This window comes from Capsicum annuum, chromosome 10, assembly GCF_002878395.1.
Source record: "Capsicum annuum cultivar UCD-10X-F1 chromosome 10, UCD10Xv1.1, whole genome shotgun sequence".
In the NCBI taxonomy this organism is placed as follows: domain Eukaryota; kingdom Viridiplantae; phylum Streptophyta; class Magnoliopsida; order Solanales; family Solanaceae; genus Capsicum; species Capsicum annuum.
In genome coordinates this window covers 42,031,422-42,103,510 of record NC_061120.1, presented here as the reverse complement: position 1 = coordinate 42,103,510, position 72,089 = coordinate 42,031,422, and positions in this window count along the sequence as shown.

The window sequence follows — 72,089 nt, the reverse complement described above, 5'->3', positions numbered from 1 at the left end:
CAATGCTCATATGACAATTTTAAGCTGAATTGAATGAATATGATATTTATAGGGAATAATATAGTTAAGGGATATTTGAGAAGTGTGCTAAGCTTGAAAGTAAGAAGTTGTATTGCCAAAGGTATGGTAATTCTATCCTAATTTAGGAGTTATATGTCTATATTCCATACTACAGAGTGGTGTCATTGTGATGATTCCTTAGTGGGTGTCTTGTGTAATCCATACCCAAGATTCGTGGCTCCCTAATAGTTCTAGAAATTCCTTAAGGAGAGTGTTGAAGAGAATACTCTAGTTAAGTATGAAAGTGCAGCATAATTCAGTCTTTATGGTCATTAAGTCAGTTTAACAAGTAAATTTGCATGGCTTGTTTTCTCGTCTTTTTATTTATTCATGCTACCCGAAATATCAGACCTGCTACTATTCCAAGATAGATTATACTAGTAATTCTGAGTATAGATCAGTTCATGCGTCATGCATTAGATTCAGATTCCATGGGTTCAGTTGTGATTCAATTTGTAGGAGCCCTGTGCATCGCCTCAGTTCCCAGAATGTCTTAGTGAATTGAGCATTCATAGAGGGACATGGGATCCCAAGGGGGAGATACCTCATTCAGTTGCATGCATAGATTCTTATTACAAGACTCGCACCAGTTATCATTGAGTAATCAGTCATACATTCATACGTTAGTCCAGTCAGATATGCGTGCATTAAAAATGCATGTTCAATAGAAAAAGTTCAGCTTATCAATGTATTTATTCCTGCATTCATGAGAAAAACTCAGTCACAGATCCATGCATCAGATATGCATGTTCATTATGAGAATTCAGCTTATGAATAGCTTTAGTCCTATAGTCCATGCATCAGATATGCGTATCCAATATAAGAATTCAAAATATCAGTAGTTCCAGCCATATGGTCATGTTTCAAATTAGTGTATGTTTTATTTGAGGACATGTCGTGTCTGCGTTATTCCATATATTTAAGGCTTCAACAAGTTCCTACCCATTATTTGAGGACGAATGATCCCAAGGGGGAGATAATGTAACACCCCGTAAAAGTCGTATATGGATTAGTCTTTAATAGAGTGCCCTTAGACTTAAAAACTTGAAAACTTTTCTAAGTACAATGAGGGCTTAGAGTCATTTTAGCTGGCACTCTTTGGGATACAACTTTTCAACAATCGCGACATCCGTTTTTAGATTTTCAAATTGTATTATGATTCGGCAAGCTCATACTACATCTTGGATAAGTTTCAGAATATTACGGAACACGTAAGGCTGCGTTTGGATTTCAAAAATAGTAGCAAAACGCATAGCCTTCTTCCACAGTTTTCAGCATTTCAGGGTCAACTTCAAATGATCATAACTGATTGTATATAATGAACTGTGTGAGATATAATATATCAAATGTAATCTATTTGAGTCCTCTTTCAAATGCAGTTGGTTTCATCTAATTTGAGTCTATGAGTAAAAATTTATAATACATTTACTCCAGCCTATCAAACTGTCAACTGAGGGACAGATTTGACCTTAATTGTTCCTTAGGTGTATATTGGTCATCCTCCACCCCTATATATACCACCAACACGGGATTTAATCCCTCAAACACCAAAATATTATCATATTCATCAAATTATCTCAAGAACACTCCTTAGGGTTTCAAAATAAAAACCCAATTAACTTACGATTTAGCCGTAGGTTTTTGAAACCAATTACATATTAAGAATCCCCAGAATGTAGGCATCAAGAAGCACCTATCATATTCGCGTATAGAGGTACGTGGGGTTATCTAAAATCTCATGGGTCTTTAAATTCATGTTTTACAAATGGGGGTTTTGAAACTACAAATTTATATATGTTTTGAACGTTTCTATAATATTGAATTTGGTCTTTAGGCCTACTTTCGAATGATTTGACATATTATATATGTATATGCGTGTGTTTCGAAAAGGTGATATTTTGAGAGCACAAATTATATGAAATCCCTCTCTTGATGTGAATTTATTTTGAATGTGCATATGATGTAAATTGTTTGAAAACATCTTGAAAAGCATGACATGAAATATTTTGAGAATCGATATGATTTTGACTTGAAAAAAAGAGGCTTATTTGTGTTGAAATATATTGAATACAATGGTTGAATGAGAAGAATAATGTGATATTGATGGCTTGCAAGTCGGGTATGACACTACCCTACAGAATATGATACGTGATTGAATCAGATGAAATTCGAATGGATTGATTTTACATGAGATAGGTGGATGCCCGAAGAAGGAATTTGAGTATAAGGGCTCATCGCTGGAAACTGTGTTTGCCGACACGGGAATTTGGTACCAGGTTAAGTGATCTTGAGTACTTGACTTTATGTCTTACTCAAATTAGGATTATAGGTAAGATCCGACGCTAAGTGATCTTGGGAACTACCATTGGGTTGAGACACCATGCTGTGTGATCTTGTGTGTCTTTCCCTCACGTATACTCTAATCTCGGCGGCAACCGGGGTTTGACAGTTGGTGTAAATTATGTAGGGTGTTCTACCTAGCTTACCTGCATTTCATTGTTATTGAAAATAATTACATTATGCCCATGTGTTTTCAAATGATTTGATATGAAGTTCCTTTATAATGGCTCTCACCTATATTATGTAAAAATATTATAGTTCTATTTTGATTTCTCTGCATACCAGTACTTTTGTATTGATCGCCTTCTCTCCCAGGTTCGGAGGCATAGTCTAGGGGTCCAGATAACTAGTAAATTTCTTCTGACAGATCGTAGAATTAAGTGGTGAGCCTTCTATATTTTGAAAGGCCTGACGTATGCTATTTTTTTTATCATTTATTAGTTTTGGGTCTGCTGGGGGCCTTGTCCCAGTTTTCAAATAGACATTGTTTCAGTCATGTAGTAGAGATTTTGTAGACGGTTTTAGAAATTTTGATTTAGATTATGAGACACTATTCTCTATTTTTCATTTTCATATGATTGTTGACCATGTTTCTGTTATATTGCGTATCTTATGCATTTCTTTTGTCATGAATTATGTGCATGATTATCAGATAGATAGGGGTGTTTTGGGCCTTTATGGTTCGGAATGCTCGTCATGACCAGGGCTCCGGTTTGAGTCATGACAAACTTAGTATTAAAGCACTGTTCATGGTCCCAGGGTGTCTGCGATATTACGTCGAGTAGACTCATATTTATCGGTGTGTAGTGCGCCACACTTATAAGTAAGAGGCTACTAGGAGTTTAGGAATGTCTCTTTCTTCATGTTCTAGTTCGTGTAATAGAGTCAGAATGTTCCTCTTTCACGCTCTAATTCATGCTATGGTGTCGCCCATATGAAAGTAAAGTTATCCCAAATTCTTTCCTTACCTTGATGTTCTAAGATATGTCCCATTATTGGGCTGATTTAAGTGCAAAAAGTTTAGAATATACATGATATAGTCCTTTTCGATTGAGTCCTATAAGATTTTAAAAATTGTACAAAGACTCGATAGGAGTCTGTTAGTGCATCAATATGTATTGATTCTGATGTAAATATTGATCCTGATGGAATCGTGCATTCCAGCTTAAGGTATTAAGTGTATCTTGCTCCTCTCAAAATCTTGTTACAGATGTGGACAATGTATAGCAGAATGTTGGAACTGTATTTCTACCTGAATAGTAGAATAAGTTAAAGTGTTGTTGTCATGACCTATTAGTAGTGATATTGGATCAATAAGTTGGTGATGTAAAGTCATAAAGTTAGAATTCAGAGTGAGGGTGATTTGGTGTAAATTAATATTTCAGTTAAATAACTGAGTTTAAGGATGATTTACCCCTTTATAGTGATAAACCAATGGGGTAGCTAGCAGCATGTGTGGATAGTATGGTAGTCCATGAAGGAAGTGCTTTGCTCAGATTTTTATTTATACAGAATAATATGTATATTCTTAAACCATTAAATATTATGTGTCAATTTTCCATCCCTTGTCATATGTAATCTTGTTATCATGGTGTTTTTGAATTTTTTTTTAAGTCTAGTGAAGCTGTGTGGGGCTCTTTCGATTCACTAGCATAGTTTCCTTGTCATCCATCTCATTTTCTTGTTCAAAATACAAAACCAAAGTCTAGTGAAGCCTTGTGAGGCCTGTTTCGATTCACTAGCAACTTGTTCTTTCGTTGGTTTAATATATGTATGGCTGAATCTATTTGCATGAGATTGAGTTGGTAAAGAGTTAATTTGTCCTTGTGAGTTAATTTAGCATAAGGTAGAGAAGGAGTTGTTAGTCAGGGTGATTAGTTAGTTGCTTGAATTTGAAAATGGCTATATTAGCGAGTAAGTTATGATTATAGACTCATGGTTGTTTGAGGAATTTGAAGGCAGTCTAAATGTATGATTGAGTGAGTAAGTATGAGGTGAGAAATCCGTATAAGTAGAAAAGATTGTATGGGTTTATAATATAAGATGAAGGTTGATCATGTCTATTATATGACCTAAATAGCCATGTTAAGTGTTAAAATCCAAGTTTGAGTTTTGAAGGTTGAACCGATAGAAATAAGTGTGCAAGCATTATACTATGACTATTGCAAGCTATGGAAAGATAGAGTGTATCCCAGAAGGTAGTCATTCAGGTTAAGTCTACGATATGCATGTAGTGTCATATTTTTTTCTTTTAGACCCTAAAGTGCAGTAAGTGTAGTTCAATTAGAATATGGTAAGGGATCTCCTAAACTCTAGATGATGGATTGAAGCTAAGGGGGAGATAATAAAACGAATGACCAAGTAAGGCTCTCAGATTCTAGTAGTGATGCAGTATGATTTAGAACATCAGTAAGTAAGGGTGAATCTCAACCCATTCCTTCCTCAGTATTTTTTTTCGTTATTCGGATGCTTACTCATTCCTTATGATCCAGTTCTGTGATAGTAGTTCACGATTCCTGTATATGATAGAGAGTCACATGCTCTTCCAGTTCCGAGATATTGAGTTCTAGTTCATTCAAGTAGTCAAAATCACATTCCTTATGTTATGAACTCTAGTTGAGTTTATGCAACTCATGATACATGTACTCTCTCTTTATAGTGTGCTCAGTCCCATATAAAAATATTTTCATGTCAGGGTCTTATGCTTTAACGTTTTTGTGACCCGCCCTATGCAATGATAGTGGTGATGATGTAAATGTTCTTGTTGATGGAAGATCATAGTAGCTTGTTTAGATACCGCCATAAGTATGAACTGAAAGGCCATAAGGTTCAATACTAGTGCATAACTAAAATTATGGTATATTAATACCAAAATAATTTAAATAACTGTCTAACATGCTATAGTCTAAAAGCCTTTAAACTGTCTGAAAAAGGAGTTGATAGGACATGTCCCCAACTAAATCCGATAACTGAAATAAAATGAAAACTGAAATAGTAATATAATCATCCTGTCCTCAAAGGATGAGGACTCACAGCAGACTCTGACTGTAGAACCTGGATGCTATTGATGCTTTGGAGCTCGTGCTTCTAAACCTATGGTATAAGACACCATAGCACAAATACGTCAGTACTTTGAATGTACTATTATGAAAGTGAGGTAGGCTGAATACAAATGGTTCATATGCATGAATAATACTAACAGACTTACTTACATGAACGTGAGAAAACATGCATGACTATGTATTTGTAACTAAAATCATGATAGGACTGAATATTGAGTTCTGACTACTGAGTTTACTGTCACTGATGAGTGACAAAGATTGATACTATATTACTGAATACTGAGAGACTAATACTATGTTACTGATATATAAATAACTGTGTCTAACAGTTCTGATAATGAAGAACTGGTATAGTTGACTGTATCTGACAGTCCTAAAGACGAATATTGATAACATAAGTTCTGATAACTGACATAAATGATAACATGAGTGACTGTATCTAACAGTCCTGAATCTGATGGAACTAGCTGAGTTTCATACTGTATCTAAGTAACTGAATCTGAGATTAGTCCTATGTAGTGGGTGATCTCTAAATCTGATGATACCATTACTGATTGACTATAGGTAAGATCAATTCTGTCTAGTGGGTATCCCGGAGTCTATTTATAATAATAAAGAGTGACTGTATCTGACAGTCCTAAGTCTATACTATTAAGCTGAATTAACTATATCTGAAAGTCTTGATTCTATAACTAAAACTGTGGGATGTATTCATCTAACCGACATGCCCCATACTATGCTAACTGGGGTCCAACCTGTAACCCCAGTTGGAAGCTTGTCAGTACCGTGCCATTGTTAAAGATAAATACTGTGGAGTTAGTCCAATATAGCGAGTAACCCCTGGGATCAGTCCTATACATTTAAATGTGCTAACGGGTGATCGCTGAGTATATTGGTCCTATCTCATGGGTCACATCTCATACCTATTCTGGCTATATAGTTCTGGAACTTAGGGATTGCTTCTAGGGACCTCAGTCCTATCTAGAAGGTGAGTCCCCATCCCTAGGCTTGCTCGGTACTGAATCCTACTCCGATCTGAAAGTCTCTGAACTGATTCACTGAGCTGAACTGATTAACTAAATAGAACTAATACTAGTGGTATTGTCTAGTGGATATAAGATAAATTTACTGAGTTTCGTTGACTGATGGAATGTACTGAGTTTTGAGGATTGTTTGAGATTACTGTAGTTACTGAGATTGGATGGAAATACTGAGATTACTGAGATTACTTAGTACTGAGATCACTGAGATTACTGAACTACTAAGATTTCTGGGTTTTTCTGAGTCACATAACTGACTGAGTTCTATGGATCATGGCTTGACTGAGAGTGTCATGAAAAGATGACATGGCTATAGGCACATAGCTAATATTTTGGGTACAAGTACCTCCAGGACTCGATAGAAAGAAACTGACAGAGCATGACTTACTTGAATACATGACTAACATCATAATCCATAATTCATATACTGAAGCATTTCATCAAACATATGATATGCATAAACTTGTACATAATTGTGGATTTTTTGATATCATACTAGTTGGGCACTTTTCTTTCATATAGGAATTTAATCAAACACATGGTACGGATGGTACCTATAAACATCATTATACAACAATTAAACATCATAATTTAACTCTAATTTCATCATCCTAGGGTTTAATTATAGCTTCACATGAATATACATCTATACAAATCAATTCCACATAACATTGATCACCTAACATGGATTTGAATTCAATTGATCATTCTCAACATAAACAAAACAAACCCAACATGAAATTCATAAAGATATCCAAAAACTTAAACTTAGAAAAGAGATTCCCGGTCTTCATGGATGAAAGGACTCCATGAATGAATACTACACATACCTTAGTTTGTGATTTCGTGAAGATTGATGATGAAACCTTCTTGAATTTGAATCCCCAATAGTAACCCTATCTTGGTCTTGAGAGAAACTTGAGAGACAGTAGTATATTTTGGATGAAGAATGGATAAATAATGTGTTATTGGGTTTAAATAGGGGTAGGAAATTGACCCTTTTAACCCTTGGATACGCCTTTAATTTATCAAAAAATTTCTCGAATTTCATCCTTGGCGCGTCACGCCACTATCGAGCCAAGTCACTGGAAAATGACAAATAGGAAATTGCATGGTGGCGCGATACAGACCTATCATGTTTCGACCTTTTTTGCAACTTGGAAGTTTGGCGCGACGCGCCACTATCGTGGAGCAACACTAGAAAATCACATTTTCCATTTGAGCTATCTCCGCGATGCGCTGAAGGAATAGGTGATACACTGTCTCACTAAAAAGGCTCTCAGGTGATACACTGTCTCACTAAAATGGCTCTAACTCTTCGCCCGGTGTCGAATTTGGGCGAATGTCATATCGATGGAAAGCTTATTTGATTATCCACATGATAAATAGAGAAAATATTTAAAATACCACGTGTAAAAAAGTGGATTCATCTTTCAAAAAAAGCTTCTAACATTCTTGGAAAACTTTTAAAGCTACAAAAAGTATAGTGTATTACAATTTCAACCTTGGTATCTTTACCCTTACATGTTCAGTCGCATATTCATAAGCTGGTTTAGTCATGTATTCACAGATCAAATATATGTGATCAGTTTATCTGTAATCTCAGTCATGTAGTCATGCATCATCTCAGTCATAAAATCATGCATCAGATATGCATGCTCAGTATGAATATAAGTAATGTCAGTCATGTAGTCATGTTTCAGTTTTTCATGTTCATAATGTACTTCAACTTATTATTTCTCCCATCTTAGTCAGTCTCATTCTAGGACAAATGTTTCCAAGGGGGAGATATTGTAATACCCCATACTTGTACCTACCTTAAATTTGTCCTAAAAATATCAAAGACTTGTTTTAAAGATGAATCAACTTTTATACATATGGTATTTGAAAGATTTTTTACTTTTTTTCATGTGGGAAATTCAATAAGCTTTCAATTGATACCAAATTCATCCAAATTCGACACCTAGGTGAAGAGTTAGGGCTATTATAGTAAGACAGTGTCCCACCTGAGCCATCAGCGCGTCGCAGAGCAGGTCAAAATATCACTCATCAAAATCCAGTGAGCCTCCGCAATTTTGGCACATCGCAGTAGGGTTAAAATTTACAATCATCCTTTTTTTAGTGTCTCAGCGTGATACCACCACATCACGATGAACTTTCAGGTCCCATCCAGTATTGCAACATGATCTCACTGCGTCATACCGTCAGCCCAGTTTCTAGTTGGCAATTTCCAGTGATATGGCGCGATAGCGCTGCATCGCACCAACCTACAAAATCGGAATTTTTTTACAGAAATAAAATACACGTCAAAGGGTTTAAAAGGTCAATTTCACAACCCTATATAAACCTAATAACACGTGATTTAGCCATATTTTATCCAAAATATAGTGTTTCTCTCAAGTTTCTCTCAAGAACAAGCTAGGCTTTTCAATTGGGGATTCATATTCAAGATTCGAATTCAAGAATCTCTTCGTCAATGTTTGTAGAATAAAGAACTAAGGTATGCACAATGTTCATTCATGGATTCCTTTCATCCATGATGCCCAAGAATCAAGTTTTAAATATTGTATTGTGAATATTTTGTTGTGGATTGATTATGTTCATATGATTATGGTTGTATGATTTTCAAGTTGGAATCCTTATGTGTTGTTCATGAACCTATGCTAGTATGTAGCCTGAAACATGTGAAATTAAGTTGCAATATGGAGTTTTGTTGTGTTAATTTGATGGTCATGACTATTCCCTAACTCATGCATCCTAGGTGTTTGATAAAATGCTTAAGGGAATAGAACCTATGCACTATAGCTTAAATGTGACCCAAGTGATAAATGCATGCTTTACCCTATGACCAGGAATGACTTCCATGATATTGTATGTATTATGAATGGTTGAGAGAATGTCCATGAGATTAGGTTGATGAAAGTATGACATATCTATATGCAATTCCATCAATGAATGACATTATGATGACCACGTGCTTCGTGAAATCCCTAACTTATTGTATTATGAATTGTTTATATTGGTCATGTGTTAAAGAAGTGTCAAGTCTTGTCATTTTCATGCTATCAAGTTCTGGGGGTACTTGTACCCAACAATTTAGCTGTGTGCCTTGACCCAATATCATGTTTTCACGATACTATCAGTCAAGCCATGATCAGTAGAATTCAGTTAGTCATGTGACTCAGGAAAACTTAGTAAACTTAGTATCAGTCCAGTCTCATTTAGTAATCTTAGTAATCTCATAAATCTCAATAATCTCAATAGTCTAGTAATTTTAGTGAGCTCAGTTCTCAGTAATCTTGGTAACCTCAGTATTTCTAGAAATCTCTGTAACTTTAGTACTCTCCGTCAGTGCTCAGATCTCAGTAGCATTCCGTCAGTCAAAGGAACTCAGTGCACTCAGTTTAGCTTCGCCTAAAGAATACCATTAGTATCTATTCAGTTCAGTTAATAAGTTCAGTGTCTATTCAGTTGGGGTAGGAGTTAGCACCGAGTGAACCCAAGGATGGGAACTCACCTATTATATGAGGGTGTATTTCTTAGAAGCAATCCTTACGTTCCAGAACTTCATAGCCATCGTAGGTTGAGACATCATAGCCTTCTATATGAGGGTAGATGAGGTGGTTTAACCTGTTATATGAGGGTTCCCACCATTATCACTAGAGTTACCTATTATATGAGGGTTACTTATAGATTGTCCTTTCCAGTGGAATGGTATTGACACCTTTCCAATTGGGGTTACAGATTGGACCCTAACTCAACCAGAATGGCGTATTAGGGGCATGTCGATTACATGACTACTTTGCACAGTCTTAGTTACAGATCCAGTCTTAGTAATAGAACTCAGTTTAGTTCTACAAAAATCTAGGACTGTCAGATACAGTCAACTCAGTATAGTACGGAACTTAGCTAGTTCCATCAGTATTAGGACTGTCAGATACGACCTCCTGAGCATCCTTAGTAGATCAGACGTTCAGCATCCAGACTAGTAGTGATTCCTCATCATTCGAGGATAGCATGATTGTTTTATTACTTTATTATTTTAGTAGTTTGTAGATAGTTGGGGACATATCCCATCAAATCCATAGTTTCAGACAGTTTAAAGGCTTTCAGACTACAACATGTTTCAAATAGTTTATTTCAGTTTTGGGTATTGTCATACCCCATTACAGATATTTTTTTATGTTCAGTATTAGCTCAGTTTTGAACCTTATAGCCTTATAGCTTATATTCCATCTATTTATAATATATTATTCAGTTCTCAGTTACAGATATCAGCCATGGGTTAGCTTGTGGTCCTTCAGGGTCATGAGCACCGTGTAACATTCTGAGTACTAAATTTGGGGCATTACACACACACACACATATATATATATATACACTTATACATGATTGCAAATCAAATTTAGGGGAAAGTCCTTAAGGCCAAAACAATAATATCATTAAAAAATTCGTAATGCAAAATTGTAAAAGAAATTCCAAAATCCCTTTATGAATTCATGACTTCACAATGTTTAAATATTGTTGAGACAATTTTCTTAAACCCATGTAGTTTAGGAAAACCGCACGTACCTTAATTGCAAAGAATCACGAAGAAATTTCAAAAAGATTTGATCTTTAAGATTGATTGCCCAAATCCTAGTTGTTTTATCCTCTTGGGTTCTAGAAGAATTACAGATCTTAGAGAGTTGAAATATTATTTGTGACCTAATATCGTTTAAGGATGTTTAGGGATATAATTTGGGTTAGGGAATAAGATTAAAGTTCCCCTAGACCCTTTAGGAATTGAAATAACGAGTAAAACAACTTTAGATTCGCGTCAGGTTTCGTGTTGGGGCACAATCGACATGATGCGTCAAGATCTCATTGGCTTACTGCCTCACACAAAAAATGCCATAACTTTTCGCTCGATTGTCAGATTTTCACAAAATTAGTATCGTTGTAAAGATAATTCGATTATCTAAAATTTGGTGGGTCTTTAGATGAAAAATTGTATGTGTATCTAAATTTATACCCATTAAAAGTAGATCCTTGTAGAATCTAATATCAAACTTTGGATGAATGAATGACTCTTAGGTCAACTTTGCTCCAAGTGATTTTGATGAATACTTTTCACCTCATAATCACTTCATACACTAGGATAAGGATAATGACACTGATTTAAATATAAATTATAGAATTAGAGCGTAGGCACGTAGGAATTATGGTTTGGTTTCTTACTCGAAATACGGGGTATTACAATACTGATTACTGAGTACTGAATATTGAAACTGTAGCTATAGGAGTGCTCATCTAACTAACATACCCCAATATGGAACTATCGGGGTCCAACTTGTAACCCTAGTTTGAAGAGTGATAGTACCATGCCACAGGTACTAACACTGGTTGTGAGTCACCCTAACTGGCAGGATGACATTTTGTCAACCCTCACTAGCAGGAAACACATACGAGATATGTACACCCTTATCTTCAGGAAGATATCTCAACCTATGCTGGCTACATAGTTTTGTAACTTAAGGACTGCTACAAAGGGTCAAGCCATCTACTTGTAGGAATTCCCCCATCCCTGGGTTCGCTTGATGCTGAATTCTACTCCCAACTGAATCGACACTGAACTGATTACTAGACTATACTAGGCTTGACTGAACTGACACTGATCTTGTTGATTGACTGAACTGGACTGAGTTCACTAAGTTCTGTTAACAAACTTAGTACTATTGTTCTTTATCTTTATTGGGATGATCCTATAACTACTGCAACTAAGTAAACAACGAGATTATGGGTAATAAATACCCCCAAGACTCGATAGCATAATGGATAAAACATACCAAATATTGAAAGCAAGCAATAGTCAATTTTTCACAATTCATTCATTGAGTCTTTTGACAAACACTTGGAGCTCATGGACATGTACATGATTGAGAACGCATGCTAACTTGTCTGATTTCACTATCTAATTCACATGGACATTCTATCAACACTTGGTGATAGCAATTAATGCACATGATAATGAACAACACATAAGCATCATGACTACAACTTAATCTTGCAAATTCAAGAGTTTATACATGAAAGATTCATAATTCAACACACATTGTAACATAATTTCATGTAACCCATAAAAGATCTCAACTTGAAATCCATACAACTTAAACATGGGCATAATTCAATTCGTAACATGGAAATTATAATTCAAGTTTTTGAAAAGGTTTCTTGGACGCTAAGGGTGGAAAAAGACCCAAGGATAAACACCTAACATACTTGAGTGATGGAATTCGTGAAGATTGTTTGGAATGTTTGGAACTTTATCTTGAGCTTGATGAACTAGGGTTTATTTCTTGAGAGGATTTTGTGCATGAGTGAGTTTATTTATGCTATTGAATGGCTGAATTTTGTGTTATGGGAATTTAATGTGGGAGAAAAATGACTTAATTATCCCTAAAAACCCATAACTTAACACACAAAACTGTCCCTGTGATGCGATAGGCGACGCACCGCATCGATGGGGTCGACACGATCACTGACTTATCGCATCGATGGGTGCAATGTGATATCCAACGCGATGCGTCAAGTTCGCATTGGCTTGCTGTTTTGGTCATCCAAATGTGACTCAAACAAAGTTTGAAAATTTTGAAACTCACCCAATATGACCAATTGACATCCCTGATCATGAATCAATTCAAAAATTGACAATCTAAGGCCGAAAAGGTCGTAAATGATGCTATTGAAACATATAGACCAAAAATGAGACTAAGTGTCAACACTTAGCTGAATTTTTCTAAGTCTGGGGCCTCTTTTGGCATGCTATATAGGACTGAAATGACTAGGATTTTACGGGGTCTTACAAAGCTAAATCATAGAATGCTAACGTATTTGGCAATATCTTTCAAAAACTCAAAAGGTTGTTGGCTAGACTGGATGGTATCTATAATCTAGAAACTACCACAATAGTAGTTTCCTTCACAACCTTGAAAATAAACTACTAGAGGAATACCAACTTATCCTCCAATATGAAGAGGATTTCTAGAAAACCAAATCAAGAATTCTTTGGCTCAGTGAGGGAGATACCAGTAGTAAATTTTTTCATACATCTACCCTGAACACAAGAAGAAAAATAGAATCCTCACCCTTCATGATGAGTTTGGAAACCTTATCTAAGGGACTAAAGAGATCACCAATCATATCACAGATTTTTTCAAAACTTTGTACACCTATGAGCATCACTATTCCAAAAAAAGTAACTCTGTCATAGGAGATACTTCTATTATGCTAAATAGCATTAAATACAAATAGGCAAGTCCTTTAAGGGACAGTGAAATCCTCAAATCTCTCTAATCCTTCCACCTTATTAAAGCCCTTAGGCTCTATGGCCTACACCCCCTTTTCTTTCAAAAGTATTGGCCTACTGTTGGGCGAAAAATAATGGACTTTTTTCACAAAACCTTTAGGCATAAGAAATCCCAAAAGAAGCTAACACCACTTTTTTTCCGAATTACCAAATGCCCCAATGCTACCTCAATAAGAAATTACAGACCCATAGGCCTTTGTAATTTCACTTAAAAACTCATTACCAAGATCATTGTGAAAAGGATCCAACACTTTCTTGACCTCCTTATTGACCTTTCCCAAGATAACTTCTGAGCTAATAGAAGAGCGACTGACAATGCTATTATTGTTCAGGAGTATATCACACTCTTTAAAAAGATAAAAGGTAAGAAAGCCAATATGATGTATAAAATAAATCTTGAGAAGGCCTTTGATAAATTGGAATAGTCTTTCATTAGGGACACTCTACTGTACTTCAACTTCCCACAGGACATTATTGACCTCATAATGTCTCGTGTTACCACAGCTTCTATCTATATTCTTATTAATGGGAAACCATCCCTATACTTTGAGCCCATTAGAGGAATTAGGCAGGGGTACCCCATCTCTCTCTACCTTTTTATCTTGTGTATAAAGAGACTTTCAAGAGGTATTAATAGAGCAATCCATCAGAAAAAAGTGGAAACCCATCAGTATCACTACTGGAGATCCAAAAATTTCCCACTTATACTTTGTTGAAGACCTCACATTATTTTCCCGGGCTTACCCCAAAAATTGCAGAGCCATTCTCTCCATCATAGATGACTTTAGCAATAATTCAGGCTAAAAAATCAACACCACCAAGTCTAAAGTTATCTTATCCATAAACTATAACATCAACTTGGCCAATGAATGCTCTGACATTCTTCAAATTAAGATAGGAGTTAATTTGGGTAAATACCTTGGCTTTCTTTTCCTTAATCAAAAGTCCAACCAGGTTGATTTCAAATACATCCTTGATAGCATGAATAATAGGCGGGATGGCTGGAAAACCCATATGCTCAATATGCCCGCAAAGACTGTGTTGGCCAAATCTATATTGAGCCGCATCCCCCCACATGTTATGCAATACACTTAACTACCACGTAAGACTTTATAAGCCATAAACAAAATCAAAAGGAACTTTATCTAGAGAAGTAATGTTGACACAAAAAGGATTCACTAAGTTAGTTGGGACACTATAACTAAGGAAAAACCCAATGGAGACTTAAGAATGCACAAAGCAGAAAATAAAAATAAAGCCCTCCATGCTATCCTTGCATGGAGACTTGTCAAAAACCCTGACTCTCTGTGGGTAAAAGTCCTTACGTATAAGTACAAAAAAATAAACCATGGAATAGTCACAATGGGTGGGTTTCTAGGATCTGGAAAAATGTCCAAGAAGGCTGGACAAAATGCTGTAAGGGGTTAGCGTGGTCCATCCATAAGGAAAATAAGGGATTCACCTTCTTTGATTCCTGGATCCCTCATTCTGATCCCATTCGAAATCATGTCCAAGGCTCCCTAACAAAGGTAGAGGAGGACCTTAAATCCCAGGATGTTGCAAAAAATGGTTCTTGGTATCTGTCCAATCTGTCCATCTAACTCCTAGAAAGTATTACCCAAATAACTTTTAGTTCTAGCCCTCCCCCTACAAACTTCAATGACGATCACCCATACTGGAAACTAACTAGTAATGGGAAATTCACAACTGGTAGCATGTATCAAACCATTATTCAGAGCCATGATAACGCTCTTCTCAGTGAATATGTTGACTTTGTGGACATCTAGAAAACTAATGCCCCCAACAAACTTAAGACCTTTTCGTGGCTCCTTACCCATGGGAAAGTACCCAACAACTCCTATCTTACCAGGATTATCTTTAAAATTAATCCTCAATGCTTTTTTTGTCACTCTAGTCTTAAAACTATAAACTATATTTTTATCAGGTGTACCAATACTATAACTTCTGGAGAGAACTGCAGATCAAAACCATAATTCTATTTTTGAATTATCTCTCGAATTGGGATTACGCCAACTGGGTACACACATGGAAACTCATGCGCAATAAAACTTAAAAATTCCTACACCACCTGGTGCACGTTGATATCTCTGTGCCTCTGGGCAATAAGGAAAACAAGAAATAATAACTAGTTCGATCACAGGTTTGAGCATGTACCTGCTGATCTACCCATTAGCTTGGCTATGGAATTGAACCTTCTTATTAAGAAGGAGAATATACACAAGAATCAGCCCATCCATCTTTTTCAAAAATGGTAATTTCTACCAGTCAACACTTTTAAACTAAATACGGATGGATCATGCATAAGCGCCATTAGAAGGGCTCGAATTGAAGGTGTAATCTAGGATCACAAAGAAAACTGGGTCATAGGTTTCTATGAGGCAAATCCCCCAAGCATCTCCTATGCAAGCCAAAATTCTTTCTCTTTGAAAAGGCCTTTCTATAACAACCCTCAACTACATTAGACCCCTTGAAATAAACATCGATGTGATGAAGGTCATTCATTTACTGAATAGTAATGATACTCATTATCTGTACTTGATTCATGAATACAGGTCAGTGATAGAAGCTCTCCAGGCTGCTCCACCTATCCTTATCTTTAGGGAGAAAAACAAGGTGGCAGATGCATTAGCAAGGCTAGGACTTAATGCAATAAATTTTGGAAACACCCACATTTTGTCCTATCCCCCCCCCCCCCCCCCCCCAACTATTGCAAATGTAATCCAAGATGACTTGTTAGGCATAGCTACTATAAGGAAGACAAGTTCAAACTATTTAAACCTAGTACGTTGGGATGTGGCTACAAATTAGGACACCATCGACACTTCTTGATTAACTACTAATTGAATCTCTGTTAGCAAAAAAACTCACAAGTTGATAATTATTTTGATATAATTTAATAAGTCAGCTTATTGTCAGATATCAGCGTAGTAGTAAAGACCTAACAAATGCATGAATGACTAGCGTTTAGGAGTTCTACTAAAATTTGATTAGCTTTGACTCGACTTGGCTTGTATGATATTTTTGTATTTAGGCATTTTCGAATTAAATAGAAAAATTTAACCAAAGTAGTTTTAAAAATTATATAGTTGATTTGGTTTAGCTCAATAGTGAGAAAGAAAAGATTCAATTAAATTAGTGTATGTGTAAATACAAAATTTAATTGAAATATTATAGTAAAGCCATTTTTTCACTTTAAATAATGCTTGATTCTAATGTTCATGGTCGCTTATCAAATGTTATTGAAATGCATCAATCTTATTACTCTCTGTAATCAGGAATCAAGATCTATTAAATTCTTATATTTTTTTCAATCTTACGATTGTATTCGTTGATAATTTTTGAACAGAAAAAATAGCATATCTTTTTTTCCTTTTGGGTAAAGTATGATTATATTATATATAACAAAAGATATCTACAAGGAAGGAAGTAAGTTTCTGAGACATCAAACACCATATTACTACACCATCATTATTTACGCTTTGTATAATTAATCTTTGATTTTTGTTATTTAAATTTTAAGCTTTAAAGATTATTATTAAATAAAAATATAATTATCATATTTCATGAAAAAATTTCTCCTATAAGAATGTTTAATAGATCATATATTTGTGAATTTATTTGATTTTTACAAAATTGACTTACAAAAATTTTATCAATAATTCTAGTAAAGAGACATGAATCTATGTTTATGTGATGTGAGAAAAGAAACCAAATGAAAATTTCAAAAGCCAACTCGATCAAACTGGTATAGTTTATTTAGTTTTGTTTTTGATAAAAATTGAACCAAATCAACCTTTGAACCTAACATTCCTAGTTGTTATACAATTAAATTTCAATCTTACAATCTTTGCTCTATTGAATACTCTAACAAATTAGGTTCTATCCAAGCAGCTTGAATTTTATTTATTTCTATTAGACATTTCTTGCCCGCTTCTTCTCCATCTTAGAGCTAGTAAATCCAAAAAATAAAAATGAGAAAGAAGATTTAATTGCACCACGGAATTAGTTATTATTATATAGTGTATATCGACAGATATAGGGTTTCTTTAAAACATATTAAAAAAGCTAAAATCGATGAAAATAAACTGTCGGTATTTTTTGAAAGAAGTTTTTGCCCATTTCTCATTATTAATCCATCTATTTATACAAGTCAAAAATAATAAGGGATAGTTACATAAAAGTACAATCAACAAACATACTTTACATTTAAGAAGCCAAAAATACACTTTACACTTTATAATCCTAAATCTAATTTGACCATTCATTGCAAACTAACTTTTATTTCCACTTATATAGGGAACAACATTTCAATTCTTTCCCAATTCGCTCACAAAAAATTTCAAACAAATTGTTATTCAAGGCAATTATACATAATACAACTTAAATACTTTATGTACATCAACAATTGGCGAAACATTCAACATTGTTTTTAGTTTTTTTTTCTATAATTTGAAGATTCAATAGTTTCATCAACAAGTTCTGTTTTGAGTAGGTATAGTTATAGAAGATAGGTTATATATTGAGGAATACAAATCTAAAATTTTGGACAATCTTCTATACTTTTGAGGTATTTTGAATGAATTTGATGCTGGAATTTGAGGAAAAAGATGAAGTCTATTTTTTGTTACAACAGTGTATATATTTGTATACTGTATTGATATTATTGTATATATAATACTGGTTTTTTGCTTTGGTGATTTCTTCTTCCAATGCTTTTTATGCATACATTGTTTAAACATTATATACACACACACACATATATATATATATTTGTATTATTATGTATATTATTGAATGATTATATATATACACCTGATAAATGACATTATGCAAAATTAATAAGAGGTGTGTAGTATACTTATATATAATATCACACAAATATTATCTAAAATTTTAACTTTGTCTTCGTTCTTTATTCAATAAAAAATTTACCTCACCAAGCTCCCCCATCTTTGACAATTCATAATTTAAGAAACATATGAGTGGGAAAAAAGAAGGGTTTTTATAGTTGCAATCAAATAAGGTTCTCCTCTCTGATCATACTTTCCATCCCCTTGCTGAGAAATATGATGTCGATGAAAATCCCTTTTTTCCTGACTATATTGAGACTCACTTGAAGCTCTTTGAATTGGGACACCTGAAGCTTAAGATTGTGACTGAAATTATTGGGAATAGTGGCATATTTTTTTTTTTTATATTTTGCTTCTGAAAGTTGTTGGATGTGGACTTCTTTTGCTACTCTTTACATCATGCTTTAATTTAGCAAATTTATTCGACAATGATATTGTCACTCTCTCATATTAATAAGTTTCTATTATATGAAGATGGGAGATATAAGAGAGAGATTAGTTGGCAAAGGATGTGAAATAACTTTTGTTTTAAATACAATTGGGTCATATTTTGTAACGTAACATAGAGTGAACTATATTTTGTAATGTAGCATTACTATTACATTTTTTTTGTGATTTTTCCAAATAAAAATCTAATGAAAACCTTATCTTCTATTCAAATTTACAGAAACTAAATATGAAGGCTGGTGAAGCATTTGTGTGCGTGATTTTGATTTAGAGGTTGATAGAACAAAATAGTTCATAGGATAAAGTCTATGGTCAGAACTAGATTCAAGTTAAATCTAATTTTTTATCTGTAAAATAGAACATGTGGAAAAGAAAATGTATTTGCAACATGATCTCATCCTTTTTCTCTTCTTTCTTATTTTTTTTCCTCTTATTTTTAAGGAATATTTTTCTTTTGTTTGAAAATTTGATTTATTTATCAATCCATTCAAAGTAATTTCAATAGTTATTGCAATGACTCGAACAACTATTGAAGTTAGTGCCACAATTATCGTTGTTTTTTGATTTTTTAGGTAGAAGATGGAAGGCAAAAAGTGAGATACCATCATGCTCACTTAGATTGTTGCAACAAATATCCAAATGATTTTCATCTACCTATTCACAAAACACCATCATGTTTTTGCACAGAACAAAATTTGTCATTGACTAGTCAAAGTTAATTTTCTACATCACTTTTAGGAAGAACAAATGTAATGACCCTTCCCACTGTTATAGCATGGTTAGGGCCTAAGTACCTTGTTAGAAGTTCTTCTTAACGAGTTCAGTTAGAAAATCTAAAGGTGGTTAATTTAAGGTAAAAAGCTAGCATCGTGGATATTCTTGATAATTATGAATTATGTTGGTGTGTTTTTATGGTGTTGTATTCCCTTAGGGGGTGATATAGTGATCCATACCTCCATAGGAAAAATTGAGATTAGAAATAAAATTTAGGTGTGGTTTTAGTCAGTTCCACATAGGGGTAGTTATGTGATATCCTAAGCTCATGATTTTTGTTATGAAATAAGGATAAGATTCAGTTACTCTCGAGTTACTGCTTGAGGACTTCTGCAGTAGTGGGAACTCCCTGTTATAGTGAGAACACTATACCAGTTGGAGATATTCCATTGCGAGGGAAAGGGAATTTTTAAAAGTCACTATCGCGAGCCCCAATTTGCCACAGCGAGTCCGCCACAATAAGAATTGGGTTGCCAGAAAGAAAGTCACAAGGCAAAATACATGTTTAAATGTCATATTCTAGGGTTTATTTCAAAACTTCCAAATTTTATTTCAAAGTGGAAATTTTCCCAAGATTAGGGTAATTTTCTACATTGAAGTAAGTAATTTGATTCCTTTTTTGACCTAGTAATATGTTCCTATCATCGTTAGAAAGTATGAAATAAACCAAAGTATGAAATAACATCCATGAAACAAGACATGGTAACATCCAACCATAGACAAAAACAATATCCATAAATAAACCACAATATTAAATAACATCCATGAAATGGAGCCTTCTAAAAAGATGAAAGCTCACCACTTCAATCCAATAGTTGATCCTGAAGTCTGACTGCTAAGAAGGAGGAGGAGAACGGTCGGTTCCTGTATCGTGTAGGGATATATCTTCCCGAAGAAGGGTTAGCGGGTGAACTCTAGCATGAAATCAGGATAAAGATAAAATAATTCCATCCAGTAAAACCAAGTAAACCATCCATATGGATACAAACCATATATATATATATATAACCATGTCGAGAAAGGGAGCTGGGTTTAGCATGCATTTGAAACCATTCCCTGGGTATGTGTAGCTTAACCATTTTTAACTACCCGTGGGCTATATGGGTCCAGCGTACCCTCCTGAATGGCCCCCCATGCATGTAGACGCATGAACCAGAGATACCATAAGAGTAAGGGATTCCCAAGTACCCTTCACCTTTTATGATACATATGTATAGTTTACTTAGAGGATTCCTGTGTAGCTCATAGTGTCATATAAGGTCTCCATAACCTACCCCTTATGTCTTTAAAAATAAGTTCCGAGTGTTCATCCATTGGACTCCAACCTTCACGGTTAGATATCACACCCTTCCATTATTTCCCAATTAAAACTATTTCCAACCAACCAATCCATTATTCCATTTATTATTAACCAAGGCTATTAATTGTGGTATCGTCATACCGACTATAAATTGCAAGTATTGTCCACAGCCAAACCTTAAGAGGTTAAGGGATTCTCGTGTACCTATTCACCAAGTTAACTTGGAGGAGTCCTATGTACCCTATAAGTGTTCCATTATGTTTTCTTGGGGGATTCCATTGTACCCCACAAAGTTATTTATTAAACGAAATCATTCCATTTAACCACTCTAAACCACTTAAATCATTTAGGGTTCCATTATCAAGTTCAAACCATGTTATATTTCTATTAAAAATCGAACAATGTAATGAAACATTCTCATAGGCATTTTATCAAACATATTGGGGGAATAGTATTTCCAACACCAAAGCCAATTACCAAATAACATTCCCAATACCAATTATCCAAAACCACCAAGAAAATATGTAAATACATAATTAAAACATGGGAAAATCATAATCAAGACACTATAACCAAAATGCCCAAATTATATTTGAAAACCCTAAACCAAGTAACAATTATTTCATGAAAATAATTTATAAAATATGCCTTTAGTTGGAACTAACAATTAGTGAAGACAACATGCCTTAAACCAAGAAGACGATGGAGAGAAATCACCAACACAAGCTTGAAATTAATCCTTAAGATGAAACCCTATCTTTATTTGCCCAAGAACTTTAGAGAGGATCAAAGAGTGTTTTCTAAGTGTTAATGAATAGAATAATAGGGAAAATAACCTTCCAAGTGAGTTAAATGTCGTGGGGCCTTATTACGTTAAGTGGGGAAATATCCATATTGCCTTTACTTAAACTTCACAAAATTCTCGTTAGGGGGTATGACTAACCATACTAGTCTTACCATTCATATGAGTGGTACATACCACTAGTACCCTAGGCCCCCCTTTGGACCTAACATTGTCCAAGGTATGACTTACCCAAACCAAATCTTACCCAAAGCATACGACCCATAACTTTGACTTGCACCTATGGCAGAATAGAATCATAAGAGGTTTGAACATTGTTCACCATACGAGTCCTTAGTACGACTCATACCCTGGCTTACGGCTTATGGTAAGCCAATCATACTCAGATCCAAGTTAGTCTATCAAGTCTAAGATTAAGTGAAGTAAACTAACAACCCGTATCCCTCGATACGACTCATACCACCCAAGTCATATCCATTCTAGAAACCAAATCCAAACCACCAACCAACACTAGTCAGCGTATTACTAACCCATACAACTTGTATCCCAGTGTACTAATAGTACCCACCGATCGTATGTTGTCCAGATTCCAGAAATCTAGAAATTTTTTTAAGGATCCCAGATCTAGGGTGTTTAAGTCTCCCCTACAAGGAACATTCATGCTCGAATGACAAAAAAGGTAGGTACATGCACGATTTATACCCCTGAGATGCCTCTACTTTTATCTTTAACAAAGATGAAAATAAATCCAGTAAAGTCATTTGTATTATCAACTATCAATCCAACCTTTAACCAAGTTAGAAAAAAAAGATGCAATGATATTAATATTTTCTTTAATAAAGTTTGAAAAGAAAAGTATGTTAAAAAAAACATACCTTTCGTACGAATTTCAGGAGCAGAAAACAAATGTGGATATTTTGACTTCATGTCCTCCATTATTTCCTATGTAGCCTCATCCACCTTATGGTTCCGCCACAGAACCTTAACTGAGGCCACTTCTTTGGTCCGTGACTGATGAACCTGCCTATTCAAACTATCAACTGGGACCTTCTCATAAGATAGAGAATCTGTCATACCCAAGCCTTCCAAAGAAACCACCAAAGAAGGATCACCAAGACACTTCCTCAATATAGATACATGAAATATAGGATTAATAGATCTCAAACCAGAAGGAAACCTTAATTCATAAGCCACATTACCAACCCTCTGCAAAATTACATAACGACCAATAAACTGGGGACTGAGCTTCCTTTTTTAACCAAACCACATTATTCCCTTCAGGGAGATACCCTTAGGAACACCTTATCCCCAATCTCAAACTCCAAGTTACTATTCTTTACATCCGTATAGGAATTTTGACAACTTTTGATAGCCTTAATTCTATCCCAAATCTCCTTTACCTTTTCCATAGCTTGATAAACCAAATTCGGACCAAAAATATCTGCCTCACCAAGCCCAAATCACCCAATAGTAGATCTACACCTTGTACCATAAAATGCCTCAAAAGGGGCCATACCAATACTAGAATGATAATTATTACTATAAGTAAACTCTTAGGAGTTGATTCTCTTCCTTTTACTTTTTTTCATAGTCTTATTTGATATAATGAAACTATGGTGTATATTTGACAATGTCTAGTACTCTCTTTTGGAATATTTGCTCTTGTACTAACCTTAGTAGGTCATAGGTAAAAATCATTTTATTTCCATTTCTACCTTTTTATTTCTGACTTTAGCTTACATCCTCACACATTTTTTAATTTAAATTTTTGGTGGCTTTATTGAAAACATACTCACACTTTATTTATGCTTTTACTGTAATTTCTCAGTCAACTTATGATGCCTAGTGAGTATCCATTGTTTTGGTATTCATACTATTCCTTTATGTCTTTTTCCTTAATGTAGATCTAAGTACAAATCATTACCGTTGATGACAACCTCGAGTTGTGCTGTTGTTTAGAGATTGGATGTACTTTTAGAGTCTGGAGTTGATTGTCTGCTTTCTACTATTTTTGATAGTCTTATTTTTATATTTTGAGACTGTGTTGTATATTTGAAATTTTCTAGTAATCTCTTTTGAAGTATTGGCTATTGTACTAACCTTACCAGGTTGAGGGAAAAGCTCAATTTATGTATTTTCTCCTCTTCCCTCTATTGTATGGTATGTTCATAGTTATATATCACTATATCCGTCTCTTACTATTTCCATTGCATTCCTACTTCTTTTATTTTCTTACCTTCCATTGGTTAGCTTGTTACTTTCCATTTTGATTTATGCTTTGGATTACCTATTGATGGTTAAAGTAGGCTCCATTATGATTCACAAAATTGGGTAATGGCGATTGGATATCATATTGCCTAGGTTCACCAATATCATTGGTACAAGAGCAAATGCCAAGAGACTCATGGATTGGTATGATGACGTCTATATCGTATCTTCGGAAGGCTATATGACATTCTTAATTAATTTTATGGTGCCCTTTCCGCATATCATCTTTTCGTTTCCCGGTGAACTTTATTGTTTAGAAAACAAAAGATGATTATGACAAAGGAGCACCTGGAAATTAGTAGCTGATTCTATAAACCTTTTTTATACTATTATCAATAGTAATAGATTCTTCATTTCTTATATTCAATAGGAGTTGCAATCCATATTATCTAAAACACTGGTAGAGCAGTATATATCACTATTATAAGGTATATAGACTAATGAGTTCCATACCAACCCAATTTTGATGTTCACACTATGTTTGCAACGTTGTGTTGAACAACAATCCTTGTGCTTATCCCTAAGAAGTTGAGAAGGAAACAATAAGGAATTCATACATTTATAAATTATTTTAGAGGTTGTACAATACCTTTCCAATGTTTAATACTATTTTTGTGTTTATTTATTTATTTATTTGTTTATTTATTTATGTGATTTTAATGAAGCACATGTCATGACCCAATTTCTCGAGTAATGAAGGAAAAAGGATAAAATGAACAAAGTGAGCTCCCCCACGGCCTTGTAAGGTTGGTACAAAAGCCACTAAACTAAAATAGAATACTAGATAGTGCCAAAATACAACATATTCTAAGAATTTATAAAAACTATCCAAAAAAAGCAAACGGAGGAGGATCAGTTTCATACTCTAAAAGCTTACCGCTGCTCTGAATAACAATATGGTCTGAGGCTAACTTCGACAACGGTGACTTGTAGTAAGATATACGTAGGAAAAAGATGCAGAAGTGTAGTATGAGTACCAAAAAAATTGATGCTTAGTATGTATCATGGTTGACTGAGCTAAATTATTGTAAAAGCATAAATAGAGTGCAAAAATGTAAAATAAAGTAAACAATAAATGAGCAGAAATAGAAATAGTAGATCATGCCGAGTGAAATCGCTATATAGGTAAAATAAGTGCTCAAATGTAGAAATAAAATCTAACTATTACCTAATAGGGCCCCATAAGCCTAAAAGGAATAAATAAGAAAAAAGTAACCCAATCGAGCTCTCATAAGTACGATAGGTATGAGCAAAGAGTAATCACTAATATGAAGATGGAATAACACAATAAAAAATGTAAAATGAACCAATGTGTGAAAAGCATACCTCGAACTCCCTTCCAATCAATCCCAATCCAAAATAATATCTGTATAGATCATAAATACCGACTCAAACCAAACTAGAGAGTAATGTCATATTTTAGTATGCGGAACTCAAATCAATAGTTATTATAATAATAAAACAAGTAGATGCAAGACTTGAACCAAAACTAATAATAAAGCTATTAGATTTCAAAATCAAATTGGAAAAGATAAATAAGGTAAAAAGTAATAATGATCCAAGAGTATATCTCTAATTAAGTACAACCAACCATAATCTTTAACGTTTGGTGGTTGAGTCTTTAAAGGTAATATTGGACCTAATCACTAAGAGAAAGAGTGTGATATATGGCCAAACACTGCCCCACTTGGGGTAATCAAGACAAAAAAGGCTCATGTAAATGACTAAGTAATCAAAAACTCAAGAATTACTCTAAGGTAAAGAATGGAGGTTATTTAGGTCAACTCGAGACTATTCTAGGTATTCTATCTTAAAAAGGGTCGTGGCTCCCACTACTAGTCCCAAAAACCAATCTAAGGGAAGCACCTATGCAAACCTAGTCTAAGGATTTTCAATCCTATCCCAAGGGACTAAGTATATTCAGACTTGTACTACTGGATAAACATGAACAAATACAAGATAAGACGGGGCCAAATTTTACCAAAAGGGCAACTAATCGGCTTATAAGGCTCTAAATGCTAAAAATAACAATTGGGCCATAAATACCCACCCATAGCTAGAACAATACTGCACTAGTACCATAATAAAGCACAGTCTAGAAAAAGGTAATCCTACCCTGATGCAATCAAAACCATGTATAATCCTCTACTCCGAAGCTTTTCCCTTTCAAAAAGCCTCCAACTATTGCCACTTTATCATAATAAGATTCTACACATAAAGATAACTATATCGATACCTATATTGCGTATGTATGATCCAGATCAATAAATGGAAAAAGATCCCACATGGGGCCTACTTACAAAATCATCAAATTGAAACCATCACAGTGTCACTCTAAGATAAAGGATCATATTACCCCAAAATTAGGAATAATTCAAGCTAAAACTTATCCCAAAATAGTCCCATAGAGATAAATAGGAACTAAATTGGAGAATTAAACAAGAAATTAAACAAAAACTTACAAAAATAACGATGATAAAATGCTCATAAATACGATTAGAAGCTAAACCCAGCTCAATCTATTGACTCCGATGATATTATAAGCTCTCATACTCTTTAATAGTGTCCAACACATAGAATTTGTGTTGGAAAAAATAAAAAGGATGATAAATATACTAATAGGGGTTTCCTCATCGCTATCGCGAGGTCCCTTGCTTGCAATCATGAATCCCACTAATGAAACCATTGTGATTTCGGTGGCTAAGCCACGTGGCTACACTGAATAAGCTGGCCTGATCCCACTACTTACTTTATTTTGGTCATAGTTCCCAAACCTCAAGATCAAGTGATGAAGGACCTTGTCTTGCACCAGGTGCTGATGGTCCACCAATTTTTGCCAAGATGAAAATATTTCTAATATGCCCTCGAAATGCATTTGGAATCCCGTAAATGCAAACAAAATATGCTACCCTAAAAAATTCAATGTTTTTGACTCAACGACACCATAAAAATTTCCATCTAATTTCAGTAGAAAATGGGTCCCATACCAAAGGGTCTGTTTTAGGAAAAAATAAACCTAGTAGCCCAAAATAAGTTTCAAAGCCTTAGAACTTGGACCAAGGTTCCCCCTAGCCTAAAATTGATATTCCAAAACTAATAAGACTATTAGAACTGGTACTTGAGGCTGTTTACCTAATGTTTAACCCCTACACCTTTTCTTAACAATGAAAGATCCAAAACAAAGAAATAGGTCTAAAAACCAAATAAATTACTGGATAACCAAATTGTTAGTCCTAGTAAGTATTAAATTACTTGAGGTAGCTATAGGAATGGTTTAAACATAGATAAGCATATAAACACTATGAATGACCTGCAGGGTTGTTACAACATCCATTACTAAAAGGAATTTTATTTGTGAATATAAAGGGTTAAGAAGTAACTAAAGACTTAACCAGGTAGGGATATTAGGTCTACATCTCACACTCGGTCTCCAAGGTAACCTCCTCGACTGGATGGTATCACCACTGAACCTTAACAATTGACATATCACTAGAACGCCACTATATATATCTTCTTTTGGATAAACATCTGCTCTTTAATACAAGACAACCTATTATACAATTGAACTGAGTCACAACTGAGTATGTTAGAATCATCCATAATATAATGTTGCAACATAGATATATGGAAAATAGGATAGATAGCTGAAAATGCTTAAGGAAAATACAACTTATAATCTACTTCCCCAACTATCCAAAGGATCTCAAATGGTCTAATATAACTGGGGATGTGCTTGCCCCTTTTCCTAAAACACATCACGCACTTTATGGGTGATATTCAAAAAAAGACTCGGTTACCAACTCTGAATCTTAACACATAAAGTCTGTAGTCAACATAACTTTTCTGCTTACTCTGAGCTATCTGTAGTCTATCCTGAATCACCCAAACCTTGTGAATAAACTCACAAAGAAAATAAGTACCCTAGGGACTAACTTATGAAGTCTTAAACCAACCAACCAACCAAAGATCGACATTTCTTACCATATAATGCCTCAAATGGTGTTATTTGAACACTCAAATGGTAGCTATTACTATAGACAAACTCTGTTTAGGCTAAAAACTATTCCCCTTTTTACCTCCAAAGTCCATAATAAATGCATAGGTAATATCCTTCATTATAAATAGTCTACTTTAATTGCCCATTAGTTTGGGGTTGAAAAGTGGTTTTAAGATCAACTTAGGTACCCAACTCCTCCTTAAATTCTATCTAGAAGCTAGAAGTAAATTGAGAGACTCCATATGATATAATAGACATGGGAACTCTATAAAGGTGAACCATCTATGAAACATATATATGGGATAACATCTTGGTATTAAAGTAAATCTTAATAGAGATGAAATGGAAAACTTGGTAAATTGATCTATGATAACCTAGATTCTATCAAAACCATAAAAAGTGAGAGGCAAACCACCAACAAAATTCATAGTAATATGCTTCAATTTTTAACTAAGAATGGGTGGCCTCTAAAGTAATCCACCATACCATAGAAGCTCAGGCTTTACCTATTGACAATATAGGCACCAAGCTATAAAGACTGCTATATCTCTCCCCATACCATTCCACCTGTAATGCTACCTCAAATTTTAATACATTTTAGTCTTTTTAAGATGACTAAAATATCTGGAGTTGTGAGACTTTACAAGTGTAAACCAAATCAAATATCCTACCCTAAAAATATAAATATGATCTCCAAATCTCAGAATGCCCTTAGAATCAAAGGTATCCCTCTTGGAATCACCTCTCAACACTAGATCTCAAATGCCACAATGTCTGTTATCCTCAAACTACCAGTACTAAGTTTTCTTACACAAGGTAGACCTATCCTTAATGTTAAAAAGAATTCTCATAGGCTCTAAAATATCAAACTGAACAATCATGTTTGATAGGACTAAATTTCTAAGGCCAGCGGTCACTTATAAACTAGAATGAAGGCTATACTACCCATACTCATCGCCTTCTAGCTCAAGGCGTCTGCTACAATATTTTTCTTACCTAAATGGTATAAAATAAAGATATCATAGTTCTATAACAACTCAATACACTTAAACTATCTCAAATTAAGCTTCTTCTATGTCATAATGTACTATTAACAATGGTGGTCAATAAGGATATCATAGCAAACACTATAAAAGTAATGCTTCCAAATCTTAAGCGTGAAAACTACCGCCGCTAAATCCAAGTCATGAGTGCAGTAGTTTTGACGATGAAACTTTAGTTGTCTTAAGTATATGCAATAACTAAGCCTCACTACATCAGAATACACCCCAAATCAACACAAGAGGCATCACAATGAGTAATAAACCCCTCGCCTTCAGCATGAAGGGTCAGAATATAAGTTGAAGTAAGCAGGTTTTTGACCTTAAGAAATTTCAACTTGTAGCTACCAATTAACTAGAACAGAACCTCATTCCTATAAACCTAGTCACAGATTCTATAATAGTAACAAACCTCACAACAAACTAATTGTATTAGCCCACCAACCAAATAAAATTATGAATCTTAATAGGAGATGTATGCCTAGCCTAATTACAAAAGGCCTTAATCTTTGCCAACGCCACAATTATCCTATACTTGGACACCATGTGTCCCAAGAAAGCTACAGACTTAAGAAAAATTCATACTTTGAGAATTCAGCATAAATCCTATGGTCTCTCAAAGTATGGAGCATAGTCCTTAAATGCTGCTCATTCTTCTCCCTACTCCTTAAATAAAAAAGGATATAATCAATGAAAAATGTGTTGAATAAGTGAAAATAAGTTCTGAAAATATGGCTTATCAAGCCCATGAATATTGCTGGCGTATTGGTCAACCTAAAAAATATCACCAGGAACTCGTAATGGCCATAGAGAATCTTGAGGGATGTTCTAGGGATCTTCTCTGCTCGAATCCTCAACTGGTGTTAACTAGAACTTAAATCAATATTAGAAAACAAGCCTTACCCTGAAGCTAGTCATTGTTACCTTATTTATCTCTCTGCAATCAATATACATACAGATAGAACCATCTTTTTCTTCCCTAATTGAATAAGAGAACCTTATGGAGATACACTCAACCTAATATAAACCTTACCTAGATTATCTTAAAGTTGAATGTTTACGTATTTTAGCTTAGGAAGAGCATACAGTAAGGTACAATAAAAATAGGTTAGGTACCCATCTTAAGATCAATAGCAAAGTCAATATCACTCTCAAGAGAAATGCTAGCTAGGTTGTTAAAAAAGACATAATAATATCATGATCTATAGGAAAAAGTTTAGTGAAGGACTTTCTAAGATAATATCATAAACATAAGAAAATAATGACTTACATATCCTCGATACCATTCTTATAGCCTAAATATAAAAGATAATCCCTATACGTGTATGTCTAAAAGAAACCTACCATATAATCAAGGTTATGTCAGGCATGGCTAACCTAACGGTCTTAGTAAAGCAATCCAAGACCCCATGATAAGGGAATAACCAATTTATACCTAAAATAACATTAAAATCCACCATATCTAGCATAATATGGTCAGCCTGAGTGTCATACTCTCAAACTATCATAATAAATAATCTTTATACGCAATCCACTATGTAAGAATCACCCACGGGAGTGTCAATACATAAAGACACAGATAATGGCTTCCAAGACAACCCTAACTATGGTGCATAACAAGAATAAACATATAAATATATGAACCTTGTATTAAATAAAGAAAATACTATTGATGAAATACTATAAATCATACCCATGATCACAACATTCAAATCTTCTATCTTTGGCATACCAAGAATAATATATAAGTAACCCCATCCACCTCAAAGCTAGGTACCTACCAAACCACATATTTGACCTACCTAAGGACCACCTCTAGAAACTTAGGGACCACACTTATGATCCTGTGCACTATCCATAACTAGAGGTGATACTGATCTAATCATGTAGGTACTCTATGCTAAAGTCTCACTCATCCCACATAGGGGACACTTTATGGAAATATGGACTTTAGTAACATAATCAAAATATGCACCGAGCACTTTTCTCTACCAGAAAGGTCCTACCGATTCAGAATAGCGACCTCATCCTAAAGACCATGATTGTATACAACTCGATGACAGACAACCACTATAGTTGGGTTGAACCCAATATAAAAGCTTAAGTGCTACTTACATGGGACTAATAAACTCACCCTAATACACTTAATGCTAATATTGGGGTACCTACTCTGAAAACCCCTACCTGGAAAAGTGGCTGTTGTGGATTCTATAATAATTTCTCTCTAATATGGCCTCTTATTGAGGGTCCTTAGTCATCTCAAAGTATTTCCTCCATAGTCTAGGCATAATTATAATATCTTTTAAATATCTACCCATAAAAACTAGACTCTAAGTGGTCATACAAAGAGGAAGTCTCATCCTTCTAAAAAAACATCAAATCTACTCATACTCGATCTATAAAATCATTATGGAATGACCATACACCTTATGGAACCTTTTCTCATACTCACCAACTAACATAGAATCCTATTTTAGTCTTGTAAATTGATCCCTCAAATGCTGGCTTAAGCTGTGAGGCATATACTTCTCTAAGAAAGCCTTGAAAAATTGATTCCATGTCATAAAGAGATATCTAGCTGTATTAGAATCCATATAACCCCTCCAAAACTCTTTGTATGCCTGATCAAAATAAAAAGTTGTGTATTCTACACCTTATGCCTCTACCAAGCACAAATTATGAAGCCTTTTCTCGCAATTAGTTAGAAACTCTAACGAGTCCTCATCTGGGCCCCCTAGAAAGCTAGGAGGAGTGAATCTAAAAAATTAGCCCAATATCTTTTGCTTCTCTATAGTCATAACTGGCTAGGCTACTGCTATTAATGGAACTACTAGTGCTGGTGAGACCTCTACTTTTAGAGATAAAGATGCAAGCTGCTCCCCTAAAGTACCACCCAAATGATGTGGTGGCAGAACCACTGGTGTAATCTTTGGTTCATGATCAAAAAAAGGATCTTATAAACTGTAATACCCCACAAAGTTCTCTTCTAGTCTGAGCCTTAGAGCATATTCAGTAAAGCAGAAATCCAAGTCTAAAAGTTTCAGAAATATCTTGCTAAGTATGAAATACTTTTTGAATCATGTGGAATTTCCCTAATTTCTAATTTTTTCCATGTAGATCATTGAATAATCTTTCCATTGATACAAAATTTGCCCAAATTAGATACTCAGGTGAAGAGTTAGAGCTATTTTAGTGAGACAGTGTGCCACTTGTCACCTTAGCAAATCGCGGAGCCAACCAAAATAGCAATTGTCAAATTCTAATGAAACTCTATGATTCCACCGTATTATGATATAGTTCCAGCTTGCAATCAAGATGACAACGCAATTTTCACCACGTCGTGCCGTCATGCAGTTTTCCAATTTTCCAAATTTCAGTGAACTAGAGTGATTATGGTGCATCATGCCAGCATGTAAAATTGAGGAGTTTTTATTTTAATTTCAAGGGCATTTTGGTTTTTTCCCCTTTTCCCTATCCGCTATAAATACCCGATTAAGGGATCTCAGCCTCATTTTTTCTCTTCCACTCCAAAAACTAGGGTTTCGAAAAAATTAAACCCTCTTTTCTTTTTCAATAAAAATCAAGGGAGAAATCAAGAGGAAATCAAGAATCTCTCCAAAGGCTTTCAAGAAATAGTTTCCCCAGGTATGTAGATGTTGATTCTTGCGTCCCTATCATCTAAGAAGCTCAAGTACCCTTTTCTAAAACTCAAAGATTTTATCTTTATGAGTTGCTAATGATTTGTGTGAGTTGAAATTGATGTTCCATGTGTTTTTGAGTTTTTATTCATGTTTGTGTACAAGATTTATGAGATTTGACCCTAGTATGTATAATTCATGTGATGTTGGTGATAAACCATCTTGATGTTGTTTTCTATGTGATGTGTTCATGAACTTTGGATGTAGAAATGATGGAATAAGAGAAGCATATCCCCCATAGGTTTGATAAAAAGCTTAGGTGAAGCATTAGGGCCATTATAATATGTTGAATAGGAAACCCCAAATTGTGAGCTAGTCCGTGCATGCCTAGTGTTTGATAAAATGCCTTAGAGAATGAATTATTCCATGATGATGGGAAATCCCCAAATAAGTGTGAACCCGTGCAAGTCTAGTGTTTGTTAAAGGACTTTAGTGAACAAGTGGTGATGTGATAATAGTAAATTCCCCAATTATGTCCTCTTTGATATATGCTAAGTTTTTAATACATGCCAAGTGGTTAGCAAGAAAGTTGAGACATAATAGTATGAAGTTTTCCCCAATCATGTGATGCCCAAATACATGACAAGACTAATTTAGGCGTGAAGTACTTATAGTAAGACCTTGTTGAAGGAAGTATAATCTCGTAGCAGGTTTCCCTACGCTAATACATGTTGATGTTTCCTAAATACATGACGCGATGCCTTAATGATTGCATTTTTCTCAAAACACTTGAACATAATAAAAATACATCAACTTCATTAAGATTATTTTTTTTCCTAGTTAAACTTAAAAAAAATATATCAAAAATAGAAAACAACCTAAACATGTCACGTCTAGGCAAGAGGTGGTGCAACAAAAGGAGATATCTCAACTGACGAAGGTAATGGTGGTGGTGGGTAATGTATAGATGATGGAACCATTGCTATCTAAACTTCTCACTATTGATCAACCATCTGGGACCCCCTAGAATCAATGGTGGACCTTTTTAAAGCCTAATTAAATGGTATGGTAGGGTCCTGCAGCTCCTTCTCTCTATTTCTCTTAATCCCAACCGTCGGGAAAATCTCCTTTTCAACAAACAAATTAAACTGCATAGGTCGAAGTAGTAACGATCATGTGAATAAGGGGATGATCAGGGAAATGATCAAAACCTCGGTCTTTACAAGAGACCTACCTCAGCACATAATGTGGCCATATCATATGTAAGAATATTGTTATATGAAGTCAGAACCAGTCTAAATAACAGCACTGTCTACCAAAATATTATTGGAAAATAAATTGCTGCCTTCTTTATCTCCCGATTTTCTCAATCCATGGGGAATTATAACATAAGTCGGAAGTTTGGGTGGTTATCTAACATATCAAATCCATCCTCTATCGTCTGAAATTTTTATCTCTCATAGTGCGTCTTTCCCATATGAATCTTATCCTAAATTTAAACTCTGTTATAGATACCAACGCAATGTACTTTGTCCTAAATAATAGTTGGAGGATAGCCGCCAAAGAAATATCAACTCTGAAACCTCTCACTAAAGTATGCTCTAACTGTGGCTGCTCAACCATACTACCCTCTTGTGGGAAAATCAAGTTTAACAATAAGGCGTAGAAAGGATAAAACTCTCAAACTAGAGATGGGCTTTAATAGCCCTAAGGATGAGTCATCCACCCCAACTGATATCACTTAGAAGAGGTCCGCAGTCTGGTGCCTATGCTATCTCTGTCAAATCTATCCTCCTCTTGGAAGGAATACTTCTCTTAGGTTGACTTGCCTTCATGATGTGGCTATCTCTATCAAATATGTGTTGCATCCCTTGTACATACCATCTTAAGTTTATCTCAGCTATAGTCATAATTGAGATATGTGTAGAGTCATATCCAGGGATTGAAAGCGGCAAAACTAGGGCCAGAGTATCCTGTGCGATTTGTGAAACATTATATGCTGAGGATGAAACTAACTTCTGTGGGACCTGGTTTATATCTTCATTAGACTGGGTGTAACCGATCATCAAACTGACTTACTAGTTGACTAAAATGCATCATCTAACCCCTCTTTAGACTAAAAGTTGTGTGTCTACCTCAACAGACCTTGATGCTGATCTAGACTCAATCTGCTATTCAAACCCTGACTTCGAATCTACCTTATCCTCCAAAGCATCCTTTCCCTCTTAATACTGGGGAGAATATAGTAGTAAGGTCCAAGCCCTCTTTATTATCGTCCTATGAAAAGGTATAAGTATGTTCGTCTAGGACCTGATCGGTGCTGGTGAAGGCTGAGTGCCCGTCTAGGTCGGTGCTGGGGAAGGATAGCTATGACAAATACCCAATGTATCTTCTACGACTGCTTTAACTTTAGCCTTTCTCTGAGAGAGGCCCCTGGTCTTTGATTGCTTGAAACAAAACAGGGAAGTAAAAAAAGTTTGAATAAAAATCAAAACACTCAAGGTAGGGCACTTACGACCTCACGAACAGGCAGTTAGTACCACTTATGAGGGTCATAGGTGCCCTGGTTAGTGTTAGACAAAGACCTAAAACTTCAGGTCTGACACCTACAAAGTCACTTATGGTCCGTAAGTGCTACTTACGAGTCCCATAAGCGCCTCCGTTGGTACCCTCCTAAGGGTATTTTAAACTTTTTAAAAATGTTTCATCCCACATAATTTATTTTTAAATTAGAAGACCAATTATGCACCCAACAACATTTACCAACATCAAATTCACAGGTTGTGCACATAAAAGTTAGTTTTGCATTTGCTTTTCATCTTCTACTTCCATTTAGGGTAGGATTACAGATTTTCTATTCATGAATATAATGCAATAATTTCATAGTTTGATCATTCTAGACTCCTACTGTCAAGATTCATGAATTCCGTTCAGTTATCAAGGCAGTTCTCAGTACCAACTCAAGTTCTTACTGAATAATACAATTTACTACCAGTTGGATCCAAGAATTTTACCTTAGTTATGAGTGATGGAAGTATGAAGTTGATCAAGCTTGATGAAACCTTAAGAAGTATTTTTTGTGCCTCCAAGTGATTGGACTCTAAGATATTTTTTCCTTTTATTGAAATAATAGATAGGTGGAAGGTTTGAATTTAAGATGGAGTTACAGATTTGAGAATAGTGGGGGAAAAAAGTTGGGCTTTAGGGTTTTAAGCATGTTGGGATGCCGTATTGGTTTTGATCCACCTAGGTTTTACCCAGATTTCAAAATCTAACCCCATTAATTTTTGACAACTTTCAACCTGTAAGTGGCAAAAAAATTGCTACCCTTCTGACCTTTGATCCTAATTTCAACGACCATATTTATGGGGTTGTAAGTGGTAAGTACGACCACTGTAAGTGGGTTCATAAGTAAAAGTACCGCCATGACCTAATTTATGAGTCATGATGGCACTTACTCTATCCCACCAGTAAGTGAGCCAAATCTTAACATGGAGATAAATGCAACAGGTTAACTTGGTAGAAAATCCCCAATCATAGGAGAGAATGAACAACACACTTATAACTAATCATAGAGTTCTAAGTAGATACAAGATCCCATCCCATGATTAGTCAATACAAGATCCCATCCCATGACCTAGTAGAGCCAATACAAGATAATCTAATAATATCACAATGTAAAGACTTAAAATAGTTGACAACATCCATCTGTATAACGAAAGACTGAATGTCTAAAGATATAAGGAAATAGGTTACTCTGACTCTAAAAGCTCACCCTACTCCATCAAATTAACACAACACGATCAACAATCAACGACAACAGCTAGAACTCAAATATGCACCAAAAAGGTACAAAAGTGTAATATAAGTACTAAAACAATGGGTACTCAGTAGGCATCATTGACCTATAGATATATATCATGATATAAGTATGGTAAAATGCAAGATATTATAACTAAGTTAAGGTGCAAAAATAAACCTGAGTAACCTCCAATATCTCTGCTCAAAATAAGTAATTTAATTAGAATAGAAATATAACATAAGGCATCAATAAATGCCAACATCATAGTGTAATATAATTTAATAAATCGGAATAATAACACTTCACAAAACATTACACAAGCAATCACAAGCTACAAAATTGGCTCCCATATGCCAATTGGTGCGAAAAGTAAATAAATCATCACAGATTCCCATATTTTTAGAGAATACACTCAAAGATAGAAAAAGGCAACCATTCATCACTTAAAATAACCAACTCTTTATTTAACCATAATTGCACAATTTAAAATAAATGGACCAATTAGCGACATTTCCAAATTTACCAACATCTGACAATGAACTCACACTCCATAATTTTATCATTATTTTACAACCATATCATCGATACACACTAGGCATTGTATATTAGCTATCCATTTCTTATTAACTAACCAATTTGATTACTAGTCAACATATAACCTCTAGAAATCATTTAATAACTATTTACCAAATAGACGGTAATCACCATTTATTAGATAACCATAATTTATCATCTAACATTATTTATTATCTAATCATCATGTACCAACTAATTCTCGATCATGAATTAGTCATTATTTTATCACTTAAACAACATTCAACACTAATCTTCAATTACCACTAATCTTTAATTATCACTAATCATCAATTATATCATCTTTTAGTCATTTAACACTTTTGAGCTATATCTGGCCACGGTAATATCAAATTAATACATAATAAAATAGAAGTGTATATATATATATATATATATGATAGCCATACATAGGGCATAGTCAGACTCGAACCGGTAGATGTACACATAAGCACATCAATATAATCATCCACTAGCCTTGTCGGGTATCAATGCATCAACATAAATATCCTTCGGCCTTGCTAGTCATCAATATATCATCGTAATCATCCTCCATCTTTGTCAGGTATTAATATATAATGATAATCATCCTACGTCCTTGTTACATGTCAATATATCATCATAATCATCATTCGGCATTGTCTACTATCCGTATATCCTCATAATCATTCTCTGGCCTTGTTGAGAATAAATATATCATCATAATCATCCTCCGATCTAATGGGTATCACTATATAATCATAATAATCCTCTAGACTTGTCGAGTATCAATATATATATTTATAATCAAAATATTTTGAATTAAACCAGTAGCAACATCATCATAGTCGGTGGAAAAATCAATAGCATAAATTATCATATAATCAAGCATATCAATTTCAAGCATAGTTAATAGAATAACTTGCCATATAATTAATAAGCATGACTTCTAACATAATTCATGCCACAATTGCCAATATCACCAATAAGGATGTTTTCTATAATAATTACTAGCATAATTTCTCAACATGATCATAATCATAAGAAATATCATGAGCAATGACTTATTAATAGCATGGTCACAGTCTTATCATTAGCATAATAGATTGCTTATATATGGCATAACCAATAGCATGTAGTAACATGATTCATATCAGATCATAGCGTAAATGACAATCTAATCCATTAGTCTATGAACATTACTTCTAATTTTATTATTACCATAACTATCAAGTGCCAAGGTTCCTCAACATTTCCTCAAAAGGGCATTCTTTTTACATTCAACAAGCGCATAAGAATTTCAAGAAAACTAATCATCGATCTTAACTTAAGGTGGGTCAAGGAGCTCACTTCTAATCTCCAAAATACATTCGAAGTCAAATTCCACTCCAGACTATGCAAAGGTATCCAAAACCACTATTAGATGTACAACATGCCACAATTAGCCGAAAGGCAGAGATTATTCTCAAACACTTTAACTAAGTCTAATGAAAACAAGGGATATATTCATAAGTGAAAGCAATTAAGGTCAAACTTACCCTAAGCATGAGTGTCTAAAGAATTTCTTCCAAACTTGATCAACATAAGGCATTCTCATGCTAAACATCAATAATGAAATCTAATTCACCTATATAATTTCAAATTAGCCTAAACGGTCCAGCTAACTGAAGTCTTGCATCTCATAAATCAAACACCGAAAACCCATCTCAAATATAACACAATATCATAATAATATTATGAGATAGCTTAAAATAACAAGGGATCAACATAACCTACCCCGACACCGAAGACAACTAAATAATCCACAAAACCACTGACTTTCCTTCTGAGAAGCCTCTCTAAGATGTCAAGCTATCCGAAATGCATTTTTCTCATCAATACAAGAAAAAAATACCTATATTGTAGTATTGTGCTTTGGGTTCAAAAATCACATCAAACCCCTATGTAGGTCCCACTCATAGAAATTGGATTTTCGAAACCAACAAAACATTCTTATAATCTCAAGGAATCATTACCCTTAAAATGGGTGAAAACTAAGTTAAATTGGGCCAAAAATTAAGCCCTTAAGGTTTTGGGGTTTTAAGCAATAAATCATAAAATCCACTAATAAAAGAGTGAATTTTTACCTCAAATTGGAAGATAATTGCAAAAATAAATGTAAATCAAGCTTTCCAATCACCAAAAAGCTTTATTTTTGAGATATCACACTATTTAGGGTTTATGCTCTCAAGAAAGGGGTGTGAAATGGTTGAATTCGCGACATTTTTGGTCTATTTATGCCCATACTAGGTATTGAGTCCCTCTGTCATGGATCCAAACATACGATCACAACTTATGACATCAAAATTAGATGTTGTGATTGTAAAAATGCCTTCTATTATTGCACCACTTTCTCTACCAAGGGTAACTATAATACCCCAAACATTCTTTAAGTCAAATCTAGTCTCCAGAAGAGTTAGTAATGACATCCTAAATGATAAATGTTTGAATCAGATAGAATTTCCCCAATTTCAAAATTTTATAAAGTGGAAAATTAAATTATCTTTCCAACGATACCAATTTTGTCCAATTCCTGTATCAGAGTAAAAAGTTATGGACATTTTACAGAGAACTATTGGAACTGCCCAGAAGCGATGGTCAGGCTGACGGACCGTCGAGCTAGCGACGGACCATCGCCCAAGCCATCACAACTAAGGCAGATAACTCATCTTCTTGCCAAGTATGATGGTTAGGACTGATGGACCATCGAGCTAAAGGTAGACCGTTGCCCAAATCAATGCAGACGAGGCAGGAAGATTAGGTTCTGGCCAAGTGTGACAGTCAGGACCGATGGACCGTCGATCTAGAGATGAAACATCTCCCAATCCATCATAGACGAGGCAGAAAATTCAGGTTCTATCCAAGTGGGATGGTTATGACCAACGGAACATCGAGCAAGTGACGGACCATCGAGCCAGCGATGGACCATCTCTTAAACCATCGCCACTTCCAATCAGCAATTTTAAGCCATTTTTTAGAAGGGTATTTGGGTCTTTTCCACTCGTTTTAACCCCTAATTATACCATACCAGAGCTCATAACTTCATTTTTCATCAAAAACATAAAATTAGGATTTGTCTTAAAGATCAATCTCCAAGGACAAGAAACCCTAGGCATCTAATACCAAGGCAAGAATTCCAACTTTCCTCCACTAATCTTCAAGAAATCATCCACCCAGGTATGTAAACTTTTGATTCATGGGTTTCTTTCACCCATGAAGCTCAAAAATCCCATTTTAAACTCATGAATTGTGATTTTTATGTGGTGATTTGATTTAATTATGTTGATGTGGTTGTATGAATCCTAAGTTGGATTCTTTATATACTTTTCATGAAATTATGTTAGTATGTGGGTTTGGAAACTTTTAAATTGAGTTGATTAAAGGAACTATGATATATGAACTAGTGTATATGCCTAGGCTTAAGGATGTGCATGCAATGTGTTTGATAAAATTCCCCAGAGAATAAGAATCATGCTTTAGGACTCAATTATGACGAAATTGATGAACCCATGCTTTAACTTTATGTTCATAATGACTTCCATATTATTGTTAATGTGTGAAATTGTTTGATGGATTCTTTAGGAGATTATCCCTATGAAATAATGACATATTTATATGCATTCCTATTCATGTAACAAACCATGATAATCAAGTGCCTCATGAAATTCCCCAATGATTGTATTATGGATTGTTGATTATGGTTGTGAGTCTAGGGAGTGTCATGTCTTGTCAGTTTCATGCTATCGAGTACTGGGGGTAGTTGTACCTGATAATTTAGTTGTTTTCCGTATAGAGCCATCATCAATTTTCAAGATACTTTCAGGCAAGCCATGTTCAGTAGAATTCAGTCAGTCTTATGACTCAGGAAAACTCAGTAATCTCAGTCAGTTATCAGATCTTAGAAATATTTCCTCATTCAATAGAACACAGTGAACTCAATTCAGTATAATTAATTAAGTGTCTAATCAGATAGTAGTAGGATTTAGCACCGAGTGAGCCCAAGGATGGGAACTCACATGCGAGTAGAGGGTGTGATTCGTAGAAGTTATCCTTGCACTCCAGAACTACATAGCCAGCGTAGGTTAAGACATCTAACCTGTTAGATGAGGGTTGATGAGATGGCTTAACTTGTTATATGAGGGTCCCATTATTCTCATTAGATTACCTGTTAGATGATAGATTAGTCACAGCTTGTCCTTACCAGTGGAGCAGCATTGACACCCTTCCAATTGAGGAAATAGATTGGATCCCAACTCAATTATATTATCTTATTTGGGGCACGTCGGTTAGATGACTACTTCCCATAGTTACAGTCTCAATATCAGTCTTAGTAATATAACTCTGATAGTTCTATGTGTGATTATATGATGCAAATGATATAGAATATAAAACCATGTTTATTGTGTTGAATGACTACTTTTGAGACCCCTAGTCTCATTAATATGACTCTAGTTCAATGTTGGCTTACTTCTGAATTCATGCTATTACTTAGTTTAGGGTCTATAATGATTCGACTTGAGTAGAGTATATGCCATGTGTAGTGTGAGTTTTGTTGTATCCCTTGATGCATTTTGATGTCTAGAACTTGCTTTGTGTGTTTGCTAAGAAAAACAATAAGTGTTGAATTTAGGAGATGATATAGGCATTTCTTTGATTGCCATATTAATACCTGCTTTGATCTGTCTTTGTTCATACTCCTATTTCTTTGGTATACTCATATGTAGCCTATTCCCCAGTCTTAGATTGACTTTAAATTTATCCAAAACTCATAAGTTCTTTATTTGAAATATTAATATGGTTAAGGAGTGTGCAATTTAAGAAGGAAAAAGGTAAAAGTAAAGACCCGAAGTAGTAGTTAGTGGTGTTGAAAAAGTTTGTGTAGTATGGTTGGGAGTGATAAAATGAAAATAAAGAGAAAATTTATCTGAATTGAATTATGTGTTGGAAGAGAATACTCCTTGTGCTATATGTAAGCTAGCTTAAATAGATGGAAAAATAAAATTATTTAGGAAGTTAGAGGTGGTTAAACTTTGGTTGTTGCGAGAATATCCTAATGTATAAAGTGATGTATTAAAGAGCGTAGGTAAGATTGTTGCTATTAATGGTCAGGATAATTCATACCTATCCTTTAGCATACATTACAACCCTTAAACTCCTATTTGATATTGACCCTTAATAATTTGATATTAGTGGAGTACTACACTAAGGTAATGCCTATGGTTCATCTTGTTTATCAGAAGAATTTCTTGTTATAGTGAGCTAAATTGGATTTTTGTACCCATTCTAGTGATGAATTGTAAATTTAAGAGTGAATATAGGTAACTTTCTTACAGTGAGGGCACCTGTTTGATGATAAAGAAGTGACTTGTATGATCTATTAGATTGAGTAATATGCATGAGTTCTCCAAAATAGTTGAGTCAATTCATGAGTCTAGGATGTTTTGAAGTTGTGTTCATGAAATTTCAAATGTAAATGGCATTCTTAATGTTGAACGTTCTATCCGTGCAGTCATTGTAGTGCTAGCTTGAGTGTCTTGCTTATTATAGTGTTAATATTGGAGCATTCCTTAGATGAATCTTAATGTAAAGAGTCGTTCATGAATGATCAAGGGTTTTGAAGTGATGGTCTTAGGTGGATTTATGCACCTAAGGTTACAGTTTCTATGTATTTATCCATGTTTTGAGGACTTCTCATTCGCATAATGAATCTATAATGATATGATTAAGAATCGAAGTGTTAAAGTACTTTCTGAAAATGTTTAAGGTTTTTTTAAAAAACATGTTTGTAATGAAAATTCTCACTTATAGTTTAGACAGGAAAACTAGTGTTCTTAGCTTGATCTATGTGTGTTCTAGGTCGTCTCGATGAATTCTACTGTATGTTATGTACTAATTTATGGTGTTTAATGTTATACGAGTTCATATTAGATGTTAATATTGATGTACGGAATCAAATCAAGGTTTAATTTTGACGGAGAAGCAACCATTAAGTAGGGAACACAAGGCTAAATAGATGGAGCAAATAGTGGCAAAATCTGGAAATTCTGAGCTCTAGGGCACGCCATACCCTTTAGCCTCTTATATAGGGGCATTCCATCCCTTGTACACAAACCAAATTGGAAAAATCCAGTATAAGGGTGTGCCATTCCCTTATCATGCCAATTCCTTAGTGTGGCATGCGTATGTGTTAATAACGGGCACTTGGCTCCCATTATAAATAGGGCACTCCTATCTTATTGTACACATCTTGGATGAAGTTTGGGGCTTTTAAAAAACTTGAGGTGGCTTATATAAGGGTTTTAATAACTTCTTTTAGTTTACTTTTGGATTATATACATGAATTTCATTACTTTGATTCATTATAATTCCATGTGTGCCAAAACAACCTCTTCTAGGATTGAGTCCAAGAACATGAAAACTTAAGATTATATTTGAGTTGGTTTATGTTTATTATAATTATTAGTTGTTCATATATTCTTGTATTTACTATTCTATTGATTTGCAATCCTTAGGATAAATTATATTTCTATTGTGAGTCCTGAAGAAGGAACAATAGATTATAACGTGGGATATATGGAGTAGGATCTTATAAAGAGAGAGATTGAAGTCAAGATTTTTGGTTAGGATAGGAATATACCTAATTCATTATGGTTATTACATATACGAGAGAGATATAAATGCATTTAACTTAGTTCTCACATCCTCACTCAATGATGTAGTTGTGGGTCTAAGTTAGATAGATGATTAAAGAAAGACCATTCCCTAATTATGTTATCAACGTCGTGAATCAATAATAAAGATAATTAACTAAACCAATGAAATTATATAGCTAACTAAGATTGTTCATAGTGCCTTGACACTGGACATCTCTCCATTATTATTCAAGCACATTAGATTACTGCATTGTTTATGGTTACTTTTATTTCTCATTTTATTAACTTTAGTGGATAATTGTGTACTTGTTAATCTTTGTAGTAATACTAAAATTAGATCATTGTTGAGCATAAGTCCTTGTGGAATTGACACTTGGCTTTTCAAGGCCACTTTACAATTTGGGTGACCACATACACTTACGTGTATGCTAGAATGCAACATTATGATAACCCACCAGTAGGTAGCCTGACCCCTAGTTTGGAACTACTAGTAACAGACTATTAAGAGAAACAAAAGGAGAAATGTGATAATGAAATAAAAAGACATATGTATATAAGAATGTATAATCGATCCTGTAATACCCCATACTTTTTCCTAGCTTTAAATCATCTCAAGAATGTTAGAAACTTACTTTGAAAGATGAATCAACTTTTGTACTACATGTGGTATTTTCAAGATTTTAACTTCTTTTAATGTGGGAAATTCAATAATCTTTCCATTGATATAAATTTCACCTAAATCCATAACCAAGTAAGAATTTATGACTATTTCAAGTTCCCATCATAAAACAACGCCATATTGGTCAGTGGCGCACTGCGCCATAAGCTCAAATTGCAATTATACTTTTCCAGTGTCTTATCGCGATTTCCTCCATGTTGCACAAAAGTTCCAGGTCACAAAAAAGGAGCAATTCAATGGCTCTGCGGTGCGCCATCCCTGAATTTCCCAATTGTGAAAATCTAGTGACACGATGCAGTAGCGCCGCGTCGCGCCAAGGGTCCAATTTGGGAAATTTTCACTGAAATTAAATGACTCATCTACTATTAAAATGGCCAAATTTCCACCCCTATTTAAGCCCTTTAACATGTGAATCAACTATTTTTCACCCAAAATATACTCGTTTCTCTCAAGTTTCTCTCAAGAACAAGCTAGGGTTTTCATAGAAGATCCAATTTCAAGAAAGTTTCACTGTTAATCTTAAAGAAATCATGAATAAGGTATGTGTTGTGTTCATTCATGGATTCCTTCCATCCATGTAATCATTTTGTTGACGTTGATTGATTTCAAAGTTGGAATCTTTGTGTGTTTATCATGATATTATGTTAACATGCAAGATAAAATCCATGAATTGAGTTGCTTATGATGTGTAATTTGACGAATTCACTTATGCCCTAAGTTGTGCATCCAAGGTGGTTGATAAAATGCTTGGAAAAGTAGAAATCATGCTTTATAGCTCAAGACAAAATCTAAATATGACATATTTGTCATCCTCTTATGTTTAAATGGTTCCCATGCTATCATTATGAAATGTTTATGTTGTTAGAATGGCCATGATATTAGAATATAAGATAATGATATGATTATCAGCATTCTCGTCCATGTTAGATAGTATGATAATGCTGTACTTCATGAAATCTACAACTTATTAATTTATGTATTGTTGATGTGGGTCTTGCACTTAGTAAAGCCATCTTCATCAGTTCCCTTCTATCGAGTCTTAGGGATACTTGTACCCAAAATATTAGTTGTGTTCCTAGAGCCATGTCATGTTTTCACAATACTCTCAGTCAAGCTACAAGCCTTATACTTCAGACAGTCTTATGACTTAAGAAATCTCCATGATCTCATGAACTCAGTCAGTTGTTAAATATCCGTAGAACTCCGTCATTCTATGGAATTTAGTAAGTCATCCCATGTTCTATTAAGTAAATCATGTTTAGTGACTATTCAGATGGAAGTAGAAATTAGCACCGAGCTAACCCAAGGGTAGGAACTCACCAATTATATGAGGATGTGATTCTTTTAAGTAATCCTTGCGTTCCAGAACTATGTAGGTAGCATAGGTTGAGACATCATAGCCTACTATATAGGGGTTGATGAGGTACCTCAGCCTGTTATAAGAGGGTTCCTACGATTTTCACTAGAGTTACCTATTATATTAGGGTAACTCACATATTGTCCTTACCAGTGGCGCAATATTGATACCTTTCTAATCAGCGCATAAATTGGATCCCAATTTAACTGCAATGCATCATTTGGGGCATGTCGGTTAGATGACTACCTCCCATAGTCTTAGTATCAGACTCAACAAAAAAAATCAGATAGTTCTTTAGAATTCAGGACTGTCAGATATAATCAACTCAGATACAGTATGGAACTCTGCTAGTTTTATAAGATTCAGGACGGTTAAATAGAGTCACTCATGTTATTAGTTATCAGAATTCAATCATTAGTCATTTTAGTCATCAGCATACTCATGTTATCACAATTTCAGATATAGTTACTATGTATTCATTCATGCATTCTCACATTCATATTAGTCAGTTAGTCAGTATTGTTCATGCATATGAACCCTATGCATTCAACCTTTCTCACATGCATACGTGTAGATTCAAATTACTGATGCATTTGCACTATGGTGTCTTATACCATAGGTTCAGAGACTCGATCTCTAGAGCATTAGTAGATTCAAGATATCAGCAGTCAGAATTAGCAGTGAGTCCTCATCTTTCATGGACATGATTATTTCCCTATTGTCTCATTAATTAGTTTATTAGTTGGAGTTAGTTGGGGACATGTCCCATAAACTCCTTACTCAGACAGTTTAGTCAGTTAGAGGCTTTCCAGACTATTATATTCAAACAGTTATTTCATTTTTTAGGTATTTTATACCCTATTTAGATGTTATGTTTTACTTTAATTATGTGAACCTTATGGCCTTTCAGTTCATGTTTCCGCATTATTCAGTATATTATGGAGTATACAGGTACGGATATTAATCATTGGTTAGCTTGTGGTCCTTCGGCGACATGAGTACTGTGTAGAATTTCAGGTACCAGATTAGGGGCATTAAAAACTTCGTATCAGAGCCAAAGGTTCAATATAGTCCTTGGAAGTCTTAAAGCTGCATCTAGTAGAGTCTTGTACATGGGTGTGTTCCGCACCATATTTATATGTAGGAGGCTATAAGACGTTTTAGGAACAGTTTCCCTTCTTTCTGTATTTATGTTGTACCAGTGAGCATAATCTAAATCTAATCTTTCAGTCTAATCCCTTTCTTCTTCTTATTTCAGAATATGCCTCCCAAGAGAAGAACTCAGCCTGTCCAAGAAGATCCCTTGGACGAACATGTTCCTCATGAGAAGTTTAGGGCCATATTCACTACTCTTGTTCAATCATTTTCTACTTAGAATGAATGACCAGCTTGCATTTCAGCCAACCCTGTGGCTAATTTAGCTATAGCCAAGATTCGGGACTTCACCCGAATGAATCCTCCATCATTTCTTTGTCTAAGACAGACGAAGATCCTCAAGAATTCCTATTTAAGGTGCAGAATATTACAGAAGCAATGAGGGTTACGTCTAGTGAGAGTGCTGAGCTAGATGTATATCAATTGTAGGATGTGGCTCATACTTGGTTCAAGCAGTAGAAGTCAGAGAGGGCAGATGATGCAGGGTCAGTTGAGTGGGAGTAATTAGCTTCAGCGTTCCATGATAGATTCTTTCCCATAGATCTTAGAGAAGCTAAGGTGCTAGAATTCATCAACCTCAGGCAGGGAAATATTACATTCTCTTAAGTTTACTCAATTAGCAAGATATGCCCATTATGTGGTTGCAGATAGCAGGGCAAGGATGAGTAAGTTCATTTCAAGGGTGAATGATAGTGTGGTTAATGATTGTAGATCCACTATGCTTAATAGTGACATGACTTTAACCATAATCATGACTCATGCTCAGTAGAGAGAGGATTAACAGAATAAAAAGTGGGAGAAGCAGAATAAGAGAGCAAAGACAGGTAGTTTTCAACTTTGCTCAGCCTAAGTTAGAAGGAAGAATCCGTTCTCAGTTTTTTCCTAAGTCATCAGTTCTAGTTCATTCTTTAGCCAGTATTCTAGTTCAAAATTTCAGAGAGGGTAACAAAGATAGAGCACCGGGCTCTAAGTCATTGGCCAGTGTTAGCAGTGCCCATACCTATCATCTTTGCCAGACTTATGGCAAGCACCAACAGGGTATTTGCAGAGCTGGCAGTGGTATTTGCTTTGGATGTGGCAAGCTAGGACACAAAGTCAGAGACTGTCCTCAGCCAGTTCCTCAGGGTCAAAAAAATTGCTCCTCAGCTCAGTCCAATTTCCCAATCAATAGGGTGCCACTTCTAGTTCTACTAGTGGGCAACGCACAAATCGTCTCTATACTCTTCAGTCCCGATAAGATCAGGAAAATTCTCCTGATGTGGTTACTGGTACGTTTCAGATATTTGATGTAGATGTTTACTCTTTGCTAGATCTAGGAGCTTTTTTGTCTTTTATCACTCCTTATATAGCAGTTGATTTTGGAGTCAGTCCCAAAATTCTAGCACAACCCTTTTTAGTCTCTACCCTAGTCGGTAAAACCATCATAGCCCGATAAGTATATAGGAACATCCCGGTAATGATATCTTAGGAAGTCACCTCAGTAGACTTAGTTGAATTAGAGATAACTGATTTTGATTTTATTCTCAGCATGGATTAGCTTTATTCCTTCTATGCTACAGTCAACTGCAAAAAGAGAATTGTCCAGTTTCAATTTTTGAATGAACCCATCCTAGAGTGGAAGGGTAGTGTATCTGCTTTCAGAGGTCATCTTGTTTCCTACCTTCGAGCATGAAAAATGATATCTAAAGGATGTTTTATCATCTTGTTCGAGTTAAGGACACTAGTTCCAAAACTCCTTGTCTTTAATCACTCCCAGTAGTGAATGAATATTCATATTTCTTTCACGAAGATCTTTTAGGAATTTATGTCGAAATGGAAATAGACTTCAATCTTCATTTTCTTTGAGATACTCAGCCTAACTTTATTCCTCCATACAGAATGGCACTAGCAGAACTCAAAGAATTGAAAGAACAGTTAAAGGATCTCTTAGATATGGGATTCAATAGACCTAGAATTTCCCCGTGGGGCCCTCCAGTATTATTCATGTGCATGAAGGATAGTTCTCTCAGAATATGCATAGACTACCATCAACTAAATAAGGTCACGGTCAAGAACAAGTATCCTCTTCCTAGAATCTATGAATTGTTTGACAAAATTCAGGGTGCTTGTTATTTCTCTAAGATAGATCTCAGATCTGTCTATCACCAGCTCAGAGTTAGGGAATAAGACATTCCAAAAATTACTTTCCGAACTCGGTATGGCCACTTTGAATTTTTAGTCATGTTATTTGGTCATACCAATACCCTGGCCACTTTCAAGGACTTGATGAATCGTGAATTCAAGCAGTACTTGGACACGTTCATCAAAGTCTTCATTGATGGTATTCTATTCTATTCCCACAATGAGTGCGATCATGCAGACCATCTCGAGACAGTACTTCAGACTCTCAGAGATTATTGATAACGCTTAAATTAAACTCCTTAATGGATGAAAGCGATCATTGTCAATATAAAACCCAACTAGGTTGGGGTCAGATCCCACAGAGAATATGGTGTGAACTCATGTTGTTTGCGATTTAATCATCTGATAGTTTAATGTTTCATTGAATGGCAGGTTTTGTATAAAAAAGTTGTTGTTTGTCACTTTAATTTTGGTGTTTGTAAATTAAGAGTTTGTGAAATGACAAGAATTATGTTCCCTAGGGCTTCCGGTACATGACAGATGCTAAAAGTGATTCAAGATTCGCACGGTGGGTAAGATAACAAGCTATCTCTATCGATGTTATGCTTAAATGTCTCTCAACCTACTTAAGCATTTAATTCCCTAATTCTCTCAGTCTTAGGGAATTTCTATTTACTGCGCAGATTTTACCTAAGGTTAAAAAAACTTGTTACATCATTGATTATTAAATAAAGTATTTCTGAGTCCCTGTTGGTAATTCACTTCCTACTATATTTGATTTCTTTGTCAAGAAAATTAAACCAGGTGTGTCAACTATTTGCAAACAATAGACGTTAGTTAAAACTTTAGAATTATCAAGAAATTCTACCACCTTTTGAATCTTGAATACTTAACATGTCATCAAGACCTTACCCTAGATCCCATAACTCAGGTTAATGGAGTTTAGCCACTCATGATGTAACGAACGAAACACATAATTGAATTCATGATTTGAAAGATAAACTTACAGAGATGAATAATATCTAGTGAATCACAGATTAGATCACAAAGGAAAAATCCCAAAATGCTGATAATAATCTCTCAAAAATGGTTGTGTTGTTAAAGTCAAGAAGTAAAGACAGAAAATATCAAAATATGCTTTCCAAAACTCAAGGTGTTGACCTTGTTCGGAATAATAATAATAATTATGATAATGATGATATCAAGAAAACCCTAAAACAAAGCTTTAAATAGTTTCCCCTAAATAACCAAACAAAATCAAGGTTACAACTTTTTTTAGAAATGGACGATGACTATTGGTGATGCCTTATCAGTATCCTAACGACTTATTAAGAATGTCGTCAGTTCTTCTTCAAATATACACTAGTCCTGTCTTAGGTTGACGACAACTTCTGACGGCTTATCAGGACTGTAGCGACTTATCAGAAATGTTGTCACACTTTTGCTCCAATTATCATGTCCTGCCTAAGTATGATGACATTCCTGACGACTTCTCAACATTATGATGACCTATCACAAAATGTCATCGATTTTACCAGTAGTAACTCACTCCTTGTTTCAGGCTGACGACAAACTTTATAACATATCAGACCCCTGACGGCTTATCACAAAATGTCATCACAACTTCCACTTTAGGCCAATTCTCTAACTACTGATGACGACCAACCAGATAGCTTATCATAGGGATGACGACTTATCACACATGTCGTCAACCCCACTTGTGTGTAGATTTCTTCAAATTTCAACTTTTTTACTTCCATTATTATTGGATGTCTATCATATCATCTTAAACTTCAAAATCAAACATAAACTAATCCAAAATAACTAAAGTTTCTCAAGACCTTGCAATTATTTAGAGTTAAAAGCCTCAAATGTGTTATCATATGCTCACACATCGACACCCTCAACTTAAAACAATTACTTATCCTCAAGCAACCAAAACATAACTAAGAGAATACAAAGTATAATTTGGTAGCTAACTACTCATATTAGTTTAGAAAAATTTCAGCATCTCCAAGGTCAGTCAATTTAAAACTCATTATTGATGTATTGAAGAAAAACCATGCAACTCACAAGCATCAACATATGGCAAAAAGTCAGCAATAACAATCATACCATGCCAAGATCACACTATCTTAACAAGTCAGTGACGTAGCAACATACCCAATGTGCCCTCACAACAAAGAAATCCCTTTTTCACTCATATCTAAATTCACATACATAAACATAGGGATAATCACAAGTCTTACTCTTAGAATGAAGTTCCAAACACTGCATGTCAAATGCCATAGGCTTGCCCTTATAGTCAATACCCAAATCTTCAGGTAGGTATGTTAGGATCACTTTAGGGATTTTCTTAGGCTTGTAATGTTGGCTAGGGGATGGTATGATATTCATGGATATTTTAGAGTGACTATGCCTCCTTGACACTACACTAAACTCTTAGGTTTTCACTTCTCAGCTTTCTTTTGTTCCTCTTCTTTTATTGATCACACATGCTCAAGATGGATGCGGTCTTTTCAATCATCATATTATATTTTCATCATCTTTAACATAGCTTTCTCTTTTCTTATTCCTTTTTCACCGCACCCAACTTTTGATTCTTTTCTCTTATTCTACCTCTCTTTATACTTATTTTGCATCACACACCCATATAATAGCCACCCTTAACTTACGTTATTTGCCTACTTCAAGGTGCACAGTGACCAAGGAAGACCAGGGCGAAAACAAGTTCATTGTTAAGAAAATAGGAAGGTGAGAGGTTTTATAAAAAGAAACAGGCATATAGGCTCAAATTAGGGATCAAGGGATGTTATTCGGATTGTGAAGGTCATTTAGGCTGAAAGTGGGTTACAAGTAAAAATAGCCTATGATCCTTTCCTAACCTCTATCCTATAATCAAGGTAAGACTAACCGAGCAAGTTCTGGATTCGCCACATAGCATAAGCTGAGTAAGACCTCACACACACATAGAACACAAGCACATCGTATATCAATAATTATCCGATTCATGCAATTTGTTCAACAAAAATTGTCAAGTCACCAAACTAATGCCACAAATAGATGCACCACAGTCACTGGTGAATGTAATTCATACAGTTATAAACTCAGATCAATGTAGAGGTGCTCAAAAATCACAAAACAACCTAACTGCCTCAAGTACTTGTATTACTCTTTATTATATACCAAAAGTAGTTATAATAACATACCCTACACCTTTAACTTAAAATTATAAATAAAGATAAACTAAGGGTTAGAGTATACCTGGAATGGGTCAATCCCAGGGAACATGGGTTGCCTCCAATACATCACCTGATTTAATATCGCACGATTTAGGTATCTCGATTACTTTAGACTTCATCGAGATAGATAATGGTAAGACTTTTCATTGATTCTTTCAGACCATTGTAAAGCTTTACACATTGCCCATTTACCTTGAAGGTAATGCCATCATTTTTTTCAAGTTCCACTACTCCGGATGAGTAGACTTGGCTAACTTTGAAAGGGCCTGACCACCTAGATTTCATCTTACCTAGGAACAATTCGAGTATGGAATTGAATAGAAGCACCATGTCACCCTTTTGGAAGACTAGTTTATCTATCCTCAAATCGTGGTATTTTTCTCCTATTCTTTATATAGATCTGCTCGTTCATATGCCCTGAGATGAAATTCATCCATATTATTTAGTTTCCCCAGTCTTAGATCTGTTGCCTCCTTCCAATTCAAATTCAACCTTTTGAGTGCCCATAAGGCTTTGTGCTCCAGCTCTATTGGTAGGTGGTAAACTTTTCCATAGACCAGCTGAAATGGTGAAATTCCAATAGGTGTCTTGAACATACTTTGATATGCCCACAAGGCATAATCGAGCTTTTGAGACCCATCTTACCGGCTAGCATTCACCGTTTTGGCTAGGATGGCTTTCACCTCTAGATTTGACACCTTCACTTGTCCACTGTCTTGTGGGTGGTATAAAGTAGATACTCGGTGCTGTTTCACCTCATATTTTACTAAAGTTGCTCGAAATAGTTTGATGAAATAATGAGATCCTCTATAGCTTATAATAGTACGTGGTACTCTAAAGAGAGAGAAAAGATTCTTCTTAAGAAAAGCAACAACCCTCTTCCCTTTATTATCATACAATTCTATAGCTTCGACCCATTTTGAGATGTAGTCAACAATAACTAAAATATACTTTAACCCATACGAGCTTACAAAAGAACCCATGAAATTAATGCCCCAGACATCAAATAACTCCGCTTCAAGCATCTTAGTCAAGGGCATCTCATATCTTTTGGAGATTGACCCCTGCCTCTAACATTGGTCACATTTCATCACAAACTAGTCGGCATCCTTGAGTAATGTTGGCCCATAATAGCCACTATGCAATACCTTCCTAGCAATTCGGTCGCCTACATGGTGACCCCCAATTGGGGAAGCATGACAGGCTTCCAACATGCATAATACATCCATTTCTGGTATGCATCTCCTTATAATATGGTTGGAACATCGCCAAAAAAGATACGGTTCATCCTAGAAGTAATGATTCATATCATGCAAGAATTTCTTCCTTTGATAGAAAGAAATGTTTTCTAGGATGACCTCACTCAGAACATAATTTGCATAATCTGCCGACTAAGGTAATTTTTCCACAGTGGTAGCCAGGATCTCCTCATCAGGCAATGCATCATTTATCATTGTTTCATCAATAATTTCCCATTCATCTTCTATTCTAGACATATGATCTGCAACATGGTTTTCACAACTTTTCCTATCTTTGACCTCAAAGTCAAATTCTTGCAGTAGCAATACCCATCTAATCAGCCTTTTTTTTTGCATCCTTTTAACCATCAGATCTTCAAGGCAGCATGCTCGGTATGGACCACCACTATGTTCCTAAGAATACAAGCTCTGAACTTTCCAAAAACATACACTATGGCCAGAAATTTCTGTTTAGTGATGGTGTAATTCTTTTGCGCTCCATTCAGTGCTTTGCTAGCGTAATATATCGGATAAAACAATTTGTACCACTTTTGTCCCAATATAGCTCCAAGGGAAATAACACTAGCATGACACATGATCTCAAATGGTTTTGACCAGTCAAGTGTAACAACAAGAGGGGCTTCAACCAGCTTTTTTTAAGGTATTCAAATGCCTTCAAGAACTCCTCATCAAAGGAAAACTTTACTTCTTTCTCCAAAAGTTTGCAAAGTGGATTTGCAACCTTCGAGAAGTTTTTATAAATCTAGGATAAAAGCCAACATGCCTAGGAAAAATATAAACTCCCTTCACTGAAATGGGAGGTGGTCGTTTCTCAATAATTTCAACTTTTGCTCGATCAACTTCTATCCCTTTTTCAGAAATTTTATGGGCAAGAACGATGCCCTCCTTTATCATGGAATGACATTTTTCCCAGTTAAGTACCAAATTAAATTCAGCACATCTCTGCAAGGCTAGATTAAGATTTACCAAACACAACTCTAATGAATTACCCACCACAGAGAAATCATCCGTGAATACCTCTATGGTGTCCTCCAGTATGTCTGAAAAGATAGATATCATACACCATTGGAAAGTAGCGGGCGTACTGCATAGCCCAAATGGCATTCTCTTAAATGCAAAGGTTCCATATGGGCATGTGAATGTCGTCTTGTCCTGATCTTCAAGAGCAATGCAGATTTGGTTGTATCCGAAATAACCATCCTATAAAATATACCACCCACTTCAGGCCAATTGATCAAGTATTTAGTCAATAAAGGGCATCGGGAAGTGGTATTTTAGAGTACAAGAATTCAGCTTGCGGTAGTCTATGCAAACTCTCCACCCAGTTACATGCCTTAGTGGAATCAACTCATTTCTTTCATTAGCAACCACCGTCATGCCCACTTTTTTGGGCACGCATTGAACTATCTCACCCACTTGCGGTCAAAAATAGGGTAAACCACTTCTGTATTCAGCCATTTAATAATCTCCTTCTCAACCACCTCTTGCATTGGTGGGTTAAGATGGTGTTGATGCTCTATGGTTAGAATACAATCTTCCTCAAGTTGACTTTTATGCGTGCAGATGCCCGGGGGAATGCCAATAATATCTGCAATGGTCCAGCCTATAGAACTCTTGTAGCTCTGATGTATTGAAATAAGTGTGTTTACCTGTTACTAATCCAAGTCAGCTGCAATAATAACAGGTAGCGTATTCCCGCTGCCCAAAAAAACCTCCCGTAAGTGTCCAGGCAGTTCTTTCAATTCCAACATCGGAGGCTCCTCAGTAGATGGCTTGGCTGGTGATGTTGGTTAATTAGCAAGGTCAAGTTCTAGCTTTTTAGAAAAATTACTATATGAACCTATTCTTGTCAAAGCACAAACGGTTTCTTCATACTCCCTGATGCCTTCACTATCATAATTGATTATAATTGCGGCCAAAGGTTTGATAACAAGTTGCTCAACTATGGACACTTCTTATTTATCCTCATAATGCACATCAACTACTGAGAACACACACATTTCTTTATGTTGCTTCATTGACTTACCCATATCAAACTGGACCACTTCATTATTCATTCTGAATAAGAGCTTATTCTCTCTCAAATCAATCAACACACTTTTGGTTGTGAGAAAAGGTTGACACAATATTATGGGCACCTCAAAGTCTACCACGCAATCCAAAATGATAAAGTCTGTAGGGGATACAAAGTTGGACAACTTTACCAACATATCACGAGTCACATGTTGGTGGATGTGGTATTTCCCAGACCCAACTTTCTATAAACATTCAGTGGCATCAAATTAACGCTTGCTCCTAGATCATGTAATTCCTTGGTGAATTCCATTGTCCCAATTTTACAGGGAATAGTAAATACGCCTGGGTTTGGCTTCTTCTCCGCCAAGGTCCTTACAGAAATAGCGCTACAATGGAGGAAATTTTCCTTCAATTTGTAGCTCATAATTTTTTTCTTAGTCACAAAGTCCTTTATGAATTTTGCTTATCCTACCATTTTATAAAATGCCTCAAGCAAAGGCACATTTATTTTTAATTGCTTGAGCATTGCCATGAATTTGTTGTATTTTGAATCATTAGCCTTCTTATTCAATAGTTTTCAACACCATTTCCTCTTTCTTCTCTATTTCCTTCTCTAAAGCATTAACAGAATTATCCATCTTCTTAGATTCCACTGGATTTCCTTCTTTGGATTCATCAACAACTACCTCACCATGTACAGATTTTCCTACAGAAGGGCCAGGTAATATCTTACCACTCATAGTGGTAATCACCATACATGACACATCATTTCTCAGATTGTAAATCATATCACTTAGTAATATTCTGATCTTTCTCTGGTTAAATGCAATGGAAAGTTGGCTTATCTATTACACCAATTGTTTGATGGCGGTGAAGTATGAGTGGACCAAATGATTGATGGATGTCAGATCGGTCTTCATGGTGGCTACACTAGAGTTGGTAGACTCAACGGCCTTTAGCGATTTCTCCATCATGTCCTCCATGGACATCTTTCAAGAGCTAGTTGCAGCAGCTTCCCAATTTCCTGGAGGAACATATAAACCACTCAAGCCATTATTGCTTCTTCAATTTCCTTGCTTCTTGTTTTTATAAACAGGCTTGTAATAAACATTCCGACCTTGATTCCCTTGGCTATTGCCTCAAAAACCCCCTGATTATTAATATAACTTCTCTCTTCTTCAGGTTTCACATCCACTTGGTCTTGAGACATTACATCTTTCACTTTCTCGGTATTCCCTAATAATAAGTACTTGGTGAGCAAGTTCATCTAAGTCTTTAGATAGGTCATGTCTTGATCCTGCTTCTCATCTCTCCTACATTGTTCAACAGACATACCAATAGAAATAGTTGGTCTTGCTACCACCGACTCTGTGGTATGCCAAGCCCAAGTCTATTTGGTCATCTTATTTAGCATATCTGAGGTATCTTGAAAAGTCATATAAAAAAATGAACCAACAAAAATATTATCTACAATTGGCTTTGTTACAGAGTTGAGGGCCCTATATAAAGTGTCCGTCAAGTGTAGGTCCATCATATTATGGTTCGGACACTGTGTTAGCTTCTTCTTGAATCTTTCCCAGTAGGAAGCTTTCTAAAATTGCTAATCTTGGCCCTCAACTGTAACTTCTTGGAGGATGGAAATAACTAGTCTAGGAACATTTCTTTCAATTGCATCCAGTGGGTGATGGAATCATACATAAGCTCATTCAGCCACAATGTTGCCTCACCAGATAGAGACAATGGGAACAACCTCAACTGGAGAGCATTCTGGCCCACTCTTGGTTTATCAAAAGATTTGCAAATGGTGACAAAATTCACCTGATGCAGGTTTGGATCATCCCTAGAAAGGCCACCAAATAACCTCTTTAGATTGATGAGTTCTATCATAGTACTCATAATGTCAAACTTCTCTCCAGGTTTCAACGGTAGAGGAATAATTGCACTTGTTGTACCTTCCCCATCCATGCCATTATCATCATCATCTAGATCACACTGGACCTACTGGTACTCTTTATCTTTTTTGGAACAGACAGTTTTGATTAACATAATATGGCACTTGTGTAGCTATCTGCTCTGCACGCCTTGGGTTATAGAGGTTCAATAACTCCTCTTCCCCTAAATTTTCATCCTCAGGGTTTGGATATCATGCATATTGCCAGACATTTTGTACATTCACTTGAGCTCTAGCTAAGGTTGCCAGTCTGTCAGCCTCTTGCTGTTTTGCCATTCTTCTGATTTGTTGCAGTTTTGAATTTATTTGTAAGAATATTTCTCTAGAACTTTTGGTGCTTGGCATACACTATAAAATCCTGAAAATTAAAAAAACAACAAATAAACATAATTTTAGGAAAATTAACTAACAGTCAATTATGGCATACAAACTTTAGCGTACAACTATATTCCCCAACAATGACGCAATTTTTGATAACGCTTAAATTATACTTTGTAATGGGTGTAAGCGATCGTTGTCAATATAAAACCAAACTATGTTGGGGTCGAATCAAACAGGGAAAATGGTGTGAATTGAAGTTATTTACAATTTAATCCACTGATAGTTTAATGTTTCCTGAAATTGGGTGTTTAGGTTTAACAAGTTGTTGTTTGTCACTTTACTTTCGGTGTTTGTAAATCAAGAGTTTATGAAATAACTAGAATTATGTTCACTAGGCCTTCTGATACATGACAAATGCTAAAAGTGGTTGAAGATTCTCACGATCGATCGGATAACAAGATATCTCTATCGATGTTATGCTTAAATGTCTCTCAACCTACTTAAGCATTTCTTTCCCTAATCCTCTCGGACTTAGAGAATTTCTATTTACTTCCAGATTTTACCTCAAGTTAACCAACCTTGTTACAACATTGATTATTAAATAAAGTATTTCTAAGTCCCTATTGATATTTCACTTCCTACTATATTTGATTTCTTTCTCAAGCAAATCAAAGCAGGTGTGTCTACTATTTGCAACCAACAGATGTTAATTAAAATTCTAAATTATTAAGAAATCCTACCACCTTTTGAATCCTAAAAACTTAACACCTCATCAAGACAAGCAAAACATATAATTAAATTCATGATTTGAAAGATAAACTTACCGAGATGAATAATAACTAGTTAATCATAGATTAGATCATGAAGGAAAAATCCCAAAATATTGGTAATAATCTCTAAAAAATAGTTGTGTTGTTTAAGTCAAGAAGTAAAGAGAGAAAATACCTAAATATTCTGTCCAAAATTGAAGGTGTCGACCTTGTTCAGAATATTAATGATAATAATGATGATGATGATATCTAGAAAACCCTAAAAAATGCTTTAAATAGTTTTCCCTAAATAAGGAAACAAAATTAAGGTTACAACTTTTTCTTAAAAAAGACAATGACTATTAGTGATGCCTTATCAGGATCCTGACGACATATCAATAATGTCTTCAGATCTTTTTAAAATCTGCACTAGTCCTATCTTATGTTGACAGCAAGTTCTGACAGCTTATCAGGATTATGACATCTTATCAGAAATGTCATCATACTTCTGTTCCAATTCTCATATCATGCCTATGTCTGACGACATTCCTGATGACTTATTACCATTATGATGACCTATCAAAAAATTTCATGGAATTTATTAGCTAGAACTCATTCCCTATTTAAGGATAACGACTAACCTAATAGCCTATCATAGGCCTAACTACTTATCACACATGTTGTCATCCATAATTGTCTATAAATTTCTTCAAATTTAAACCTTTTTACTTCCATTATTGTTGGTTGTCTATCATATCAGCTTAAACTGTAAAATCAAACATAAACTAATCAAAAATAACTAAAGTTGCTCAAGACCTTGTAATTATTTAGAGTTAAAAGCCTCAAATGTATTAGCATATACTCACAAATCAATCATCATCTATTAGCCAAATTTAGTAAGTGCGAATTTTTTCTAAGATCAGTAGCATTCCTTGGTCATATCATTTTGTGTGATGGCATTTGAGTAGATCTTCAAAAGACTAAAGCAATAAGAAATTGGCCCAGACCTCTCTCTCTTTTAGATATCAAGAGTTTCTTGGGTTCGGCAGTCTATTACAGATGATTTGTAGATGGATTTTCTTCTATTGCATCCCTTATGTACAAATTGACTTGGAAGAAAATCAAGTTTCAGTGGTCACATCCTTGCGATAAGAGTTTTTAGGAGTTGAAGACTCGACTCACCTCAGCTCTAGTTTTAGTTCCTCCAGATGGTCTAGATGTGTTTGTAGTGTATTATGATGCATCTAGAGTGGGTTTAGGTTGTTTCCTAAAGCAGAATGGTAAGGTTATAGCCTTAGCCACTAGATAGCTTAAAGCCCATGAGAAGAATTATCCTACTTATGATCTTGAGTTAGCCATCGTAGTCTTTGCCTTGAAGATTTAGAGGTATCATCTCTAGGGAGTTCGTGTAGATGTCTTCACAGATCATAAGAATCTTTAGTATGTCTTTTCTCAAAAAGATCTCAATCTTTGTCAGAAAAGGTGGTTAGACCTCTTAAAAGATTATGACATGAGTGTCCTCTATCATCCAAGCAAGGCCAATGTAGTGACCGACACTCTCAGTAGACTTTCTATGGGTATTGTTTTTATTTGGATGATAGTAAGAAAAAGTTAGCTTATGAAGTACATGAGCTTATAGACTAGGCATTCGCTTAGTCGATATAGATAAGGGTGATATATAGGTTCAGAGTAGTTCATAATTATCTCTAGTTTCCAACATGAAAGAAAAGTAAGATAGAGATGTTAGCCTTATCAAGTTTAAAGAGTCAGTTTAGGATCAGAAAGTAGAGGTTTTCTCCTAAGGGGGAGATGGTGTTTTGTATTGTCAGGGTCATCTCTGTGTTTCAGGTGTAGATGACTTAAGGAAGCGAATTCTTGCAGTAGCGCATGTCGCACGCTACTTTATTCATTCAGTGGCCACAAAGATGTACCACAACTTGCAGGAAGGCTATTGGTGGAGTAGGATAAAGAGAGATATTGAAGAGTTTGTGGCTAGGTGCTCTAAGTGTGAAAATGTGAAAATGGACTTCATGAAGGGTTTGCCACGAACTCGTCATTCGCATGATTCAGTCTGGATAATTATAGATAGAATGGCCAAATCATTCCATTTCCTTCCAGTCCATACCTCTTATTCAGCCAAGGATTATGCAAAACTCTACATCAGGGAGTTGGTCAGATTGCACGGTGTTCTGCTATCTATTATCTCAGACAGAGGTACCCAGTTCACCTTTGATTTCTAGAAAGCATTCAAAAAAGGTCTTGGTACCCAAGTTCATCTCAGTACAACCTTCTATTCTTAGAAATATGGTCAAGAAGAAAGTACTATTCAAACTCTAGAAGATATGCTAAGGGCATGTGTAATTGATTTCAAGGGTAGTTGGGATGACCACTTGCCTTTGATTGAGTTTGCTTAGAACAACAGCTGTCATTCCAGTATTCATATGGCCCCATTTGAAGCTCTCTGCGGTAGGAGATGTAGATCTCTAATTATTTGGTTCAAAGTTAGTGATGCCTCAGTTATAGGGCCTAACTTGGTATTCGATGCCATATAAAAAGTCCAGTTGCTTAGAGAAAGACTCTGAGCTGCTCAGAACTGGTAGAAATCTTATGCAGAAGTTTCTTAGAAAAGATCTTCAGTTTGAGATTGGAGATTATGTCTATCTAAAGATCTCTTCGATGAAGGAAGTGAAGCGGTTTGGCAAGAAAGGGAAATTTAGTGCCCGATATATCAGTCCCTTTAAGATTCTCAGTCATTCGGCAAGGTATCTTAAGAGCTAGATTTGCCTACAGATCTAGCCTCAGTTCATCTTGTCTTCTATGTCTCCTTGCACAAGAAGAGTATAGATGACCCAGTAGTTGTAGTCCCTATTTAGAGCATCGCTGTTCAGAACAACCTCTCTTATGAGGAAATTCCAGTCGAAATCTTAGACTATCAAACTCATTGAATGAGGAATAAAGAATTCCCTCTAGTTAAAGTTCGTTGGCAAAATTAGTCTATCGAAGGAGCTACTTGGGAAACAAAAGCAGATATGCATCGCAAGTATTATCACCTCTTTTCCACCAACTCATAGCAATCTCAAGGTAACAGTGCTCCTTAAGCTTACTCAGTTTCATGTTTAGTGTTCATCACAGACTTGGTATCAAGTACCATCACATATTCTATCTTGTATTCATTTATCGGTTTAGTTATATAATTATGCATCAGACATGTATTATCATTGGGAGAAACTTAGTTCCTCAGAACACCCAGTCATGCATTCATGAATCAGTTACACATGCATCAGATATATATGTTCAGTATGATACGTTCAGTTATCAGCCATGTTAGTCATGAGATCATCTTCCAGTTATTCATGCTCATTATGTATGTCGGTTATCTTATCCTCTCACTCCCAGTCTCATTCGAGGATGAATGTTCTCAAGGGAGAGATATTGTAATACCCTATACTTTTCCCTAGCTTGAAATCATCTCTAGAAGGTTAGAAACTTACTTTGAAGGGTGAATCCACTTTTGTAATACATGTGGTATTTTCAAGATTTTTACTTTTTTCATGTGGGAAATTTACTAAGATTTCCATCAATAAAAAATTTGCTTAAATCTGATAACCAGGAAAGAACTTATTACTATTTCAAGTTCCTGTGGTAAAATAGCGCTATATTTATCAGTGGCGCGCTGCACCACAAGATAAAATGGCAATTTTCCTTTTCTAGTGTCTCGGTACAATTTTCTCTCCATCACACAAAAGTTCAAGGTTGAAAAAGATGGGACAATACAATGGCTCTGCATTGCGCCATCCCATAATTTCACAATTGCCAAAATCCAGTGACACGGCGCGATAGCACCGTGTCGCACAAAGGGTCCAATTTGGGAAATTTTCACTAAAATTAAATGACGTGTTCAAGTTAAAACAGTCAACTTCCCACCCCTATTTAAGTGCTTTAATAAGTGATTTAGCCACTTTTCACCTAAAATATATTAGTTTCTCACAAGTTTCTCCCAAGAACAAGCTAGGGTTTTCATAGAAGATCCAATTTCAAGAAACTTTCACCATCAATCTTCAGGAAATCATTAACTAAGGTATGTGTTGTGTTCATTCATTGATTCATTGAATTCATGAAGCTCAAGAACCTTGTTTTATCTATAAATCATGGTATTTATGTTGTGCGTTATTTGTAATCATGTTGTTCACGTTGATTAATTTCTAAGTTGGAATCTTTGTGTGTTTATCATGATTTTATGTTACCATGTAAGATAAAATACATGATTTTAGTTTATTATGATGTGTATTTGATAAATTCACTTATGCCCTAAGTTGTGCATGCAAGGTGGTTGATAAAATGAATGAAAAAGTACAAATCATGCTTTATAGCTCAAGACATAAGCTAAATGTGACATGGTTTAAATGGTTTCCATGCTTTCATTGTGAAATATGTACGTTGTCGGAATGGCCATGATATTAGAATATGAGTTTATGATATGATTATCATCATTCTCATCCATGTTAATAGTATGATAACCCTGTACTTCGTGAAATCCACAAATTGTTAAATTATGTATTGTTGATATGGGTCTTATACTTCAGAAAGTCATGCTTTGTTAGTTCCCGTCAATCGAGTCCTGGGGATACTTGTACCCAAAATAGTAGTTGTGGGACTAGAGACATGTCATGTTTTCACGATACTCTTAATCAAGCTATGATCCTTAGACTTCAGACACTTTTATGACTCAGGAAATCTCCATGATCTCATAAACTTAGTCAGTTGTCAGATATTAGCAGTATTCCGCCAGTCAATGGAATTTCGTAACTGAGTCTATATTCAGTTCAATAAATCATGTTCAGTGTCTATTCAGATAGAAGTAGAAATTAGCACCTAGCAAACCCTAGGATGGGAACTCACCTATTATCTGAGGGTGTGATTCTTAAAAGTAATCCAAGCATTCTAGAACTATGTAGCTAGCATATGTTGAGTCATCGTAGCCTACTATATGATGGTGGATGAGTTGGTTTAGCCTGTTATATGAGGGTTCCTAGTGTTCTCACTTGACTTACCTAATATATTAGGGTCACTTACATGTTTTCTTTACCAGTGGTGTGTTATTGACACTCTTCTAATCAGGGCATAGATTGGACCCCAATTCGACTATAATGCATTATTTAGGGCATTTTGGTTAGATGACTACCTCTCACAGTCTCAGTATTAGTTTCTATAAAATAACTCAGATAGTTCTTTAGAATTTAGGACTGTTAGATATAGTCAACTGAGATACAGTACGGAACTCAGCTAGTTTCATCTAATTCAGGACTGTCAGATACAGTTACTCATGTTTTAAGTTATCTGAATTCAGTCATTAGTCATGTTAGTCATCAGCATAATCATGTTATTGCAATTTTAAATATAGTTGCTATGTATGCATGCCTGTATTCTCCCATTCATATTACTCAGTTAGTTAGTATTGTTCATGAATATAAACCCCATCCATTTAGCCTACCTCACATGCATACCAGTACATTCAATGTACAGGCATATTTGCGCTATTGTCTCTTATACCATAGATTCAGAGACACGGTTCTAGAGCACCAGTAGATTCCAGATATCAGCAGTCAGAGTTAGCAGTGAGTCCTCATCCTTTGAGGGCATTATTATTTCCCTATTATCTTATTAATTAGTTTATTAGTTGGAGTTAGTTAGGCACATGTCCCATTAACTTCTTACTCAGATGGTGCATTCAGTAAGAGTCTTTCCAGACTATTATCTTCAGATAGTTATTTCAGTTGTTTTGGTTATTTCATACAATGTTTAGATGTTATGTTTTACTTCAGTTATGTGAAAATTATGGCCTTTCAGTTCATGTTTCTACATTATTTAGTATATTATGTTGTATACAGGTATAGGTATCAGTCATAGGTTAGCTTGTGGTCCTTCGGGGTTAAGAGCACCGTGTAGCATTAGAGGTACCAGATTCAGGGTGTTACAAACTTGGTATCAAATCCAAAGGTTCAATAGAGTCCTAGGAAGTCTGAAAGTCGCATCTAGTAGAGTCCTGTACATGGGTGTGTTACGGGCCACATTTATGTGCAGGAGGCTATAAGATGTTTTAGGAACAGTTTCCCTTTTTTTAGTATTCATGTCATGCCAGTGAGCATAATTTCAATCTAATCTCTCAGTCTAATCTGTTTCTTCTCCTTATTTTAGAACATGCCTCCCAAGAGAAGAACCCAGCCTGTCCAACAAGTTTCCTTAGACGACCATGTTTCTTATGAGGAGTTCAGGGCCGCATTCACTATTCTTGCTCAGTCAATTACTGCTTAGAATAAATAACCAGCTGTCATTCCAGCCAACGTAGTGGCCAATTCCGCTGCAGCTAGGATTTAGGACTTCACCCGAATGAATCCTCCTTCTTTTCTTGAGTATAAGACAGACAAAGACACTCAGGAATTCCTAGTTGAAGGGCATAAGGTTATATACATAATGGGGGTAATGTCTAGTGAGAGTCCTGAGATAGATTCATATCTATTACAGGATGCAACTCATACTTGGTTCAAGCATTAGATGTTAGATAGGGCAGACGATGCAGGGTCAGTTGAGTGGGAGGTTTGGTTTATAGTTTCATGATAGATTCTTTCCCCTAGAGCTTAGAGAAGATAAAGTGATAGAATTCATCAAACTCAGGCAGGGTAATATGACAGTGAAAGAGTATTCTCTTAAGTTTATTCAATTAGCCAGTTATGCCCCTTATATGGGTTTAGATAGAAGGGAAAGGATAATTACGTTCATTTCAGGGGTGAATAAAAGCGTGGTTAATGAGTTTAGATCTACCATGCTGAATACTGACATTACTTTAGCCCAGCTCATGACTCATGCTCAGCAGATAGAGGAGTAGAAGATTAAGATGAGGGAGAAGTACAATAAGAGAGTAAAGACAGGTAGATTCAACTTTGCTCAGCCAAAGTTATAAGGTGGAAACCATTTTTAGTTTTATCCTAGTCATCAGTTTCAACTCCTTCTTAAGCCAGTGCTCCAGTTCTTAAGTTTAGAGAGGGAAACAAAGATAGAGTGCCAGGCTCTAAGTCCTAAGGCAGTGTTAACAGTGCCCACACCTATCATCTTTTCTAGATTTATGGCAAGCACCATTAGGGTATTTGTCGAGCTGGCAGTGGTATTTGTTTTGGATGTAGAAAGCCAGGACACAGAGTCAGAGACTGTCCTCAGCCAGGTCCTTAGGGTCAATATAATAGCTCCTCAACTCAGTCTGATCGCCTAAATCTGTAGGGTGCCACCTCCAGCGTTACTAGTGGGCAATGCCCAAATTGTCTCTAGCCTTTTTAGTCTCGACAAATTTAGGAAAACTCTCTTGATATAGTTACTGGTATGTTAGAGATCTTTCATTTACATGTTTACACTTTGCAAGATCCAGGAGCTTTTTTGTCTTCTATGACTCCTTATATAGTAGTCGATTTAAGAATCATTCCCAAAATTCTAGTAGAGCCTTTTTTAGTCTCTACCCCAGTGCGTAAAAGCATCATAGCCTAATGGGTATACAATAACTGCTCGGTTATATTATCTCAGAAAGTCACCTCAGAAAACTTCGTCAAATTAGAGATGAATGATTTTGATGTCATTCTGAACATGGATTAGCTTCATTCCTCCTATGCCGCAATTGACTGCAGAAACAAAAAAGTCCATTTTCAGTTTCTGAATGAACCCATCCTAGAGCGGAAGGGTAGTGTATCCGCTTCGAGAGGTCAGCTTATTTCCTACCTTCTAGCATGAAAAATAATATCTAAAGGATATGTCTATCATCTTTTTCGAGTTAAGAACACTAGTTTTGAAACTCCCAGTCTTGAATCAGTCCCGGCAACGAATGAATATTCAGATATCTTTTTTGGAGATCTTCTAGAAGTTCTTCCTGAAAGGGAACTAGACTTTGGTATTATTCTTCTTCTAGCTACCTAGCCTATCTCTATTCCATCATATAGAATAGAACCAGTAGAACTCAAAAAACTGAAAGAATAGTTGAAGGATCTCTTAGATAAATGATTCATCAGACCCAACATTTCCCTGTGGGGCACTCTAGTATTATTCGTGCACAAGAATGATAGACCACCATCAACTCGATAAGGTCAGGGTCAAGAACAAGTATCCTCTTTCTACAATTGATGACTTGTTTTACCAACTTCAGGGTGCCAGTTATTTCTCTAAAATAAATCTCAGATCCGGCTATCATCGACTTAGAGTTAGGGAATATGATATTTAAAAAATAGCTTTCAAAAATTAGTACGGTACTTTGAATTTCAAGATATGTCATTTGGTCTTACCAACGCCACATCCTCTTTCATGGAATGGATGAACCATGTGTATAAGCAGTACTTGGACATGTTCATCATAGTCTTTATAGATAATATTCTGGTCTATTCCCATAATGAGCGCGATCATATAGACCATCTCAGGACCGTACTTCATACTCTCAGAGATCATTAGTTATATTCCAAATTCAGTAAGTGAAAATTTTGGCTAAGGTCAATAGCATTCCTTGGTCATATCATTTCGGGTGATGGCATTTGAGAAGATTCTCAAAAGACCAAAGCAGTAAGAATCTAGCCCAAACCTGTCTCTCCATCAGATATCAGGAGTTTTTTGAGTTTATCTAGCTATTACAGATGATTTGTTAAGGGATTTTCTACTATTGAATCCCCTATATCAAGATTGACTCTGAGGAAAATCAAGGTTCAGTTGTCAGATTCTTATGAGAAGAGTTTTTAAGATTTGATGACTCGACTCACCTCAGCTCCAGTTTTGGCTCTTCAAAATGGTCCAGATGGGTCCGTTATGTATTATGATGACTCCAGAGTGGGTTTAGGTTGTGTCCTCATGCAACATGGTAAGGTCATAGCCTATGCCTCCAGATAGCTTAAACTCCATGAAAAAAATTATCCTACTCATGATCTTGAGTTATCCACCGTAGTATTTGCCTTGAAGATTTAGAAGAATTATCTCTATGAAGTTCATGTAGATGTCTTCACATAGCATAATAGTCTTCAGTATGTCTTTTCTCAAAAAGATCTTAATCTTCATTAGAGAAGATGGTTAGATCTATTGAAAGATTATGACATGAGTGTCCTTTATCATCCGGGCAAGGACAATATAGTGGTTGATGCTCTCAGTAGACTTTCTATGGGTAGTATTGCTCATGTGGATGACAGTAATAAAAAGATAGCTTGGGAAGTACATAAGGTTGTAAGACTAGGCATTCCCTTAGTCGATACAGATGGTGCTGATATATGGGTTAAGAGTAGTTCAGAATCATCTCTAGTTTCCAAGGTGAAAGAAAAGCAAGATAGAGATCCCAGCCTTGTCAAGTTAAAAGAGTTAGTCTAGGATCAGAAAATAGAGGTTTTCTCCCAAGGGGGAGATGTTTTTTTGTGTTGTGAAGGCCATCTCTGTGTTGTAGGTGCAGATGAAATAAGGCAGCGAATTCTTGTAGAAGCGCATAATGTGTGCTACTCTATTCATCTAGGGGCTACAAAGATGTACCGCGACTTGTGGGAAGTCTATTAGTGGAGTGGTATGAAAAGAGATGTTGTAGAGTTTATGGATAAGTGCTCTACATGTCAGCAGGTTAAGATAGAGTATCAGAAGCTTGGTGGTCCTATACAGGGGTTTATTATTCATACCTGGAAGTGGCAAGAAGTGAACATGGACTTCATGACGAGTTTGCCTCGAGCTCGTCATTAGCATTATTTAGTCTGCGTCATTAAAGATAGAATGACCAAATCAACCCATTTCTTTCCAGTCCATAACTCTTATTCAGCCAAGGATTATGCCAAACTCTACATAAAGGAGTTGTTCAGATTACAACGTGTTCTACTATCTATTATCTCAGACGGAGGTACCCAGTTCACCTCTCATTTCTAGAAAATGTTCTAAAAGGGTCTTGGTATATAAGTTCATCTCAGTACAACCTTCCATCCTCAGAAAGATGGTCTAGATGAAAGGATCATTCAGACTCTAAAAGATATGCTAAGGGCTAGTGCAATTGATATCAAAGGTAGTTGGGATGACCACTTGCCTTTGATTGAGTTTGCATACAACAACAACTATCATTCCAATTGGTTGGTTCAAAGTTAGTGAGTCTTTAGTTATAGGGCCTGACTTTGTATTTGATGCCTTAGAAAAAGTCCAGTTGAAGTCTTATGCAGATGTTCGTAGAAAAGATCTCAAGTTTGAGATGGTTGACTATGTTTATCTAAATATCTTTCCCATGATGGCAGTGAAGCTGATCGGCAAGAAAGGGAAACTCGGTCCGTTCAAGATTCTTAGCCAATTCATTAAGGTAGCTAATGAGCTCAAATTGCCTTCAGATCTAGCCTTAGTTCATCCAGTCTTCCATGTCTGGTTGCCCAAGAAGTGTATACGTGACCCAGCAGTTGTAGTCACTATCCAAAGCATTGATGTTCAATACATCCTCTCTTATGAAGTAATTCTAGTCAAAATTCTAGACTATCAGTCTCGTAGATTGAGGAATAAAGAAGTCCCTCTAGTTAAATCTCTTTGGCGAAATCAGTTCCCCAAGGAAATGACTTGGCAAGCAGAAGTAGATATGCATACCAAGTATCCTCACCTCTTCTCCGCCAACTCAGATCAAGATCAAGGTAATAGTTCTCCTTAATCTTACTCAGTTTAATGTTCATTGTTCATCACAGACTTGGTATCAACTACAATCGCATGTTTAGTCATGCATTCATGTATCAGTTTAGTTATATAATTATGCATCAGATAGGTTTCTCATTATGAGAAATTTAGTTCCTTAGAACATCCAGTCATGAATTCATGAATCAATTACACATGCATCAGATATGCATGTTTAGTATGATATGTTCAGTTACCAGTCATGTCAATCATAAGATCATGTTTTAGTTATTCATGTTTAGTATGTACGTCAGTGATCTTCTCCCCTCACTCTCAGTCTCATTCGAGGACGAATGTTCAAAAGGGATAGATATTGTAATGCCCCATAATTTTTCCTAGCTTAAAATCATCTCAAGAATGTTAGAAACTTACTTTGAAAGATCAATCCACTTCTGTACTACATGTTTCATTTTGAAGATTTTCATATTTTTCATGTGAGAAATTCAATAATCTTTCCATCAATATAAAGTTTTCCTAAATCCAATAACTAGGTAAAGACTTATGAGTATTTCAAGTTACCATCGTAAAACAATGCCATATTGATCAGTGGCACGCCGTGCCACAAGCTAAAATAGAAATTGTCCTTTTCCAATGTTTTCAGCACGATTTCCTGAATATTGTGCCAATGTTCCAGGTTAAAAAACAATGGCCAATGCAATGGCTCTATATCGCACCATCTCTCAATTTCCCAAGTGTCAAAATCCAGTGACACGACGCAATATCGCCACGTCACTCCAAGGGTCTAATTCGGGAAATTTTTACCATCTAAGATAAAATCCATGAACATAGTTGCTTATGTATGTAATTTGATGAATTCACTGATGCCCTAAGTTGTGCATTCAAGGTGGTTGATAAAATGCTTGAAAAAACATAAATCATGCTTTATAGCTTAAGATATAAGCTAAATGTGACATGTTTGTCATCTTTCTATATTTAAATGGTTTCCATGCTACTATTGTGAAATGTGTATGTTGTTGGAATGGCCATGATATTAGAATATGAGATTATGATATGATTATCAGCATTCTCGTCCATGTTAGATATTATGATAACCCTATACTTCATGAAATCCACAACTTATTAATTTATGTATTGTTGATGTGGGTCTCATACTTGGTAAAGTCATGCTTCGTCAGTTCCTTTCTATCGAGTCCTGGGGGTACTTGTACCGAGAACATTAGTTGTGTGCCTAGAGCCATGTAAAGTTTTCATGATACTCTCAGTCAAGGTATGATCCTTAGACTTCATACAGTCTTATGACTCAGGAAATATCCATGATATCATGAACTCAGTCAGTTGTTAAATATCAGTAGTATTCCATCAGACAATAGAATTCAGTAACTCAGTCCATGTTCAGTTCAGTAAATCATGTTCAGTGTCTATTCATTCCATAACTATGTAGCCAGCAAAGGTTTAGACATATTATATGAGGTTATGATTCTTAGAAGCAATCCTTGCATTCCAAAACTATGTAACCAACATAGGTTGAGACATCATAGCCTACTCTATGAGGGTAGATAAAGTGGCTTAGCCTGCTATATGAGGGTTCCCACCATTCTCACTAGAGTTACCTGTTATATTAGAGTCACTCACATATTGTCTTTACGAGTGGCATGGTATTGACACCCTCCTAATCAGGGCATAGATTGGACCCCAATTCTACTGTAATATATAATTTGGGGAATGTTGGTTAGATGACTACATCCCACAGTCTCAGTATTAGTCTCTGTAAAAGAACTCATATAGTTCTTCAAAATTCAGGACTGCTAGATATAGTCAACAAAGATACTATACGGAACTCATCTAGTTCCATCTGATTCAAGACTTTCAGATACAGTCACTCATGTTATCCTTTATCAGAATTCATCCATTAGTCAAGCTAGTCATCAGTATACTCATGTTATCACAATTTCACATAGAGTTACTATGTATGCATGCATGTATTCTCACATTTATATTAGTCAGTTAATCAGTATTTTTCATTCATATGACCCCATTCATTTATCATACCTCATATGTATATGTGTACATTCAAAGTATAGATGTATTTGTGCAATAGAGTCTTATACCATAGGTTTAGAGACACGAGCTTCAGAGCATCAGTAGATTCCAGATATCAGCAATCAGAGTTAGCAGTGAGTCCTTATTCTACGAGTACATGATTATTTCCCTATTATCTCATTGATTAGCTTATTAGTTAGAGTTAGTTGGGGATATATCCCCTCAATTCATTACTCAGATAGTTCAGTCAGTTAGACGCTTTCCAGACTATTTTGTTTAGATAGTTATTTCAGTTGTTTTAGGTGTTTCATACCCCGTTTATATGTTATGTTCTACTTAAGTTATGTGAACCTTATGGACTTTCAATTAATGTTTCCACATTATTTAGTATATTATGCATTATACAGGAACAAATATCAGTCATGGGTTAGCTTATGGTCCTTCGGGGTCATAAGCACCGTGTAGCATTCCAGGTACCAGATTCGGGGAATTACAAACTTGGTATCATACCCAAAG